Source organism: Poromitra crassiceps, assembly GCF_964638095.1.
Source record: "Poromitra crassiceps genome assembly, contig: HAP1_SCAFFOLD_129, whole genome shotgun sequence".
In the NCBI taxonomy this organism is placed as follows: domain Eukaryota; kingdom Metazoa; phylum Chordata; class Actinopteri; order Beryciformes; family Melamphaidae; genus Poromitra; species Poromitra crassiceps.
In genome coordinates, this window is record NW_028152232.1 from 153,629 (window position 1) to 225,717 (window position 72,089).

Below are 72,089 nucleotides of genomic sequence, written 5' to 3' on the forward strand. Positions count from 1 at the left end.
CCAAAGCTATAGTGAAGTTAGCGGTTTTTACGGCATGCTGCCCAGGAACCTATCAGTTCTATTGCTCTGACACACAACACAGCTATTTTCTGTTTTATTTTACTCTGGCACAGCTCTGATGAGGTCAAATGAGATTATACGACCATGAGCAGATCAGATCTGGCCTTTACAGATGTTTTTTTGTATCTGATTCAGCTGTGGTGGATGGTGGGATCACAGAAACACCAACTCCTTCACTGCCAGGACTGGACTGTTGGCACTCATAAATGTATATAATATAATGATTTTTTTTTATAATGATGTATATATTTGCCAGTCGTGTCTTTTCTGTCTTGTGTGTTTCTACGTTTATATTGTAAATAAATGAATTAATAACTTGGTGGATACTCCTGTGGATTTCTTAACCCTGCATGGTTCTAGCTGTGAACTGTAACAATGTATTTCACTTTGACTGTTTCTCGTGTGCTGGAATTGTATGATTTCTATGAATCAGACAAAACATCAACGCAGCAATCCTCCACTGACCATGTGATACCCAGCCAAAAATATCAACCAATCACATCTTTTGCAGGAGCAATGGATTTACAGAGAGACAGTTTTCCTATATATTTCCATATCTTCAATAAAAGCTCTAAATAGAATGGCAGATACATTCACATGAACATATTCAAGAAATGGTTCCCACATCTTGTTGAAGTTAGCTCTCTTGGGTGTAGGCTACTAAACCGGTCAAGAGCTATTATCCTATTCCAGCCAGAGATTGTGGGAGCCTAATCAGAAATCCACTTAAATAAGAGATTTTTTCTTGCACAGTATGTCAGGACATTAAAACATTTTCTATGATGTACATTAATAATGTGCACACTAGAAAGACAGAGGAGAAATGGCACTGGGTCCAATTCAATACCTAATATAGTCTGTAAGTGCCAAATGTGTTCTGGTCATATTTCTGGTGGATTTGTGTGCTGTCATATTTTTTTTTGTCCATGGGGTGTCGCTGTGCCATGTTACCTGGGCTCAGGCATTTTATATGTGCTGCCCATTGACAGTACAGTGCTGCCTTATATTTACAGTCTATGGTCGCTACCAGCAGCGGGAACATTTGTTTGGTGCGCTGTTTCTGCCTTTACTTTCTGTGGAAAATAACTTTTCTGTATTCACATCGGTGATAATGGAATAAATGAATGGGTTCCGAACATCAAGGACAAGCCTTCTTCGTTGTTCTTATGCAGCACTCAATGCAATGTTATCGTATGCATTACATCAGCTGTAGCGAGCGCGTCAGCCAGGTCATCTAAGAACTTTTGTTTTGTTTGTTTAGTTTACCGTTTAACGTACGCGAGAGGACCAGGATAGCTGTCGGGACAGCGCCGATAGTTAACGTTATGCTGCCGATAGTTGCTTGGACTTTTATCGACGAGTTATTAAACTTGAAGCTACATTGGAGGACGTCAGTCCGCCCGGGGGAGGACCAGGAGAGCTGTCCGCTGGGAGCTGCCTGGACGAGCCAACGGGGGAGGACGCCTGCAGCCATTCCATGGGGGGCGAGGACGCAGGAGCTACGGGGCTAGTGCCAAGCTAGCATGGAGCATCGTACCGATCGTACCAACCAGCATCATCATCCAACGGCGCCCAACGCATTGATATGGAGGTATGTGTAGCGCTACACTAATGGCCATTTAGTGTGTGCACACAGGGGGATATAAAATCCAATGCATTGGTTGCCTTTGCGGTTGGCATTTTGAGACTTTCAATTGACTTTGTTATAGTTTCATCTGACTGCTGTACATGATGACTTGTAGGAATATGCACGAGACTATGTTTTAACTCCAATGAGCTACGCTCGGTGTTTATTACAGAACCCGCAACAGTCTAACACATGCACACAACTGCGCTCTCTATATCCGGTGGTGCCACACCATCAAACTTCCCCGTCCACCATATCAGTGCGCGGCACTATATACTACATCCCCCTTTCTCAGCATTTAAGTTGCACTTGAATGTATAACAGTTTCTGCATAGAACTGAACTTTGTGTCTTATAGTAAATAATACCTTCACACATTTACTTCAACACTAGAATAGATGAACTTTCCGCTCACACTAGAACCGATGGTATATAACTGTTCTGTTACTGTCTTGTGCAAGTAAACATGACAAAGACTAATCAATGTCTGTGAGCTTAATATAGCGTCTTCCATGTAAGAATAGACAACAAATATTCAACACATACCCCAAACTTTTCAAACCACATTTCTCTCCTTCACAAATGTTTCCTTTTTTTACATAAACATTTCAAACAGTCATTATTGTCTCTCAGCTCTTTTTTTTTTTTTTTTTTTTTTTTTTTTTTTTTAAGAGCTTGCTAGAGCACAACCCCTTACTGTTGGCTCATCACAAAGTCCTTGTATTTCTCAGGTGGTCGAACAACTCGGCCACTTCTGGTTTGAGCTGGTTTGGGTGAGGATGAGTGCTCGATGTCAGCACTCACTGCTGTGCCAGTGTCTGGTGCACTGACCTGCTCGTCATCCACAAAGTCTGTCTCAGAGTTCATCTGTGACTGACTGCAGTGTGGCGTTCTCCTCAGATGGCGTCTGTTGCGTCTGTAGCGCTGACCAGTAGATGTCACGATGTCATAGGACCGTGGTTCATTCCTCTGTGTGGTGACCACAGCTGGACGCCAACCTTGTGCTGTCTCCATGTGAACAGTACTACCTGGGTGCAGGTCTGGAAGCTGCCTCGCTCCTCTGTTGTAGTACTGCTGCTGTCTCTTTTGAAGATCCTGCAGGGCTGAGTGTACACCTTTGGGGACTGCAGGTTGTAGTAGTGTGCTGGAGCTCGGTAGAGTGCTCCTGAGGACCCTGCCCATGAGCATTTGTGCTGGGGAATACTCCATGCCTGTTATAGGTGTGTTCCTCAGTGTGAGAAGCGCGAGGTGAGGATCTGCGTTTGTCTGATACGCTTTTTTCAGCACGTACTTCACAGTTTTTACTGTCCTCTCTGCTAGTCCGTTTGATTGTGCATAACCTGGACTGGAGTGAGTGAGTTTTATGCCCCAAGATGTTGCAAAGTCTCTCATTTCCTGACTCAATGGAACATGGTCACACACTATCTCTTTTGGTATTCAGATTCTTCAGAATACTGATTTCATCTTGCTGATGACGGTGTGTGATGTCTTGTCCCGTATGTTTAATACTTCTGGGTATTTTGAGAGGTAGTCAACCATCAGCAGAAATGACTGACCTTTTATCTCAACGATGTCGGCTCCCACTTTAAGCCAGGGGAGCTCAGGGATGTTATGTGAGATCAGTGGCTCTTTCTGGTTCCTGGGCTGGAACTGCTGGCATGTCCCACAACTCTCCACCATTTGCTCTATCTCTCTTGTCATTCCCGGCCAGTACCAGTGCTTTTTGGCCAGTGCTTTAGTCCTCTGCATCCCTTGATGAGCTATGTGCAGCTTTTGTAGCATTTCAGTTCTCATTGTGCTTGGGAGGATTATTCTGTCTCCTGCAAACATCACTCCCTCTCTCACTGATACTGTGTGTCTTATTGGCCAGTATTGTATCAGTCTTGTGTCTACCTGCTTCCTGCGTCGGGGCCAGCCTTGTCGATGTATGTCATGCAACAGCTGCAGTGTCTCGTCCCTCATTGTTTCGCTCTTGAGCTGCTCCAGAGTCTCTGTGCTCATGGCATCTGTTGGCTCCAAAGCATAGACAACTTTCTCATCTGTGATGTCATCCACTGCTGTGTGTTGTTCATGTATGACAGTATGTGAGAGTGTGTCTGCGATCAGCAGCTCTTTACCTGGCGTGTAGGTGACATTTAAATCATAGCGCTGTAGCTGAAGTAACTGGCAGGAGCTGCACCTAACGGCTTCCTCATAATGTTTTCCAATGGCTTGTGGTCAGATTGAACATTAACCCTCACACCGTACACATACTGATGAAACCGCTTGACAGAGAAAACTATAGCCAATAGTTCTTTCTCAATTTGTGCATAGTTCTTTTCGGCGTCCTTCAGCGCCCTGGATGCGTAGGCTATCGGGTGGCCCTCCTGTAAAAGACACGCCCCCAGGCCATCTTTTGACGCATCAGCTTGTATGCTGAGCTGTTTCTTTGGATCAAAGTACTTGAGCACAGGAGCGTTTGTCAGAGCTTCCTTCAGTTTCAAGACTGCATCATCATGTTCATGATGCCATTGCCACTCATTATCCTTCCGTAGCAGCTCTCTCAGAGGTGCTGTTAAGGTGGCCTCACCAGGGATATATGGTGCCAGATACCTTATCATGCAAAGCATCCGCAGTAGTCCCGCTTTGTCAGTAGGTGATGGCATCTCAGTGATGGCTTTGATCTTTGCATCGTCTACTTTGAATCCTTCAATGGTGACAATGTGGCCCATGTATTTCACACTGCTCACCTTGTATTATATTTTCTCTTTGTTGAATTTCACATTGGCTTGTTTTGCCCTGGCCATCACTTTCTGTATTATCTCATCGTGCTCTTTCTCATTAGCTGCAGCGATGATCATGTCGTCAGCTATGATGTGAACACCTTGTATATCTCCAAATGTTTCACAGTTGCGCTGCTGGAAAACTTCACTCGCTGACTTCACTCGTGCCCCACCATCAAACTTCCCCAGTCCACCATATCAGTGCGGGGCACTATATACTACACTCTCTCTGACAGAAATATGAGAATATTTTATTGGCATATAGTTTTGTCCAGAATTCATGTCTGTGCAGTTGACGTTGGCGAGATAACGGATAAACTGGTCAGGACAGTCATTCTGCTACATTCTAACTGTGTTCACTTCTTGTAAATTAAATAATGCTGAAGTTTAACAAATCCGCATTAGGGCCTAACCCCTGGTGAGAACCACTGGACCTAGACGTTGCAAAAACCATGACTGCATATAACGGTATATTTCCCCTATGCATTCAGCAGGTCACGTTATATTATTTTGTGTAATTGCTTCCAGTTCCAGGTCAATTCACACAGTAATAAACAATACACTTTGCGCTTATGTCAGCACATTATAACATTATAACATCTGACATTATAAGCATTAAAACATTAAAAGTGGTAGGCTACATGTCCCCTCCAATATTAAAAGGTGCTCAAAATGTCCTCTTTAATTTGTACATGAATGGCCTCTCTGTACAGCTCAGTAGCTGTAGAGCTGGATGTGTGCTGGCCGGGTAACACCTGGATAAATCATTGTATGTACGCTGACGATCTGACCATCCTGTCTCAAGCAGTGCTGGTTTTCAACAGCTGCTGAATATTTGTTCTGCGTATGGAGTAGATTTTGATGTGAAATATAATGGTAAAAAGAGTGTCATTATGGTTTGCAGAACACGAGATGATAAGGATCTCTCCTTCCCTTCTTTGTATCTGTCAGGACAGGTTCTTGAAGTGTGCTGTAGAACCAAGTACTTGGGTCACATTCTTACTGATCAAATGAGTGATGATGATGACATGTATAGGCAGCGGCGTGTCTTGTATGCACAAGCTAATATGCTGAGGGAAAAGATTAGCCTGTTTAGAGCCTATTGTACTCCTCTCTATACTGCCCCCTGTGGGTCAAGTTTAAGCAGGCTAGCACGCTTATGTGTGTGGGGGTGGGGGGCATCGGTGCTCTCCATCACTGGTTGAGGGTTGCCGGTAGGTTAGAATAGCTTAGGTTAGGCCATAGATTACTACTGTAATTTGCTACTGTTGTGTCAGATAGAATTAGCTAGACATATTTTCTGTGAAGCCCTCTGAGACATGCTTGTGAATTAGGGCTATACAAATAAACTTGACTTGACTTGACTTGACTAGCATTCAAAAGCTTCAGGTTGCTTACAATGACTGCATGAGGATTCTGCTCAGAAAGCCAAGGTGTTGCAGTGCTAGTGAAATGTTTTGTGGTGCAGGAGTCTACACCTTTCATGCCCTGCTGAGAAATCTGACGTACAAGTTTATCTGTCGTCTTAATGTGTCTCAGAACCTGATTATCATGCTGCTGTCTCAACCTGGTCTCAGTGCTATTAAGTACCAGTCTAGCATTTGGGCACATTGGTACAACTTTTTAATGTAATGTATTGGGGTATGTATATGTGTATGTTATGATTTTATGTATTGTCTGTTTTTATACTGGACCTTGTGTCTGTTCATAAAGTGATGATGATGATGATGATGTCTCCCTCAAAAAAATCAACCGATGGACCGATTTTTAAATGGCGTTGTTTTGAAAAGCCGGCTTCGTGGCACAGAATGAAATTGAATGAAGAGTATCTTCTCATTATAAAGTGCAACATAAGTTACTGCTTGTATCATAATTTGCATGATTCCTCCCTCAAATATTGATGTTATCCACTCCACTATTTGTACTTAGGCTTCAAAAGCCCTTCTGGTGCTGTTAGACCTATCTACCTTATTTTTGGCGGCCATTTTTGCCTGATCTGCCTGATGGGTGCTTCTTCCGGTGTGATCCTCCCAGCCTTGTTGCTGACAGCTTGACACCCGTCTGGGCGAACGGAGCAAATCACTAATCAGGTCCGGCTTGGCAAAAATCTCGTCGATAAATATCCCTTTAAGAGCGCAGTGCATTCATGGGTAATCGCCTGCTGTTGCTAATATTAGCCGCTAGTTAGTTATGTTAGCGTTAGTTATATACGCTAAAACACACATAGGTTACGCCTCGAATCTCACATAGGTTACGCTAAAACCACCACCGCAAAGCGTGTGGGTTTCAGGCCGAAACAGTCTCGAGCCACTATCGTCATCTTTAGAGCACAATATTCCTGGAATGCAAGTTTAACTAAACAGTTACATGTCCTCTGCATTCTACATAAAATTAAGATATTACGGGTTGTTTTATTTGGTATGTTACATACTTATTGGCCAAGTTATGTTCAATTCAGCCAGGGTACAAGGGACTGAGTGTAGGTGCCGGTGGCCATCTTTTCAAATCAAGTAGCCATTTAGGAAATGGCAAGCTGCAACAATAAGTCACGTTAAACCGGACCTTGTACGCACAATTATTTTTTACAGTGGGGCATTCAAAAATAAGGTGGATAGGCCCATTTCAAACAATCGTTTTGAGGTGGTAAAGCAGGGAGTAAAGCAGGTGTAATCAATGACATTAATGAGGGCCCTGGCACTAAATGGAATGGAACAATCATGAATGGTATTGGTTAGACCTGCTTTACTTCCTGCTTTGTCACTTCAAAATGGTTGCTTTGGAACGGGTCCATAGAAACCTCCCGGCAGGGCACGCTTTGCTAGCGGAGAAGAAGAAAAGGCGTGTGTGTGTGTGCTTCACCTCCCCTGCTACAACTTCATTACAGCATGAGTTTACAAAGATTGAAAAATATCAGTTATCTGCTTGTTATTACCTTTCACCTGGACTTGAAGTTGTTAGCTTCTACATGACTAATATGGTATCTGTCTTAACTGGCGAGTAAAAGCAAAACTACAAAACAAAAGACAGTAATTACTGGATTGCTGCCATGTTTACCTGGTCCACACATTCAACCTGTGAGTCATTGTGTTTCACTCAAACAGCATCATCAGGTGTTGCTTGACACAGTTACCACAGAGCAGCAGTCCGTGCTTGTTGTCAAGAAACTTCTGGCCATTGCAGTGTCCAGCATCACCTACCTCAGGGGCCTTTTCCCAGAGAAAGCCTATGCCAGCAAATATGTTCAAGGTACCTCACATTCACATACTGTATGAAAATGTATTTGTCTCCATACCACAGCACCTGGTACATCCCACATTTCACCAGCCGCTTCCACTATTTTACCAGCCAACTAGATTTTTAAAGCTGGATACGACCTACAGTACAAACGAGGCAGTTTCTTGCCGGTGGCTGGTAGCCAAACTGATCACCCACAGCCAAAGATTGACCAACATTTGGCTGCTGTTAATTTCCTATTGTGATGAAGTGATACTAGCTGTCTTGATGTTTCATCTCATTTGCCATTTCAAATGATGATTTGCTAACGAGAGGCTTATATTTAGGGATGGGTATCGTTAAGGAATTAACGATACTACTACTCTTATCGATACTGCTTATCGATCCGGTACTTTAACGGTACTCTTATCGGTACTTTTTGTTATTTTTAAGAGAAAAAAACAGAAAAAAATGGTGCTGGTTGTTGTCGGTTCTTTTTGTTATTTTTAAGGGGAGAAAGAAAAAATAGTTGCAAAATCTTAATGGGTGCGTTTTTATTATTAATTTAAATATCCAGCATTATATAAGAATTATCTCCTACCACTGCCAATACCAACATTCAGCTAGGGAAAGCATCAATAAAGCACGACAGTATCTGTCTGCTGCACTTGCCCCCAAATCAAATCAAATAAATATCCCCCCCTGCTCTGGAAATAACATTTCTTTAGGACAACTGAGAGATGATGCTCTGTTGATTTATTTCAGACTGGGTTTTTGATTATTAACACACCCAAACAGCTGGATAATGTTTACTACAGTAGCTACTCTCGACTTAATCATCCATGTTCACATCCTACCTGATGACGAGGTGGGTCCGTTTATCATGGGTAACTACAACCGGGTCATTATTGACAGATGATGAAGTCGTGTGAGCTAGCTTGTCGAAAACTGTGCATTTCTCTGTTTGTACCTATTTGATGCACTTTAGTGTTTAGACAAATTGCTCGTGTTTCCACCGCTGCTAGTGAATGATTTATCGCACTTATGACAACGTGAATTGTCAGCATCAACTCGAGTGAAGTACAACCAGACTTTTGATCTCTCCTGTTGATATCAAAGAGAAATATGCTCTCAATTGTATAGCATGGTACTTTACGATGTTACCTGAATGCAACACAGGTGATGACAGCCAATGACATGCACGGAAAACTAATGTGTGTATGTGTGTGTGTGTGTCTCTGACCCTGTGTCATTGTCAAAGAATAGACAGCTCCGTGTGAGAAAGAAGCACAGAGAGAGAGAAAGAGAAACTGCTCGTTTACATTTATTTCCTCCGTCTTGCTGCTACTCTGGGAGTGCACGCGAGAACTGCTGCATTAACCCACTGTAACATCTCCGTTCTTTCTTAACGTGTTGCGGTCTCTGTTCTCCTCGGCTCAGCTGCCTTCCCTTCAGTGTGTGCATGTGTGTGTGCTGCCAGCCCCGCCCCTCCTCAGTCAGTGTGTCGGCTCCTCGCTGGCAGCTGCCTGTCTCTCGTCTGATCAGAAAGCAACGCGGAAAAGAGGATCTGGATCTCATTTCTCGTTCGGAAATCGCAAAAATCACATCACAGGCATGTCTTACGGAGTTGGTGCGAAAAAACAACGTTTATGTAGCAAATAAATAGGAAATCTATTTTCTTAATTTCTCCAGTACCGATAAGAGAACCGTTAACGTGAAAGCTTTGATCCTGCGGTATCTCGAAATCCGGCCCCGGGGTCCGTTTGGTACCGGGTCTCGGTACCCATCCCTACTTATATTTGTTTTCCTCTCCCACAGATCAGAAAGTGATGATTCTTAAGGAGGGCCGCAGTTGTCCTGGTGCCAATCAGATTGTTCAGTGGTAAATAACTCCAGTACAGTTTGACACTTAAGGGGCATAGCCACTGTTTAAAGTGACTGGGGAATGGCCTTTTGATGGTCTTGTTTCTGTAATGGGACATAGCTCTAGTTCAAACAGGGACTCAAAAGTGGGCGGATTGGACCGGAAACAAACATGGAAAGTGACTCGGAAGAACTCAATGTTAGTTCTGAAATATGGATTTTTGACATTAGATAAATCCTAGGTACTGGGATCCATTCCACACCAAGAGCATATTGATATAAATGTACAAGACATATTTGTAATGTATTATGATACATATAAGTAGCTAAAAAGGTGAAGAAGTCATTTTTCATAGTTCCGTTCTAAGAAGATGTTAGAGAACATGTTAACTGGCTGTGTTTATTTCATCCTTCCAGGATGCACGGATGCTTTGATGCCATTGAAAAGAAGTATGTAAGTCATCTCCTGCTTTGAGATGTGTCATGTCAGCTTGGTGGTGCGTCATGATCAAGTTAGAGACCACTCCTAAAAGTCAGAAATACACTCAACTGCCAAAGCTCATCCTCATTGACACTTTTGCTCATGTAACTGATCCAACTTGTTTTTCCACCAGCTGCGGACAGTCATTTTGTCTGTGAGTATCTTGGTACCTATTGACAAACGCATTGTTTGGTGTTTATGGATGATGTGTGACAGTCATATTCACTTTGTGAGGAGCTGACCAAGTAAGTCACAGTGGAAATGGATTTCAAAAGATTTTGACCTGATTGATATCTACAATACTTTTGACAATCTTGCTGATTATTGTGGGGCAGCCTTTGCTCTTTAAAGGGGGACTAACCCCCTAGATATGTATTAGAACAGTGATTTGAAAATACCTATGGAAAAAACCAAGAAATGACATATGCTCTTGTCTATACTGGACTCTTTGGCTGTGTTGAAGTCCAGATTTTTTTTCGGAAATCGACGCCATTACAGTTTGCCTATTGCCTCAAAAATAATTTATTTGAGAGGGGCCATATCTGTATAAATATCAACAATTAGCCAACGCTGGTGGCCTGTATGGAAAGAGCTTTGCTCAAAATGGTTGAAAGTTATATCAATTTGGTAATTCAGTGGCGAACTAGAAATTTAATTATTTTTCTGCATGTAACCCTATGGCAGTGTGTTAAACTACGTTACGAGAGCAAAGTGGCATGGGCTCGTTACAGCAGCACACCGCACAATACGACAAACCCCCCGTTCTGGGGTAACACAATGCGAGATTTCTCTACGTCATTCCCTCGTCCAAGTTGCCATATAGTCCCTTTTTCATTTTAGTTTGGGGGCTTTTCGTTGTTCTTGTTAAAAGTTGTGCAAAAGTTTTTTCCTCTCAGCGCAGTGCAGGCTGCCTGCGCCTCCTCCCTCCTGCATGCATGGGGCGCTTGTAACCTCACGGAGCAACAAACAAACAGACAGAAATAGCTGGTGTGCGATTTAGAGAATACAGTCTGAGATTGGGTACAGGATTGAGGGAATCCCGCATCTGTTTGCGAAGGTGCGACTGGACAGGACGCTTTTCACAGACGGGCACAGTAGTCGGAGCGAGGCGAGTGTCTCTCAGGGCTACTCAGGGCAGAGCTGCAGATCTCTCCTTCTCCTCCTCCGCGCATTCAGTCTGTCCAAAATCATTACCGATATAATCTCAGTAGGAGGGATGCAGGGAAATGATAGTAGCCGATGTGTTTAGAGAAGCTTTGTCACGTTGTCACGTCGTAGTATAGCATTATATTTTACATGTGCGCTAAACTGCGACCATATTTGTTTGCGGAAATATCAGACTGCTCTCTCTACTCTCAGAGCACAGAGAGCTCTGCTCTGCTGCACGCGCCCGCGGAGCTTGGAGCTAGTGCATGAGGTTTACAGTACGACTCTCTCCCGCATGCCTGGGCTGGAGAGAGCTGCTTCCAACTCGGACTGATAATATATACATCATCATTCGAGCTTATTCAGGTAAGATATAAATAAAGTAGTGACACATTCAGCGGGAAACTAACTATAATTAAGACATGTGCCAACTTTGACAACGTTTGGTTCAGTATTTTAAGAGCAAACTTCAATAAGAATAGGCTTGGAGTTCTGAGGAGCCGAAAGGGTACAGAGGGGGTAGGGGAGTAATTATCTTGAAATCCCATAGTCTTTGGGGGCACTGTGACGTCAGTGTGCCCCTAATCTCCCATTCATTTGAGAAAAAAAAAAAAAGCAGTCTTTGACCCTAAGAGGGCGCTTATGCCAGGTATGCTGCTGAAAAATGATACAAATGGTAAAATGGCAACAGTTTGGTGTCAAATGTGGAAATTCTGACCAGAATTCTTCACACATCACCCCCAAAGTCATATATATTGGTTAAAAGCTGAAAAAAAGTGTTTTGGAGGTTAGTTCTCCTTTAAGGAAATCCCAAAATATCCAGTGCTGATGTTGGATTCATTTGATCCCTTTCTAGATGTACACTGATCCAGAAAACCCCCAGGTAATTTGCAAGTCTAGTCCTTGCAGTTGTTGATGTTTTAACACCCGGTCAGCTGGGCTCCATGTTGCTATGTTTACAGATGTCTCTCTCTCTCTCTCTCTCTCTCTCTCTCTAACACCCGATCAGCTGGGCTCCATGTTGCTATGTGTTTACAGATCTCTCTCTCTCTCTCTCTCTCTCTCTCTCTCTCTCTCTCTCTCTCTCTCTCTCTCTCTCTCGATCAGCTGGGCTCCATGTTGCTATGTGTTTACAGATCTCTCTCTCTCTCTCTCTCTCTCTCGATCAGCTGGGCTCCATGTTGCTATGTGTTTACAGATCTCTCTCTCTCTCTCTCTCTCTCTCTCTAACACCCGATCAGCTGGGCTCCATGTTGCTATGTTTACAGATGTCTCTCCCTCTCTCTCTCTCTCTCTCTCTCTCTCTCTCTCTCTCTCTCTCTCTCTCTCTCTCTCTCTCTCTCTCTCTCTCTCTCTCCACCACCAGAAAGTGACTGAGTTTTACCAGTTTAAGATTGAATACACTGCAGAGGGACCTCAGATGGCCTTTGAAAGGTAGGATTTGTTATGCTGGGAGTCAGTTAGTTAACTGACTCATTGAAACATGTGGGATGACGATTATGCAAACATTTTTTAATGTCTACTTCAAATCAGTGCAGAAAACAGACTTTTGAGGTGCTGAGGACAGGAACACCTCTATAAGCTGCTGTGTGTGTGTGTGTGTGTGTGTGTGTGTGTGTGTGTGTGTGTTGATTTGTAACAGTGCACACACTGCTTATGGGGATTATGGTACGTGTTGTTTATGTGTGTCACACAGAGTTGTAAGAACCTTCCATAAGGGAAATACAGTGTGTACTCATGCAGCAGCTGGCAGTATGGTAGAAGTCAGCACGGTGGAGCAGTGGTAGCGCTATCGCCTCACAGCTAGAAGGTCCTGGGTTTCGATTCCCGCCTGGGACGCTGTGGATGTGACCCCCCCCATGTCCTCAGTGCCTAGGTGGGCTATCTCGTCAAAAGGGCCTCTCTGTGTGGAGTTTGAATGTTCTCCCCGTGCTCCCCTGGGGGTTCCTCCATACAACATCGGTATGGGCCCCCACCAAAAAAAAAAAATGCAGAAGATGGTCACCTGACCGGCGACGACAGAGAACTGAAGATGATCCTCGGGCGCTTTACACTGAAAGCTGCCCACTGCTCCTGGCTGCCCCCCGGAGGAAGGGCATGCCTCCATGGAGGAAGGACATGCCTCCATGGAGGAAGGACATGCCTCCATGGAGGAAGGACATGCCTCCATGGAGGAAGGACATGCCTCCATGGAGGAAGGACATGCCTCCATGGAGGAAGGACATGCCTCCATGGAGGAAGGACATGCCTCCATGGAGGAAGGGCATGCCTCCATGGAGGAAGGACATGCCTCCATGGAGGAAGGACATGCCTCCATGGAGGAAGGACATGCCTCCATGGAGGAAGGGCATGCCTCCATGGAGGAAGGACATGCCTCCATGGAGGAAGGACATGCCTCCATGGAGGAAGGACATGCCTCCATGGAGGAAGGGCATGCCTCCATGGAGGAAGGACATGCCTCCATGGAGGAAGGACATGCCTCCATGGAGGAAGGACATGCCTCCATGGAGGAAGGACATGCCTCCATGGGATAAATGCAGAGACTTAAATTTCATGGTGCCACTCAGCATGTGTGTGTGTTCATGCAGTGTGGTGATTTAAAGATGGGCGTGTCATTCAGAACCTCCTTAGTTGGCACATTCACTTCCTAGGGAGTTTAGCGAGTTAATTGATAACTGTGATTGGCTGAATCTACGCATGAATTATTACATATTTGTTCATCTTAGTTCCAACTAGGGATGGGCATTTCTAGCAAAAACACTATTCGAAATTCGCTGGCCAAAGTCGACTTTTAATCGAAATTCGGAAAAAAGTTAAAAAAAAAGTAAAAAAAAAAAAAAAAAAAAAAAAAAATTGTGAGTGAAATGCTGCATTGTCTCCCCTTTTCTAACTCTAAGGCTTTATTAATTAACTCATTGAGTGCCATGGACGAACATGTTCGTCATTTCAAATAGTGACGTAGAGTGCCAAGGACGAACATGTTCGTCAATTGCGTTTTTCGTCAAACTACTTTCACCATTTGACATTATAATTATTGCATTAGCGTAACCGTGTCCTGCAACGGACACCTGGACGCCTGTTTCGTCACGTCCGGGTCAGAGGTCTCTCGACGTGGTTTCTGGTACTTTAGCAGGCATTTCAGATGCTGGATCGCCGCTTTGTGAAAGTGGAACTAATTTATACATCTATATGTGTCAATATGTGGAATTTCATATGAATATGTGCATGGTAACATGTCAAATTACTTTAGGAAAGTGACTTTGATGACAGAAAGCCATAAGACGTGCTTGGGCGACGAGAGTTACTGATCGTTAAAGTTGCTAGCTTGCTAGCTAGCTAACGCTAGTTTTGTCTAAAACACAACAAGGCCAGCATGTGGCAATAATGCAGCAAAATGGGACTCAGCGACCACTACAAGCCACTCTTTGTTGACTATTACTGGCTTGCTAACCACTGGCTTGCTAGTCTCGCTAGCCAGCCTCTCTTCCTTTCCGTCAGAGAGAGAGGCTGGCTAGCTAACCAGCAGAGCCGCAGAGTGAGCTGTCCGTAACAGGACAAGAGCAGCTTTCAGTTAAGACGCCAGCGGTAGCGTCCGTTCCCCGACTCTGGTAAATCAAAGACACAACTAAAAGAAATGATTTCAACGGTATGTTGCTAGAAAGAAGTTCGACTTAACGTTTTCGCCGTTAAACTACACGGAAACATGACATGATCATTGTAGCAGTGTTTGAAGCACAATTTTAACAGGAGTTTTGTAAAAATATTGTCCGTTGCAGGACACGCTTCCGTTATGTCATTTAGCAGACGTTTTGATCCAAAACCACTTACAACAATAGTACATTTTTGTCAATAGTAGTGAAATCAACTGTGTACCACAGTCTTCAGGTCTTTTGACTAAAATGCCATTTAGTTTGAGTCATATTTTAGTCATCTGAAATAAATGTTTTAGTTTTAGTCGTTTTAATTGACTAAAGGACTGAGTCTGTAAACGCCTTAATGCTACACTGGCTGCTCTATGGCTGAGCCTGACCTCTGACCTCTCTAAATGAACAGGGACTGAAAGAGCAGGCACATTGAGCAGCAGTAGTGGGCTGGTGATTGCTGTTGACTTGTCATCCGGCCATTTTCAATCTCAGCAACAACAACAACAAGGTGTCGGCCATGGCCTGCGAGAACACCAAGAAGGCCAGCATCCTGCTGGTGAGGAAGCTCTACACTCTGATGCAGAACCTGGGTCCTCTGTCAGAAGAGGTCTACCTCAACATGAAGCTGGCCTACTACGACCATGGTAACACACACACACACACACACACACACACACACACACACACACACACACACACACACACACACACACACACACACACACACAGCTTTAGCACAGTTAGAATCTCCAGCAGTGTAGCATAAATTAATTGCATAACTCAAGAGTAATTTCTTTAGTGCGCCCGGGTAATGCAGCGGTAGTTTGCCTGCCCACCTACACGAGGGTTGCTGGTTCAAACCCCGGTGTTACCTCCAGCTTGGTCGGGCGTCCATACAGGCACATTTGACTTTTGTCATTTTAAGCATTCTCTTATTTTATCATTGATTATCTGTACCCCAGTATTGTACCCCAGGAAATTGGCAGTTAATGGGGATCCTAAAATAGATGAACAAAACCAAGGAAATGTTAGCATTGTAGCCAAAAATCATTCATCAATTATCCAAATTGTAATCAATACATTTTCTGACAATTAACTAATTGGTTAATGGACTAATGGTCTCAGCACTGTCTGTCCCTCTGTCTGTGTCCCTCGTCTGCCTGTCCTCCAGTCACTCCTCAGGACTACCAGCCTCCGGGCTTCAAGGAGGGTGACAGCTACAGCATGGAGTTTGAGAAGGAGCCGGTGAAGCTGGCCCTGGGCGAGGTGTCCACCGCCTTCCACAGGGTGAAGGTGGACATGACCACAGAGAAGCACAGAATGGAGCAGGTGAATGACAGGAGAAGACAGAGGGAGAGAAAATAGAAAGAGAAAACAGAAGGTTGAACTTAAGGCCTAAACATGGTCGTCCGTCAGAGCCTCGCCCCGCCCTCCCCGTATGACGGCGGGTGGAGCGCCGTCCTACGGGGAGGGGCCGCCGTCGGCTGACGGGGGCTGCTCGAAAATGTGACTTCACGGCGACGATACGTGCGTGACGTCAGCTGCAGGAGAGTTGTGACTGGCCGTTGCCTTGGCTCATCATCGTAAAGTCGCCTTTCAAAGCATGACGTTAGATTATAACGGACTAGTTGTGTGGCTTAGCCTTCCCAAATGTTGAGGGTCGTTTTTTAGAATTTAATACATAGAATTGGGAACGTTACATTCAATTTCATTCAGACTGCCTGGCACACAATCTCCGCCATTTTCACACGGAGCTTCCACAGGAGGAGGGAGGGTGGGAGGAGGGAGGGTGTAGTGGCGTCCGAGCATGTAGGGCTCGCTGGCGCCGCCAGACGGCGAGACGGCTCCAATTCGAGGCGGACGGATGACCATGTTTAGGCCTTTACCTTCAAGTGAGCTGTGAGGATCAGAAGAGGTATTATTAGCCGATTATATATATACTAGGCATCTCGTGCGCGAAGCGCGCTCGATGCCTAGGCTCGGCCGCTGCGTGGCCTCGCCCGTGGCTCGGCTGCTGCGTGACCTCACCTGCACTATTGGCGCGTGCTGTGTGTTGCTCACTAAATGTTAATGCATCAGTAATGTCACAATGCCTCCTTGTGTGTGTGCCCCATTATGATATCACTGATGACATCATCAGTGTGTGTGTGCCCCCCTATGACATCACTGATCAGTCTTGTCACAATGCCTCCTTGTGTGTGCACATGTGTATGCGCCTTTATGACATCACTTTTGACATAATCACTGGTGACATTACATCATTAGCTAATTAGCCTAATTAAAAAATACGGCTCCGTCAGGTCACCCGCACAGGTGCCCTTTACACACCCTGAAGGTTTCAGCCCGATCGCACGTAAAAGATTCAAGATTCAAGATTCAAGATTTATTAAGTGTCCCAAAAGGGCAAATTGGATTGCAGAAAGCGTAGTACGAAGTACATACATAAAAACAAATAAGACAAAAAAACATTGTAAAAACAGTCTAGAGCAGCAGGTTAAAGTGCAACACAATAGTTAAAGTGCAAATGACAACAGTAGCAACGATCTAAAGTGCACAGTAGAGATATAAAGTGCATAGTAGCAAAGTGCAGTTCACTCTCAGCAGCACATTTATATCACAAGAAAGAGCTACAATGTATCATTGTATTAAAGCACAAAAGAAAAAACCTCGGTCCAGACCAAAGGGCAGACAAAGTATATTTAAGCAATATAGCATGAGAGCTAGTGTGTTGTGGCAAATTTATAAAACGGCTCTCTCAAATCAAGCAATCTGATTGGTTCACAGCCATTGTATAATTCCAGTAACCGAGTTCAATAACCCATGGCCATGGGTTATTGGTTACCATGGCAACTCTCTTACTAAAAGGCAGCGCTGCGCTCGAGCCAAACAGCTTTCTCCTGATCTGCTGTATGGAGGGTCACTAGTCCTTCAAGTCTTTGTACAATGAGTCATTATGGACGCATGATGGCGCAACTCTCTTACTAAAAGTACCTCAAAAACAAAATGGCGGAGACAGCTTTCAGATCCTTGTACTGTAAATCGATCTTCGCTTATAACTTTACTAATACTTCGCAGAAAATGATGTTTTGTACAAGAATAGACGCGGGCTAATGTCTTAACCCCTCTCTCGCGCGCCCTCACTCTTAACCCCGCATTTCTAAATAAGACGTAACGTTACTTGGTGTCGGCATACGGCTCTGGTGTCGGGCTTTGCAAAAAGCTCTCAGCAAGCGCCAGGATTGGCCAATGTCGACTTCAGTCTCCAGAACGATCCAATCAAATCACCCGCACGTCTATCTTCTTGCTAGAGGTCCCGCCTTACAGTAGTGCGGCCTCGTGGGATAACAACTGATCAGCGGGATATTTGCCACAACACACGCTGCTCGAGTGCTATATTGCTTTTATAAAACGGTTTCCAAGTATGATAATATAAATATAATAATAATACTATAAGTCCGACTGGCATGGTATTCTGATAGTCAGTTGAAACACTACTGTAAGGCGGGACCTCTAGCAAGAAGATAGACGTGCGGGTGATTTGATTGGATCGTTCTGGAGACTGAAGTTGACATTGGCCAATCCTGGCGCTTGCTGAGAAGCTGAGAGCTTTTTGCAAAGCCCGACACCAACTAACGTTACGGTGTTAAATGCGGGGTTAAATGCGGGGTTAACAGCCTTTTTTTTGCAAAGAAGACATTAGCCCGCATCTATTCTTGTACAAAACATAATTTTCTGCGAAGTATTAGTAAAGCTATAAGCGAAGATCGATTCACAAGGATCTGACAGCTGTCTCCGCCATTTGTTTTTTTTTAGGTAACCAAAGGCTTTTAGTAAGAGAGTTGCCATGGCAACCAATAACCCATGGCCATGGGTTATTGGAGTGGGTTATTGGATTTATACAATGGCTGTGAACCAATCAGATTGCTTGATTTGAGAGAGCCGTTTTATAAAATACAGATATACTGTACTGTACCCCTAAGAATAAATAAAGATAAAAGAATAAAAGGATAAAATAAATAAAATAATAAGTAACAAAATAACAGCAACGGCAGATGAGGGGACATTACATTTGTACCCCAGCAGCGTTCAACGCTCTGATAGAGACAGGCACAAAGGAATTTCTGTATCTGTTCTTTTTAACTATGGGGGCACGAAGGCGGAGCCCGGAAGGAAGCAGCTCATATTGGAACCTCAGAGGGTGGGCATCATCTGATCGGATGGACTCAGCTTTTTTCAGCACCTGATTATTACAGATCTGGTCCAGGCTTCTGAACTAGGTTCCGGCTATTTTTGAAGCCACCTTCACTATTCTCCCCAGGGAGTTCTTGTCTTTAGTACAAAGATTACCATACCAGCAGATTATGGAAAATGAAATGACAGACTCCACAAAAGCACTATAGAACATTTTCATCAGAGTTTTATCAACCTGAAATTTGGCCAGCTTCCTAAGGCAGAAAAGGCGCTGCTGACCTTTCTTACACAGCATGTCGGTATTCAGATCAAACTTCAGCTTGCTGTCAATTACCGTACCCAGATATTTGTAGTCTGTCACTATATCGACAGGCTGACTGTTGACAATACTGCTCTGGGGAACAGGGGGGGAACGTCTAAAATCAATACAAACCTCTTTCGTTTTGGAAACGTTGAGTTGTAAGGAAGCGTTTTCGCACCAAGAAACGAAGTCGTCAATGACTTGGCCGTGTCCCACATCATCATCGTCAAGCAAACTGACGATGACAGAGTCGTCAGCGTACTTGACGATGAATCTGTTGGCGAAACGGCTGCGACAGTCGTTACTGTATAGAATATATAAGAAAGCAGATAAAACACAGCCTTGGGGCGAGCCGGTAGAGGACAATAGGATACTGGACAGTATTCCATTGACCCTCACCTGCTGAGATCTATTCGTTAGAAAATCTAGAATCCAACCAACGAGGCACTTATCCAGACCCAAAGAGCTGGTTCATTTCTCCACCAGAATGTGCGGCTGGATGGTGTTAAATGCTGATGAGAAATCAGCAAAGAGCAGTCTAACGTGATTCTTACTGCCCTCTAGATGCTTGAATATGAGGTTCAGTAAGGTGGCTGTAGCTGTGGCCGAACACAGAACTTGAAACAAACAAACAAAGCCCACATACTCAATTGTATATAGAATATATAATCTATCTATAATCTATTATATATAAGGGATTTTATATGATTTTACTGTGTATTGTTTATCATTTTAGTGTTTCATTGTTTTATATGCACAATCTTATTCTTGATTTTAATTGTTTTAACTTGTTTCAATTGTGATTACACTGTAATCAGGGCTTCCTTGGAGTGTGCTCGCAATGGTCCTCCCTGGTAAATAAATGTTAAATATATATACGGTATACTAGTGATCTATATATACTAGGCTCTTTTATATACATAAAATGTTGATCTATGGGCCACTCTACCCCACAGAGCCCAGTACAGCCGCACTGCACTGCCTGTACTGTCTATATATTTACACCCCTCATTCTGTCTATTATAGCATCTAATGTTCAACTTTATCATCAGTATGGGAGCTCTGTTTGTTTCTCTGTCCCACTGTGATAGTCCCACCGTGATGTCATAAATCCCACTGTGACATTATCACTGATGTCATAAATCCCACTCAGTATATAAATGGGAGCTGGGGCTCTGTTTGTTTGTTTCTCTGTCCCACTGTGAATGTCCCACTGTGATGTCATAAATCCCACTGTGACATCATCTGTAATGTCATAAATCCCACTGTGACATCATCAGTGATGTCATAAATACACTGTGACATCATCACTGATGTCATAAATCCCACTGTGACATCAGTGATGTCATAAATCACACTGATGACATCATCAGTGATGCTGGTCTCATTGGCCTAGCAAGCCTAGGAATCGAGCGAGCATAGCGCACGAGATCCCTAGTTATAATAAAATCACCATGTGCTTATGATGCCTGAGCAACGTGTAAAGTGAAGTCATGCCATTCGAAACATTTAGAAAACCACGGACAGAACTGGAACAGGAAAAGCTTGGTATGGTATGTAGCAATAGCAGGGAAGTGTTCTACCTTTGGATGTTCACTGAAGGCAGCAGCAGGGAGGCTAGCCGGTTAGAGTAGGGCTGGGTATTGGCAAGGATCTCACGATACGATACGTATCACGATATGATTGTATCACGATATATTGCGATGCGATACATATTGCGATATTCTACAGAATTTACTCAAAATTAAATAATAGAGCTAAAGATACAACACACTGTGTACCACCCAGGTAGTGTAATAATATGTACATCACTTGAGAACCATTGCTTTAGAGAGACACTAAAGGCCACAACAGACTCGTCCGTCCGCCTCGAATTGGAGCCGTCTCGCCGTCTGCCGGCGCCAGCGAGCCCTACATGCTACATGCTACATGCAGCGAGCCCTACATGCTACATGCAGCGAGCCCCTACATGCTACATGCTACATGCAGCGAGCCCTACATGCTACATGCTACATGCAGCAAGCCCCTACATGCTACATGCAGCGAGCCCTACATGCTACATGCAGTGAGCCCCTACATGCTACATGCTACATGCAGCAAGCCCTACATGCTACATGCAGCGAGCCCCTACATGCTACATGCTACATGCAGCGAGCCCTACATGCTACATGCAGAGAGCCCTACATGCTACATGCTACATGCAGAGAGCCCTACATGCTACATGCAGAGAGCCCTACATGCTACATGCTACATGCAGCAAGCCCCTACATGCTACATGCAACGAGCCCTACATGCTACATGCTACATGCAGTGAGCCCCTACATGCTACATGCAGCGAGCCCTACATGCTACATGCAGCGAGCCCCTACATGCTACATGCAGCGAGCCCTACATGCTACATGCTACATGCAGCGAGCCCTACATGCTACATGCTACATGCAGCGAGCCCTACATGCTACATGCAGCGAGCCCTACATGCTACATGCAGAGAGCCCTACATGCTACATGCTACATGCAGCGAGCCCCTACATGCTACATGCTACATGCAGCGAGCCCTACATGCTACATGCAGAGAGCCCTACATGCTACATGCAGAGAGCCCTACATGCTACATGCTACATGCAGCGAGCCCCTACATGCTACATGCAGCGAGCCCTACATGCTACATGCAGCGAGCCCCTACATGCTACATGCTACATGCAGCGAGCCCTACATGCTTAGGACGTCAGTCAGCACGTTGGTTGAGTCGTTTGAATCACACAACACAGGCCTTGTTTACATGCTGGGCAAGTGAGTGGTGCAGCACAAACCCAATCTGCACTGCGGTTAATCAATACAATATAAGATAGCCCTGATAACAATAGTGATATATTTTAGTATAGTGATTAACTAGTACAATAGTATTGTTAGCTAAAAATATGATTGTATGTAGGAAGGAAGAAAGAAACACAGAAGCTACGTATGCGGCCCAAGGCAACGGCCAATCACAACTCTCGTGCAGCTGACGTCACACACGTATCGTCGCCGCTGAGTTACATTTTTGAGGAGCCCCCGTCAGCCGACGTCGTCCCCTCCCCGCATGACAGCTTCCACCCGCCGTCATATGGGGAGGGCGGGGCGAGGCTCTGACGGACGAGTCTGTAAACGCCTTAATGCTCCACTGGCTGCTCTATGGCTGAGCCTGACCTCTGACCTCTCTAAATGAACATAACAGCCAGGAATCAATAGAAAGAGAAAACAATGAAACGGTATTTGGGTTCATTAACACTAGAAAGGCCAAACTGCTCTCAGTTAACTGCTGTTTGAATTGTAGAACAGAAATAACTTTGAAAATGTCCTTCCATGACTCATCCTACAGCCACTTTCAGTACAAAGAAACGTAATAATTGTATTGACCCTCTTTATAACTGACTTTCTTGGCCTTTGCTTGGAGCCCCAAAAATTCAATGGCCTTTCTGGAGTTAAGACCAGTAAAAGACGGTGAATAACACGCTTCATGACAGTCAAGGCTTCTGGGAGGTGGTTTTATATTTTGATTGACAGCTGTGTTGGTGAACGTCTGCAGGTGGAGGAGGAGCCTGAGTGTTCCAGGGACAAGTGGGACGTGGAGGAGGAGGAGGAGGCCACTGTGATGCAGGTCAGCACACAACTTAGATATGGATCTACGTCTTTTAATATATCTACAGTCAAATACATTTAAAGGGATAGTTGGGTTTGTTTGAAGTGGGGTCCTATCAGCTAGTTCCATACACTAACTGAAATAGGTAAAGTGTTCTGGACGCTGAGCACACTGTGTATGGCGACCCAGCACTCTGAAGCAGCAGCCTCCAGAGCTCTCTCTCTCTAGTTAAGGGAACCAGGAACTAAAATGTAATTTAGCCACATAAAACAACGCCCATATATACAAATCAATATCAGTGTACATGTACGCTCTATTTTGACCATTTTCAGCGCTTTACTTTACCGTCAAACAGCCCTCTCATTCGGCACTTCATTTCCTCCCACCCATAGGACTACCGTGTTCCTCCGCTAAACGCCTGCACAGAGCCGCGGCGCTGGATTACTCTATATTATAGAATATTGTAGTCTATATTATAACGTTACATATCAGATGAAGGTGGTGAGATTATCATCCTTGCCAGTTACAAAACAGGAAGGCTTAGAAGAGAGACAAAACACTGACTTACTTTAGAGACAACAAGTCACCTGGCCTCTCTGGTCTGGGACGTTTTCCACAATTTATCCTGGGAATGGTGAAAAAGGTCTGCAGGACACTGGCATTCAGTAAGGCAGCATATTATGGCAGTTCCCCGTCTCTCTCTTTCTGCCTGTTCACTCTCTCTCTGCAAAAGTTCCTCTTCTGTATATTACTGTCTCTGGTTCATAATTGTATCCTCTTGTCACCAAGGTGAATGGCATATCGTCCTCACTATCAAAATCACTCATATTTTCGTTTGTGTATTCTATTTGTTGTGTCTTCAATAACAAACCGGGAGAAATAACCCAAAATAACAGCTGATCTGCGGAGTAATCCAGCGCTGCGGCTCTGTGCAGGCGTTTAGCAGAGGAATACGGTAGTCCTATGGTTTACTGGCTGACCCCTGTGTTGGAACATAAGGTGAATATGTATTCCAGATGGAGAGCTCCCATTTCCTCCTCTGGCAAAACGCTCCGTTGTGACACGTTTTACATAAACACTGCCCATCTGCTTATATTAACCACATTAGATGCAAAGTGGGTTGATAATCGGTAAAACCATCCTTTAAAGATAAGCTATACAATATGTTGGAGACTAGCAAATGAAGACTTCTCATCAGAGGCGCTTTATTATGATCCAAACATATTCATGCATATCATATAGAACGCAGAGCCATCTTGACAATGTTCCCCAAAGTATTTTTTTTTTTTTTTTTTTTACCTTTATTTATACAGGGAGAGTCCCTTGAGAGCAAGCTCTCATTTGGAAGGGACAAAGAATATATACAGCATTTACAAAATTACAGGTTAACAAGACAGACAATAAGAACAACAAGAGCATAATTAAATAATTTCAAAGAAAACATGAACACACCCTACGAGGAATGCTTTCTAAAAGTGCTTTAAAAGAATCAAGTGATCCATTTTTAAGTTTTCCTGGAGCACATTCCATTTGTTGGGGGCGAACCAAGAAAAAGCGGTCTTTCCTTGTTCGGTCCGCACCCGTGGGACAGACAGTCTGATATAGGACCGCAATCGTGTTTGATAACCTCCACTGTTACGAGAGGAGTGAGGATAGGTAAGATGGAAGTTTCCCAATTAATGCTTTATAAATGAAGTACCAGGAACATTTCTACAAGTTGAAAATGCATCTCTGTCGTCTCTGCAGTGGACATCTTTCCATTGACTATGATGTTGTCATTGTTAGCTCAAATAAATGTGTTCACGACACTGCATCAATCTGGGCACCCAGAAACTGGTGGGAATAGCGTGACCCTCCCACGTGCTACGTCCGTGCTATGCCCCCCCCATGACATGGTTTTCATCTTTAGTCATGTGACCAGTCATGTGACCAGGTCAGACATATTAGGTCGTTGACTCATGTTGTTGTGGTCATTGTTGACATGTTGTTGTGGTCATTGTTGACATGTTGTTGTGGTCATTGTTGACATGTTGTTGTGGTCATTGTTGACATGTTGTTGTGGTCATTGTTGACATGTTGTTGTGGTCATTGTTGACATATTGTTGTGGTCATTGTTGACATGTTGTTGTGGTCATTGTTGACATATTGTTGTGGTCATTGTTGACATGTTGTTGTGGTCATTGTTGACATATTGTTGTGGTCATTGTTGACATGTTGTTGTGGTCATTGTTGACATATTGTTGTGGTCATTGTTGACATGTTGTTGTGGTCATTGTTGACATATTGTTGTGGTCATTGTTGACATGTTGTTGTGGTCATTGTTGACATGTTGTTGTGGTCATTGTTGACATATTGTTGTGGTCATTGTTGACATGTTGTTGTGGTCATTGTTGACATGTTGTTGTGGTCATTGTTGACATATTGTTGTGGTCATTGTTGACATGTTGTTGTGGTCATTGTTGACATGTTGTTGTGGTCATTGTTGACATATTGTTGTGGTCATTGTTGACATGTTGTTGTGGTCATTGTTGACATGTTGTTGTGGTCATTGTTGACATATTGTTGTGGTCATTGTTGACATGTTGTTGTGGTCATTGTTGACATATTGTTGTGGTCATTGTTGACATATTGTTGTGGTCATTGTTGACATATTGTTGTGGTCATTGTTGACATGTTGTTGTGGTCATTGTTGACATGTTGTTGTGGTCATTGTTGACATATTGTTGTGGTCATTGTTGACATATTGTTGTGGTCATTGTTGACATGTTGTTGTGGTCATTGTTGACATGTTGTTGTGGTCATTGTTGACATGTTGTTGTGGTCATTGTTGACATGTTGTTGTGGTCATTGTTGACATATTGTTGTGGTCATTGTTGACATATTGTTGTGGTCATTGTTGACATATTGTTGTGGTCATTGTTGACATATTGTTGTGGTCATTGTTGACATGTTGTTGTGGTCATTGTTGACATGTTGTTGTGGTCATTGTTGACATATTGTTGTGGTCATTGTTGACATATTGTTGTGGTCATTGTTGACATATTGTTGTGGTCATTGTTGACATATTGTTGTGGTCATTGTTGACATATTGTTGTGGTCATTGTTGACATATTGTTGTGGTCATTGTTGACATATTGTTGTGGTCATTGTTGACATATTGTTGTGGTCATTGTTGACATATTGTTGTGGTCATTGTTGACATATTGTTGTGGTCATTGTTGACATATTGTTGTGGTCATTGTTGACATGTTGTTGTGGTCATTGTTGACATGTTGTTGTGGTCATTGTTGACATGTTGTTGTGGTCATTGTTGACATATTGTTGTGGTCATTGTTGACATGTTGTTGTGGTCATTGTTGACATGTTGTTGTGGTCATTGTTGACATGTTGTTGTGGTCATTGTTGACATGTTGTTGTGGTCATTGTTGACATGTTGTTGTGGTCATTGTTGACATGTTGTTGTGGTCATTGTTGACATGTTGTTGTGGTCATTGTTGACATGTTGTTGTGGTCATTGTTGACATATTGTTGTGGTCATTGTTGACATGTTGTTGTGGTCATTGTTGACATGGTTTTCATCTTTTAGAGTCATGTGATTGAAGACGTGGAGAAGCCTCGCAATGAGAACTCGGACGACTCTGGTACGTCTTCCTCTGAGTTCACTTTCAGAAATGCTTCAGTCCCACTTTTTTCAGTCTGTAAAGTGTTCATCACCCTTGCAGCTTTTGTAAAATTTTGAAGGAAGAAAAAAAGTGTCTTCAGATCCTGAGAAAGTATTAAAATGTCTTAAAGATCCTGAGAAAGTATTAAAATGCACCAAAACCTTCCAACTATGTAATTTAGGCTCTTATGTGCCTAATTGTAAGCATCAACATTGTAGACATTAGTTTCAACCCAAATCCTAAATATTGCCATTTCTCTGTTTTTACTGTTTGCTGAGACTGGAGTTGAAGTGGGCGGTACACTTAGGGCTCATGATGTTACAACCATATCCCATCATAAATGCTAATTAATCTTATAGGAGCTCTCAGCTGTCTGTCAAACCTGAGATTTAAAAGATGCCGCCTCCCTCTCCAGCATGAGACGTTACTCACACATGCTCTGTGTCATTTGGCATTTGCCAGCCCAGGGACTGTGACTGACTATTGAGCTCCAGGAATCCCCCCGGCATTCCAGTGCAACTAAGCCCGTTGCCGAGTGCTCACATTCAGGATGCAGTTGAGGAAGCGGGTCGGGGAGCGACCTTGAGCTCCAGGGAGAGACAAATCGCGGAAAAAAACAAACATTTTCATGATAGAAAACATTTATCTATCGTTTCACTTTCATATTATGCTCTATCGTTTATAGCATTGTGTTGCAAATCACACGCTCTTCCGTCAGTGTTTTTTTACTCACCTCCACACCGCACCAGACTCTGTCAACACGCCCCTTGTGAAGTTACCTCCAGTTATCCACTATAAGTCAGCCTACAGAGGCATTTGCGCTGTGTTAAGTCCGCGTTTGATCCAAATTTGCGTGCGTCCTCATAATGTTAAACATGGCAAAATATCTCCTCATCCTCTCGTCATCGCAAGGAAATCCATTGAGGAGCCGACAGACAGCTGTTCTAATCTTGTAATTGACTAACCAACTAATGAACTAACCTGAACTGACAACAGCATGTCAGCAGCCGTGCGTTGGCATAGACGGGTGACCACTTGACAAAGCTTTGGTTAATAGCTTCGGTTAGCTTTACCAGCTTAAGTTTATATATCTATAAAATAGTTTCCTTGGGTCGCATTGGTCCAAGTTATTTTTCTTGGATAACAGGTGTTAGAGAATGGAATTTCCGGGAAATTACATTCTCTAACAACAGGGACATCCCAGAATGTATTTTTGTTGAGTGAACTTGAATGCATTGAACTGGTAACATGGAAATCCCGAAGTGGAATATTTTTGTTCATTTATAAACTGAACTGAGGGAACTGGAGTGAACTATAAATGAGAACAGTCTTCTAGCCGTTTCTACTCTCAACACAGTCTTGTGCACCAGTTATATCACACAAAGAAATCATGTTGGTGGTTTCCTTTAGCCTACACAAGAAAATGTGCTGCACTTTCAATTTGATGCATGAATTGTAGGCCTATTATGTCAAATGGAAACTGTTTTATAATTGACTATAGCTGCTTTAAAAAAGAAATTGTAGTTGGTGATCGGTCAGGAAGATATTTCTCATGGGTGATCGGTGGCAAAAAAAAAAACGTGATCGGAGCACCCCTGTCTTAAATACTGTTAAATATAGCAGTTTAAGTCTTCAGTTAAAGACGTCTTCAAAATGCTGTTTCTTTGGTGCGCTGTTTTATGCTGATCTTCTCAATTCTGAGCTTTTACATTTTTCTGATTTGACAATGACAGTGTAGCAAGCCATAACAAGCCCTCAATAAAAATATATCATTTATATATATACATTGGTAATATCACTGAAATAAATGTCACTATGGTTGAATGTGTTTTGTGCTGTTTTTATTGGATGGACTGTTCAGATGAGATCCAGATGATCTGCCAGGAGAACATAGAGTGTGAAGAAGTCATGGTGAACTCACAGGTTAGTGTGGCATTAACAGCAACACACAATGACCATGTGTGTTGTTGGTGGGAGCAGAGAAGAGCGCCCCACCCCCTCTTAGTGATACACTGTGACATTTACCTTATTCACCCAAATCTATTTCAGGTGTCAGATATAGCTCTCTCTTACTCTGAAAAAACACATCTCAAAATGTCTTTATTGGATAGAATTACATCTTGAACAAAGCTGTGTTATCAAATAAACACAAATGACAGTGGAGATTGTTGACCAACAGCAGCCAACACAGTGGGTAAAGGCAGAGTCTGTCTAGCCTGGGTAAACCCATCCCCCACGTGACCTGCTCTCAGACCTGTTCTCAGTCACTAGGTAGTGACTGGGAACTGAGAGAGCAGGTCACGTGGGGGCTGGGTTTACCTAGGCTAGAGTCTGTCAGCGCTGTGTAAACACAAAGAGAAGGACCACTTCAAGTGCTCTTCTAGTCGGTGGAGTTACGGCCATCTGTCTGTCCCCTTTCAGATGGACACTCTGGTGAAGAACACGTCTGACATGGAGGTGACCCTCATGAGGACCAGGAGTGGAAGAGTCACCAGGTCCACCACGGTCAGTTCACCATCCAAACCTCAACAACTGCCAATTATCTGCTTAAACTGTTGCTTACAGCTAGGGGGCTTGAACGCCCTTCACACTGAAAACACTGGCTAATGGCTATGTTTCCATGCACCAGGCTATTGGCCACACTGGCTCTTACGCTCTTATTCAGGTTCTTCTGTTTACATCAGGGATGGGCAACTTTGATGATAGAGAGGGCCACAAAAAAATCCTTGCTACCAGAGGGCCAGATTGTGACCGTGCACTTCCACCAGTAGCCTACTGTAACACCATCACTCACAATTACTGTATAGCTACTAATTTGATGAAAAAGACTGGTAATCAACATTTATTATACCAACAACATTTATATTTTTCATATTCAAATTTATTCATTCTTCCATTCAGATGACACCAGAAACTATGCTTCAGCTTTAAAACAGCCCGCTATAGCAATTTGATGAGGTAAATCACCCAAATATGTGATATTAATCAGATTAGTAATGTTGCATGTGCAATGCGCATGCTGGTGGTGTATATAGTTAGTTACAATAGCGTTAGCTCAAATGCTAACATTAAACAGTATGTGGGTGGACAATGCTCACGCCATTAGCGCCATGTTCTGGGATGTACAGTAAAATAAAAACACAGATTTTGGTTTTCTAACCAAACCAAACCAAAAATGTCTGCCTTGTTTTTTGTTTTGTTAGTTTTTTATTGACCCACACTGAGTGAGTGAAGCCAGTTGCCCACCCCTGGTTTACATGAACCTTTCATACCCTGTGATTCATTTCCTCCGTCCCTCTTCGACTGAGCAATAGATGACTTTAGAATAGACATAATAAGTAGCTTAGCTGTTCCCGGAAAACCCAAACACCAGAAGCATAATCCGACACAGGACAGACATGATTCATACAGTTGTGTGTTGAGGAATACAGAAATGACAAAATGAGACGTTACTCTTTATTGAGGTAGAGGCAGAGCAGGTATGCAGAAATGCATGCCCAATGTTGCCCATGTCAGGCTGTAGTCACTCAGCCACCCGCAAGAAAAATCCCTATAAATAATCCCCAACCTAATGCTGGCCAAAACTTAGTTGAGTTGGCTGAGTCAGTCATGTTCTCAGCATAGTCAGATGAGGCAGTCATGTTGTACACATGGTCATACACGGGGGGAAGGGGGGGGGGGGGGGTGTCTGCACCAGCTTCCACTTCATTGGTTTCCAATCATACTGTAGAGTAAAAAAACAATGAGAACTGAACACTCATGATTACCACATCAAAGGCTAAAAAGGCAAAGCCACACAAAATTAGGCTAGCTATGGATTTTCAGAGAACCCATTTACCCAGTGATTCCCAACCTGTGGTTAAAAAAAAAATAGGTGGAGAAGCCCACTGGGTTTAGGTGGAGAAGCCCACTGGGTTGAAGGTGGAGACGCCCACTGGGTTGAAAATTAGGAAAGCAGTGTAGCAGTTTCATGTGACGGCCTCTTACTCACGTCTGTCACATGTCTGCTGCCTGGCTGCGTTTGTTCTCAGGTCTGTCACATGTCTGCTGCCTGGCTGCGTTTGTTCTCAGGTCTGTCACATGTCTGCTGCCTGGCTGCGTTTGTTCTCAGGTCTGTCACATGTCTGCTGCCTGGCTGCGTTTGTTCTCAGGTCTGTCACATGTCTGCTGCCTGGCTGCGTTTGTTCTCAGGTCTGTCACATGTCTGCTGCCTGCCTGCGTTTGTTCTCAGGTCTGTCACATGTCTGCTGCCTGGCTGCGTTTGTTCTCAGGTCTGTCACATGTCTGCTGCCTGGCTGCGTTTGTTCTCAGGTCTGTCACATGTCTGCTGCCTGGCTGCGTTTGTTCTCAGGTCTGTCACATGTCTGCTGCCTGCCTGCGTTTGTTCTCAGGTCTGTCACATGTCTGCTGCCTGCCTGCGTTTGTTCTCAGGTCTGTCACATGTCTGCTGCCTGGCTGCGTTTGTTCTCAGGTCTGTCACATGTCTGCTGCCTGCCTGCGTTTGTTCTCAGGTCTGTCACATGTCTGCTGCCTGCCTGCGTTTGTTCTCAGGTCTGTCACATGTCTGCTGCCTGCCTGCGTTTGTTCTCAGGTCTGTCACATGTCTGCTGCCTGGCTGCGTTTGTTCTCAGGTCTGTCACATGTCTGCTGCCTGGCTGCGTTTGTTCTCAGGTCTGTCACATGTCTGCTGCCTGGCTGCGTTTGTTCTCAGGTCTGTCACATGTCTGCTGCCTGGCTGCGTTTGTTCTCAGGTCTGTCACATGTCTGCTGCCTGGCTGCGTTTGTTCTCAGGTCTGTCACATGTCTGCTGCCTGGCTGCGTTTGTTCTCAGGTCTGTCACATGTCTGCTGCCTGGCTGCGTTTGTTCTCAGGTCTGTCACATGTCTGCTGCCTGGCTGCGTTTGTTCTCAGGTCTGTCACATGTCTGCTGCCTGGCTGCGTTTGTTCTCAGGTCTGTCACATGTCTGCTGCCTGGCTGCGTTTGTTCTCAGGTCTGTCACATGTCTGCTGCCTGGCTGCGTTTGTTCTCAGGTCTGTCACATGTCTGCTGCCTGGCTGCGTTTGTTCTCAGGTCTGTCACATGTCTGCTGCCTGGCTGCGTTTGTTCTCAGGTCTGTCACATGTCTGCTGCCTGGCTGCGTTTGTTCTCAGGTCTGTCACATGTCTGCTGCCTGGCTGCGTTTGTTCTCAGGTCTGTCACATGTCTGCTGCCTGGCTGCGTTTGTTCTCAGGTCTGTCACATGTCTGCTGCCTGGCTGCGTTTGTTCTCAGGTCTGTCACATGTCTGCTGCCTGGCTGCGTTTGTTCTCAGGTCTGTCACATGTCTGCTGCCTGGCTGCGTTTGTTCTCATGTCTGCTGCCTGGCTGCGTTTGTTCTCAGGTCTGTCACATGTCTGCTGCCTGGCTGCGTTTGTTCTCAGGTCTGTCACATGTCTGCTGCCTGGCTGCGTTTGTTCTCACGTCTGTCACATGTCTGCTGCCTGGCTGCGTTTGTTCTCAGGTCTGTCACATGTCTGCTGCCTGGCTGCGTTTGTTCTCAGGTCTGTCACATGTCTGCTGCCTGGCTGCGTTTGTTCTCAGGTCTGTCACATGTCTGCTGCCTGCCTGCGTTTGTTCTCACGTCTGTCACATGTCTGCTGCCTGGCTGCGTTTGTTCTCAGGTCTGTCACATGTCTGCTGCCTGGCTGCGTTTGTTCTCAGGTCTGTCACATGTCTGCTGCCTGGCTGCGTTTGTTCTCAGGTCTGTCACATGTCTGCTGCCTGGCTGCGTTTGTTCTCAGGTCTGTCACATGTCTGCTGCCTGCCTGCGTTTGTTCTCACGTCTGTCACATGTCTGCTGCCTGGCTGCGTTTGTTCTCAGGTCTGTCACATGTCTGCTGCCTGGCTGCGTTTGTTCTCAGGTCTGTCACATGTCTGCTGCCTGGCTGCGTTTGTTCTCAGGTCTGTCACATGTCTGCTGCCTGGCTGCGTTTGTTCTCAGGTCTGTCACATGTCTGCTGCCTGGCTGCGTTTGTTCTCAGGTCTGTCACATGTCTGCTGCCTGGCTGCGTTTGTTCTCAGGTCTGTCACATGTCTGCTGCCTGGCTGCGTTTGTTCTCAGGTCTGTCACATGTCTGCTGCCTGGCTGCGTTTGTTCTCAGGTCTGTCACATGTCTGCTGCCTGGCTGCGTTTGTTCTCAGGTCTGTCACATGTCTGCTGCCTGCCTGCGTTTGTTCTCAGGTCTGTCACATGTCTGCTGCCTGGCTGCGTTTGTTCTCAGGTCTGTCACATGTCTGCTGCCTGCCTGCGTTTGTTCTCAGGTCTGTCACATGTCTGCTGCCTGGCTGCGTTTGTTCTCAGGTCTGTCACATGTCTGCTGCCTGCCTGCGTTTGTTCTCAGGTCTGTCACATGTCTGCTGCCTGGCTGCGTTTGTTCTCAGGTCTGTCACATGTCTGCTGCCTGGCTGCGTTTGTTCTCACGTCTGTCACATGTCTGCTGCCTGGCTGCGTTTGTTCTCAGGTCTGTCACATGTCTGCTGCCTGGCTGCGTTTGTTCTCACGTCTGTCACATGTCTGCTGCCTGGCTGCGTTTGTTCTCACGTCTGTCACATGTCTGCTGCCTGGCTGCGTTTGTTCTCAGGTCTGTCACATGTCTGCTGCCTGGCTGCGTTTGTTCTCACGTCTGTCACATGTCTGCTGCCTGGCTGCGTTTGTTCTCAGGTCTGTCACATGTCTGCTGCCTGGCTGCGTTTGTTCTCACGTCTGTCACATGTCTGCTGCCTGGCTGCGTTTGTTCTCAGGTCTGTCACATGTCTGCTGCCTGGCTGCGTTTGTTCTCAGGTCTGTCACATGTCTGCTGCCTGCCTGCGTTTGTTCTCAGGTCTGTCACATGTCTGCTGCCTGGCTGCGTTTGTTCTCACGTCTGTCACATGTCTGCTGCCTGGCTGCGTTTGTTCTCAGGTCTGTCACATGTCTGCTGCCTGGCTGCGTTTGTTCTCAGGTCTGTCACATGTCTGCTGCCTGGCTGCATTTGTTCTCACGTCTGTCACATGTCTGCTGCCTGGCTGCGTTTGTTCTCAGGTCTGTCACATGTCTGCTGCCTGGCTGCGTTTGTTCTCACGTCTGTCACATGTCTGCTGCCTGGCTGCGTTTGTTCTCAGGTCTGCTGCCTGGCTGCGTTTGTTCTCAGGTCTGCTGCCTGGCTGCGTTTGTTCTCACGTCTGTCACATGTCTGCTGCCTGCCTGCGTTTGTTCTCAGGTCTGTCACATGTCTGCTGCCTGGCTGCGTTTGTTCTCACGTCTGTCACGTCTGCTGCCTGGCTGCGTTTGTTCTCAGGTCTGCTGCCTGGCTGCGTTTGTTCTCAGGTCTGCTGCCTGGCTGCGTTTGTTCTCAGGTCTGTCACATGTCTGCTGCCTGGCTGCGTTTGTTCTCAGGTCTGTCACATGTCTGCTGCCTGGCTGCGTTTGTTCTCACGTCTGTCACATGTCTGCTGCCTGGCTGCGTTTGTTCTCAGGTCTGTCACATGTCTGCTGCCTGCCTGCGTTTGTTCTCATGTCTGTCACATGTCTGCTGCCTGGCTGCGTTTGTTCTCAGGTCTGTCACATGTCTGCTGCCTGGCTGCGTTTGTTCTCAGGTCTGTCACATGTCTGCTGCCTGGCTGCGTTTGTTCTCAGGTCTGTCACATGTCTGCTGCCTGGCTGCGTTTGTTCTCAGGTCTGTCACATGTCTGCTGCCTGGCTGCGTTTGTTCTCACGTCTGTCACATGTCTGCTGCCTGGCTGCGTTTGTTCTCACGTCTGTCACATGTCTGCTGCCTGGCTGCGTTTGTTCTCACGTCTGTCACATGTCTGCTGCCTGGCTGCGTTTGTTCTCAGGTCTGTCACATGTCTGCTGCCTGGCTGCGTTTGTTCTCAGGTCTGTCACATGTCTTCTGCCTGGCTGCGTTTGTTCTCAGGTCTGTCACATGTCTGCTGCCTGGCTGCGTTTGTTCTCAGGTCTGTCACATGTCTGCTGCCTGGCTGCGTTTGTTCTCAGGTCTGTCACATGTCTGCTGCCTGGCTGCGTTTGTTCTCAGGTCTGTCACATGTCTGCTGCCTGGCTGCGTTTGTTCTCAGGTCTGTCACATGTCTGCTGCCTGCCTGCGTTTGTTCTCAGGTCTGTCACATGTCTGCTGCCTGGCTGCGTTTGTTCTCAGGTCTGTCACATGTCTGCTGCCTGGCTGCGTTTGTTCTCAGGTCTGTCACATGTCTGCTGCCTGGCTGCGTTTGTTCTCACGTCTGTCACATGTCTGCTGCCTGGCTGCGTTTGTTCTCAGGTCTGTCACATGTCTGCTGCCTGGCTGCGTTTGTTCTCAGGTCTGTCACATGTCTGCTGCCTGGCTGCGTTTGTTCTCAGGTCTGTCACATGTCTGCTGCCTGGCTGCGTTTGTTCTCAGGTCTGTCACATGTCTGCTGCCTGGCTGCGTTTGTTCTCAGGTCTGTCACATGTCTGCTGCCTGGCTGCGTTTGTTCTCAGGTCTGTCACATGTCTGCTGCCTGGCTGCGTTTGTTCTCAGGTCTGTCACATGTCTGCTGCCTGGCTGCATTTGTTCTCAGGTCTGTCACATGTCTGCTGCCTGGCTGCGTTTGTTCTCAGGTCTGTCACATGTCTGCTGCCTGGCTGCGTTTGTTCTCAGGTCTGTCACATGTCTGCTGCCTGGCTGCGTTTGTTCTCAGGTCTGTCACATGTCTGCTGCCTGGCTGCGTTTGTTCTCAGGTCTGTCACATGTCTGCTGCCTGGCTGCGTTTGTTCTCAGGTCTGTCACATGTCTGCTGCCTGGCTGCGTTTGTTCTCAGGTCTGTCACATGTCTGCTGCCTGGCTGCGTTTGTTCTCAGGTCTGTCACATGTCTGCTGCCTGGCTGCGTTTGTTCTCAGGTCTGTCACATGTCTGCTGCCTGGCTGCGTTTGTTCTCACGTCTGTCACATGTCTGCTGCCTGGCTGCGTTTGTTCTCAGGTCTGTCACATGTCTGCTGCCTGGCTGCGTTTGTTCTCAGGTCTGTCACATGTCTGCTGCCTGGCTGCGTTTGTTCTCATGTCTGCTGCCTGGCTGCGTTTGTTCTCAGGTCTGTCACATGTCTGCTGCCTGGCTGCGTTTGTTCTCATGTCTGCTGCCTGGCTGCGTTTGTTCTCAGGTCTGTCACATGTCTGCTGCCTGGCTGCGTTTGTTCTCAGGTCTGTCACATGTCTGCTGCCTGGCTGCGTTTGTTCTCACTGCGCGTGACGGTGTGAGTAGAACCCCGTGTTAAACAGTGTTAGCCCGAAGGACCCCGCCCAGCCAGAAAACTAGAGACAGTCTCACAAAGCCCTCATGTTAGCCGGCTGCACACCAAAAGAGATTTAAATTTTACACAATTACTATTTTGGGAAGCGCCACGTGGCGGTAGACCCCGGAGCGTCACCCATCAACCGTAAAATCTAGTCGCCAACATGGTGCTTGGCGTTGGCGGCCGGGTGTTAATTTTAGGCCCTGTGTACAGGTAGCTTCACAGTCTCTCTGCCCGTGGATTTTTTTTAAATACATTTGGAAACCTGTATGGTGGAAAATCTGATTTACCTCCCAGGTTCTTCAAACCATCCTCATGTGGGTCCCCAACTGGTGAACAAGGTCCTGTAGAATAGATGGTGCACTTGCAGTTAATACAGGTTACTGCCGTTATTGATAACAAAATACAGGGCAAAGCCAGTCCAATTAAGCCTCAATATTTCTCTTGCCTTGTCCAATGCAATAATGAACAACCTGAAGCTGCAAGGCTGATAGAGCCCAGAATATTGTGAAATTATACATGGCCTTACTCTCACCTTAATCAAGTTAATTTCCTATTTCATACAAACTGATGTAAACAGCATTATAGAGAAATACAAACCTTTAGCAAGCCAAACAGTCAGCACACAGAGAACCAAAGCCCAAAAAGTTTCCATTGCTCTGCTGATCACCAATAGACAAAACAACTGAACTACCAGAGCCACAGCAGAGGCTTATAAAAGCACTTCCTACTGCTGCCACAGCTGTTGCTGATCAGCTCTCATCAGTAATTGGCTCTCTCTCTCCTGATAGGAATCAGTGCAGGTTCAGCTGTTCAATTAGTCTGATAGGACAAATCTGCTTGAAGTTTTATGGAAGATTCTTACCCCCCCCATCCACCCCATAAAAGATCTTGAAATAAAACACTGCAGGATATTGTCAAAGAGTCAATAAAATGGGGGTTGGATTTAAAAGTAAATGTAACTACATGTACATTTTGGGGGAAACTGCACCCTGATGGTGATTTTTTTAATATTTAAGTGTGTCCTTTAAAATGTTGCTGTTTGTAAGAGTGCAAGATAGTTAATAGTGCAGTTTTAATAGTGCAGTTGCTAGTGCAGTTCACTCTCAGGAGTCATTTTGTCAGTTTTCACACTCATTTTAAAATGAAAATCTTCATTTTGGTACTAATTTCCCTACAGATTGATTCACACCGAAATAAATAAATAAACATCAGAAATAATCTGTTGCTTTCCTTTCCTCATCCCAACACAAACGTGCCATCTAGTGGTAGAGGGATATGAGCTAGTTTTCCACTGAGCGTGATAGCAAAGCTGTCACATCTGGATAACAGGAGTTCATGTGATGGATTTGGCTTTGTTGAGATGAACTCTGAAATAAGAACAAACAAGTCCATTCCCTTCTAATCAAATTAGCAGTAAATTCACCTAAAGTCCATTCCCAAAATGTAAAAACAGAAACAAACTACTTTAGGGTTTGCTACAACCATGGGCGCAGGTTATGGTGGAATTTTCAGAGCAGCTAAAATTGTCCCCACCACTTTTTGGGTGGGCCCGAAAATCCACGATTGATGTTATTACTGTCTTTGGGAGGCTGTGGCTAATTTTTAAAGCCAACCTACCATGTCGCGAAGGGGGCTAAATAACGCTCCAAAGTTAGGCTAAATTTTGGCAAGGGGAAAAAATTGGCATGGCCATTTTCAAAGATAAGATAAGATACTTTATCAGTGCCACACAACAATGTTGGTGGTAATTGTTAGGTACAGCATGGTAGCTCAGCTTCAGTGCAAGAAGTAGACAAACAGACACAACACCATAAACATTACAGCACGCACAGAGAAACATACAGCAGCAGAGAAAAGTCAAAGTCCAGATTGGGGGGGGGGGGGGGGGTGCTAGCAGGGGGAGTTTAGAGTTCTGGGCCCGTATTTATCAAGCTTCCTAGAATTACTCCTAAGAACACTGCTAAGAGTACACTTATGAGCAAAAAAATTCCCAGCTAAAAGCTGCACTTAAAAGTCAGTTATTATGCATCTCACTCCCTCTTTCAGCGAGGTGTAGGACTGAATCGTAAGTGTCAATCTCAGAGCTGATTTACGACAGGTGTGTGTGACAGGTGTGTGTGTGTGTGACAGGTGTGTGTGTGTGTGTGTGTGTGTGTGTATGTGTGTGTGACAGGTGTGTGTGTGTGTGTGTGTGTGTGTGTGTGTGTGTGTGTGTGTGTGCCGTAAAGGGAAATGTTGATGACGCAATTCCAAGTACACAGGAATGGCCAATCGCTGAATGGAATCCCTTATGCACGAATATCCTAAATAGAGATGATTCAACAGTGAAATGCACAATGGGAGTGTAGCATATATTCACCAATAATTTCAGAAGAAATTATCAACTAAATAATAAAAGATAGCCTACATTGAAAATGACTCAAGAATAGGCTAAATGTTTCCTAATCCACCCAATTCACCTAATCCCACAACTGACTCGAAACTGGTGTGCTGTCAATTGACTACCCTATATAGCCAGGTTCTATAGGCTGTATGATTAGCAAACATGTTCTGCTGTTATGGCATTGCTGCGAAGGGTCAGTGGTGTGATGATGTCCCTAATCAAATCGGTCACATAGATGATGCCCGCTCTGTCTAATCGATATCGTTTGATCAACTGCTCGTTGTCAAATAATTCAAGTACATCCTTCCGCTCTCTGAAGATTCGCGCACGTCTCTGTCTCCTGAATGCCATGATGTCAACATCATGCTTGATAAATACGGGCCAAGGGCCCGTATTTATCAAGCGTCTCAGAGTGCCATTTTAGTCGTAAGTGCTGAGAATTTGTGAAATTTAGTCTCTACTCTCACACTTAAGAATAAAAGCTTTTTATCAACCTTCTTAAGACTAGGAAACACTCCTACTCCCCCAGCTATTTAGGAGTCCTCAGGAGGTGTCCTAAGTGGTTAGGAGTTGCCAGCAGGGCAATGTTGATAGGACACTGTACCATTTCTTCTCACAGTCTGTTGGTGAGCGAACACAATGTACTTGTGATGCATTCAGCTCCAATGCAATATGCTCCCATGCCTTCTTCTTGTCTCGACTGGTGAGAGTTGGGCTGAACTTTCCTTTGATTATTTGTTTCCTCTGCTCTACTAACTCCACTAAGCACAGCGTGTCATCCTCCCTCCAATTCGGCTTTCTTTTGGCTTCCATGTTTGCTCATCATACAGCCTATAGAACCTGGCTATATAGGGTAGTCAATTGACAGCACACCAGTTTCGAGTCAGTTGTGGGATTAGGTAAATTGGGTGGATTAGGAAACATTTAGCCTATTCTTGAGTCATTTTCAATGTAGGCTATCTTGTATTATTTTGTTGATAATTTCTTCTGAAATCTGCTACACTCCCATTGTGCATTTCACTGTTGAATCATCTCTATTTAGGATATTCGTGCATAAGGGATTCCATTCAGCGATTGGCCGTTCCTGTGTACTTGGAATTTGCACATACTTGCGTCATCAACATTTCCCTTTACGGCACACACACCTGTCACCACACACACACACACACACACACACACACACCTGTCGTAAATCAGCTCTGAGATTGACACTTAAGATTCAGTCCTACACCTCGCTGAAAGAGGGAGTGAGATGCATAATAACTGACTTTTAAGTGCAGCTTTTGGCTGGGAATTTTTTTGCTCATAAGTGTACTCTTAGCAGTGTTCTTAGGAGTAATTCTAGGAAGCTTGATAAATACGGGCCCTGATCATTTTGTCTTGTGTTGTAAATCCAGCGTACACCTTTCCCTTGCAACAGTGCGCTCCGCCCCTCTGCCAAAGCCCAAACACGCTGTGTGTAGTTTCAGCTAGAGTCAGTGTGTATTTAATTTCTTTATTCAGTGGGCATAGGCTATGTTTGGAGTCTATGTTAACATTATTAAAGCAGAAAGACATAGGAACTGTATGGCTAATATGCATACTTTAATATTTGTTTATCGCAAGTCGTATCGTCATCGATCAGTGCAGCTAGCTAAAGGAGGCTACAGGCAGTGTACAGGCACAGACAGCTGGCCCAGTCAGTTGCTCTAGGCTCAGTCAGCGTTTGCTTTGAGTGACAGATCAGGCGGCCAATCAGAGGGGCGCCTCACCGGAGCGCCTCATCGGCCAATCAGACCAGGACCTTTGTAGAAAAAACTGCCTATACTGAGCTGCAGAGGGTAAATAAAAGAAAAAAAATCGAGATGTCTCCAAATCCCAAACAGAATGCATGACCTTAAGACCCCTGACAAACATTTAAAACACCAGAAAACTACACAATATGGGACCTTTAAGGCAAGAAACTGCTGACTATTCCAACTCTAGACTCAAAGCCAAAGGTGATTGTGGCTTTGCTCTTAAAGCTCTGAGGGCAATATGCTGGGCTGGCATACGCTATTCATTCATGACATAACTGAGAAAAATAACCTTCCTACTATACCAACTTTAGTGAGGGTCACAACAAGTGAATCGTGGAACACATTCTTGTGGAAATTGCTGTAGGTTTTGATTGATTGATTTGTTTTAGTCATTGTGTCGTGCACTGTTGACAGTGCCCCGCCCACATGGGCTTACAAGACACACGAAATACAAAATCAACAATACAACATAAGCCAGCGCTACAATAGCTAGTGGGGGGGTACGGTGGTGCAGTGGTAAGCGCTGTCGCCTCACAGCTCGAAGGTCCTGGGTTCGATTCCCACCTGGGACGCTGTGGGCGCTGGAGTTGTGACCCCCCCATATCTTCAGTGCCTACTGCCCAGGTGGGCTATCTCGTCGAAAGGGCCTTTCTGTGTGGAGTTTGCATGTTCTCCCCGTACCCCCCAGGGGGTTCCTCCGTACATAACCCCCCACTAAAAACATGCAGAAGATCGTCATCCGACCAGTGACGACAACATCTAGAGTTGGTCCAATGATGGTCCAATGAAGGTCCCCGGGCGCTGGAAAGAAATAGCGACCACTGCTCCTGGCCTGCCCCCTGGAGGAAAGGACAAGCCTGGATGGGTCAAATGCAGAGGACATATTTCACCGGCCACCGTCAGCATGAGTCTGTGTTGTGGCCGCATGCATGTGTTGTAGTGTGTTCGTGTGACAATAAAGACGGGCTGCCGTCTGAAATCGTCGTTTAAGCTAATGACGGAGCGGACGTCAGCTCGAGCTCGGCTTTCCAGAAAAACCGGACTCACTATTAACACATTCACTGCCAGCCTTTTTTTTTTACTGTAGGTAGCTTTTGCCAGAGGGTTTTTTTGAGGATTCTGGCTCATTTTACAAGAGCCAAGGATAATTTTCTGCTTGGAGTTTGTCAACACAAAGTTCACAAAAGTACTAATAGAATGTGTGCTTTCTCTGTCTAAAAGAGTTAGTTTGTAGAGTTAGTAGTTATGTAGATATTAGCCGTTGAGTACAGCATGGTTTCAGCGTCTGAGACAAAAAGCTGAGATAATCGCAGTTTTGTGAAATTCAATATCAAACAGTCACTTTAACCATTTATTTTTGGCATCAGTGAGACATCAGACATAAACAATATAGTTCTGAACAGTAATTTCCTCCATAGCAGCACCCGCACCCCCTCAAATTACAACTCCTCCCTCCGTGGGCGTGTCTGGTGGATTTCAGCAGCGTTTGTCAGTCACAAGCCAGTCTCTCCTGCCTGTCTGAGCAGTGAGCAGCAGCCTCCCTCTCTGGCGGCCCCTCGTCGGCGAGCGTGGATGTGGCTTAATCCGTTCTTGGATTTTCGGTTGAGAGCTTTGACGAAGCCTTGTGTGACTCTAGGCTTTATGCTGCGCGCTTCAAAGTGTGCTTTCCACCCAGTCCACCTTTGGAACCCCCCACCGCCGTGCGCCCGTGTGAAAGGTTTTCGCCTACAGTATGAGAATGAGGCTCGTTCGCTTCTGGGTCCTCGGTTGAGCTCAGCTGGAATGCGTGCGTTTCTGGCCAAACAACACTCAATAGTCTGAGCACCGTCGCCACTCAGTGGGTCGGCGGAATGGATTGCACACGCCCGGCGGCTCTAACAGTATAATAGAAGATGCAAAAGGGCCAGATCAACGATCCACCGTCAAAAAAAAAAAAACGATTTTTTTGACGTATCAATACGTCGCTGGCAGTCAACGGTTGGATTCTGCTTGACGTATCAATACGTCGTTGGCAGTTAACGTGTTAACAAACAGATGCACCATGCCCATATCCTCCAATACAACTCACTCCGCCCCCCCGATTCCCTTCCCCCACACTTCTACTCCACTGACCACTGTAACTCCCTGATGTCATTTTTCAATTCAAAAATAGCCAATATCCACCAGCAACTGACCCCTCTCATGTCCGGTTGTCCATCTCCCCTAGCCCCCCCCCCCCCCCTCTCTGCACCTCTCTCCTGCTTCCATCTCCCCTCTTCTGCTGATTTATCAAAACTCATCCGGAAATACAAGCTATCCACCTGCCAACTTGACCCCCTGCCCTCCTCCCTGGTTATAGCCTCCCTCCCCTCTCTCCTGCCCCTGATAACTGCAATCATCCATTCCTCCCTCACCTCTGGTTCTGTCCCATCATCTCTCAAATCCGCTGCTGTAACACCGATTCTGAAGAAACCTGGTTCAAGCCTGTCTTTTCTCTCCGTCTTTTCTCTCCGTCTTATAGAACAGTCGGGTGGCTAAGCAGTTGACCGTCGGTGTTCGTCAGCTGGGGGACAAGAGGCCGAGCAGTTTCTGACAGATCCACTGACAGCTTTGCCATTATCAAGAGTCTCAACGCAGCGGGAAACCACCATGGTAATTACACAATATATTGTTAAATATCTACTGCAGGGGTTCCCAACCTGTTTTGGGAACAAAACTGTGACCCCACTTTGATGTGACAAAAATATAGGGACCCGAGACATTCAAATTCCGGTACAACATCGGTTATGGTAACATCATCAGTGATCATGTCACATGTAACAGTATGCAGACTTTTTCCTCATAATTTTGACTTTAATCTTATCATTTTTATTTTTTTCCGTCAAAATTCTGATTATTCTCTTTTTCTTTTTCTTTTTCAGAATTCTGACATTAAACTCAGAATCCTGATTTAAAGTGATCTCAGTATTGCAGCATTTATGAAATTGTTGTCTGTGGTGACACACGGTAGGCGGAGCTAACACAATAGACTGACTCTGCGGGTTACTGTAGGTTCACAGGGTGGGTGGAGCTAACACAATAGACTCACTCTGCGGGTTACTGTAGGTTCACAGGGTGGGCGGAGCTAACACAATAGACTCACTCTGCAGGTTACTGTAGGTTCACAGGGTGGGCGGAGCTAACACAATAGACTCACTCTGCAGGTTACTGTAGGTTCACAGGGTGGGCGGAGCTAACACAATAGACTCACTCTGTAGGTTCACAGGGTGGGCGGAGCTAACACAATAGACTCACTCTGTAGGTTACTGTAGGTTCACAGGGTGGGCGGAGCTAACACAATAGACTCACTCTGTAGGTTACTGTAGGTTCACAGGGTGGGCGGAGCTAACACAATAGACTCACTCTGTAGGTTACGGTAGGTTCACAGGGTGGGCGGAGCTAACACAATAGACTCACTCTGTAGGTTACTGTAGGTTCACAGGGTGGGCGGAGCTAACACAATAGACTCACTCTGTAGGTTACTGTAGGTTCACAGGGTGGGCAGAGCTAACACAATAGACTCACTCTGTAGGTTACTGTAGGTTCACAGGGTGGGCGGAGCTAACACAATAGACTCACTCTGTAGGTTACTGTAGGTTCACAGGGTGGGCGGAGCTAACACAATAGACTCACTCTGCGGGTTACTGTAGGTTCACAGGGTGGGCGGAGCTAACACAATAGACTCACTCTGCGGGTTACTGTAGGTTCACAGGGTGGGCGGAGCTAACACAATAGACTCACTCTGCTGGTTACTGTAGGTTCACAGGGTGGGCGGAGCTAACACAATAGACTCACTCTGTAGGTTACTGTAGGTTCACAGGGTGGGCGGAGCTAACACAATAGACTCACTCTGTAGGTTACGGTAGGTTCACAGGGTGGGCGGAGCTAACACAATAGACTCACTCTGTAGGTTACTGTAGGTTCACAGGGTGGGCAGAGCTAACACAAGATTCAAGATTATTTTTTTTTTATTGTCACTCCATGGTACAAATACCACGTGTGAAATTCTTGTGCAGTGGACTCCGTTTACGACATAGTACAAATAGGCAACAAGCAATAAGTAATAGGCAATAAGAAATAGGCATCAATAGCAATAAGACAGCAATAAGGCAAGAAATAGGCATCAATAAGCAATAAGACAAGTCGGTGGCTTATACGACAGTGGCATATTCATTGCACATAGGTGCACATGTCATGTGCTTACGTTAGACGTGTTCAGACATTCCAAATTCGACGTTTTATACATACATGTGCAAATAGCATGTACCTTATTAAACATACACTTAAATTTACAATTAAACGTTAGGCACCTTATTAAACATACACTTAAATTTACAATTAAACGTTAGGCATCCGTAATAGTAGCAGCTGCAGTACGGTACGGTACGACTACTGCACTATTTTGTGCATATTAAGGAGTCTCGTGGCCTGCGGGAAGAAACTGTTCCTCAAGCGATTTGTGCGTGTTTTTGGAACCCTGTATCTCCTCCCTGAGGGTAGCAGGGAGAACAGGCTGTTGTGGGGATGGTTTGTGTCTTTGATGATCTTCAGGGACCTCCTGAGGCACCGCTGTTTGTACAGTTCGTGCAGTTCTGGCAGTTCACATCCTGTTACGTGCTGGGCCGCGCGCCTCACCCTCCGTAGCGCTGTGCGGGCCATGGTGGTACAGTTCCCGTACCAGGCGGTGAAGCCGCCTGTCAGCAGGCTTTCAATGGTGCCTCTGTAGAAGTCCCCGAGGATTTCTTTCCTCAGCCCGAATTTCTTCAGGCGCCTGAGTCCGTGTAGTCGCTGTTGGGCCTTTTTGACAACAGTGGCGGTGTGGCCGGCCCAGGTCAGGTCCTGGTGGATGTTGACTCCCAGGTACTTGAAGCTGTCCACCCTTTCCACCACTGTGCCGTTGATGGTGATTGGGGGGTGTGTGCCCCCCCCTCTCCTGTAGTCTACAATGATCTCCTTGGTCTTGGAGACGTTCAGAGAGAGGTGGTTGTCCTGGCACCATTGTTCCAGTACCCCCACCTCCTCTCTGTAGGCCGTCTCGTCGCCCCCCGAGATCAGCCCCACGACCGCTGTGTCGTCTGCAAACTTCACAATTGTGTTTGAAGTTTGAGTCGCCACGCAGTCGTGGGTGTAGAGGTCGTACCAGAAGGGGCTGGAGACGCACCCCTGGGGCGCTCCTATGCTAATGGTCAGTGGGGAGGAGGTGAGGTTGCCCACCCTCACCACCTGGCGGCGGTCTGTCAGGAAATCCAGGATCCAGTCGCACATTGCCGTGTTTAGTCTCACTAAATAGACTCATAGACTAATAGACTCACTCTGTAGGTTACTGTAGGTTCACAGGGTGGGCGGAGCTAACACAATAGACTCACTCTGTAGGTTACTGTAGGTTCACAGGGTGGGCGGAGCTAACACAATAGACTCACTCTGCGGGTTACTGTAGGTTCACAGGGTGGGCGGAGCTAACACAATAGACTCACTCTGCGGGTTACTGTAGGTTCACAGGGTGGGCGGAGCTAACACAATAGACTCACTCTGCTGGTTACTGTAGGTTCACAGGGTGGGCGGAGCTAACACAATAGACTCACTCTGTAGGTTACTGTAGGTTCACAGGGTGGGCGGAGCTAACACAATAGACTCACTCTGTAGGTTACTGTAGGTTCACAGGGTGGGCGGAGCTAACACAATAGACTCACTCTGTAGGTTCACAGGGTGGGCGGAGCTAACACAATAGACTCACTCTGTAGGTTACGGTAGGTTCACAGGGTGGGCGGAGCTAACACAATAGACTCACTCTGTAGGTTACTGTAGGTTCACAGGGTGGGCGGAGCTAACACAATATACTCACTCTGTAGGTTCACAGGGTGGGCAGAGCTAACACAATAGACTCACTCTGTAGGTTACTGTAGGTTCACAGGGTGGGCGGAGCTAACACAATAGACTCACTCTGTAGGTTACGGTAGGTTCACAGGGTGGGCGGAGCTAACACAATATACTCACTCTGTAGGTTACTGTAGGTTCACAGGGTGGGCGGAGCTAACACAATAGACTCACTCTGTAGGTTACTGTAGGTTCCAGACAACTCTTGTGTGAAGTAGGATAACAAGCTGCATTTTTCAGGTCTCTGCTAGCATTACGGGCTATGGCTACTATGGCTGAACACATTATATACCGGTAATGCAACAGTTTGGATCTCACCTGCAATTACCACTAATCACCATAGGTGTCACCCAAGAGAACAACACTGACATCTTGGAGATTATCACTTTAAAGTGACAGCCAACCTCTAATATTATAAGATAAACTGTTCTTTCCTCATCATTATGTTTCAATGACGTTACAGTTGACATGTTTATGGTTATGGTATAGTTGTGACAGAGAGCTATGTGAGGCAGCCATATGAAGGCACCTTATTGTAAACTAATCTACCTCTTGTTGTTGTTGTTGCAGGAATTCACAGCATTACAGTGAGGAGAGTGTCAGTGAAGGCAGGAGGCTCCTAGCCTGGGTAAACCCATCCCCCACGTGACCTGCTCTCAGACCTGTTCTCAGTCACTATGGTCTGGAATCCCACCATTGTTAATCGATTTCCTGCGGTTGTTGGGCCCCCCCCATAGACCACTCCATTGCGCAACCATCATCCAACCAGTTTAGTGCACAGAGCACATGCGCAGTGCAGCAGATGGCGTCATCACTCTGCGACCTTTGTTGTTAGCGCTCGAGCTAACTCCACCTAGCTAACTCACTAGGCTACTGCTAGCAACCACAGGTTGCAGGTTGTGTAAGATAAACCTTCGTTCTAAAGGCAAGTTGGGCAGCTGCAAACCACTCGAGAAGGGGGTATTTCTACGCCTGGAGAGGGTTGGTGTGAAACTACACCAACAGGATTGCAAATCATGTCGGATTTGCCAGAGTCTGACTGAGGTATGTACTTATAACCTAATGTACTAGTGCTGCACGATTAATCTCCACTTCCCCCGTGCACTCCCGCAAATAAGTAATGTTATGCGCAGCCAGTTTATCAGATAATTTCGCCGTAAAATGTGTCCAGGTGATGAGAAGCCCCAGCTTGTACAAGCTGTCCTTTGTATGGTCGCTGCCCGTCCGCTCAGACCCGATTTCGATATAGCGTTTGGTGATCTTTTGATCAACAGACCTCATAACGGGGATATACTGTTACGTGTGTCTACCAACATCACTAAAAGATCATAAATGTAACGCTGTTTTAATCGATGGCTACGTTGCTAGCTACTAGCTAGCCGCAGACCAGCTATGAACCCGTTTGGATGATTGCTGCCCGTCCACTAAAACGCGATTTCGATATAGCTTGAGGTGATATTTTGATCAACAGACCTCATAACGGGGATCTATACTGTTACATGTGTCTACTGTACTGACGTCCTCTCTGTTTATTCTTTCAGGTATTAATTCTAAACCCTTCTCAGTCAGCTGCTGCCAACCTGATGAGGAAACAGGCGTGCTTGTTGGACACTGAATGCAAGAGCCTAGCCAGTCTGCAGACTTCATCCTCCGGTGCTGTTCGCCTCAGGACTTGAAGGCCTAACGTTGTACCATGGACTGTATACATTCTGTGCTAATAATGCTAGCATGCTAACATCCTTTTCACACACACACACTGAATATACCGAAATGCTAGATTTGATCATGGACTTAACGCTAATGTTAATCCAAAACGGCCGCAGTCATAACGGTAAGGTGTGTTTGACCTAATTGAAATATTAACGTTAATGCCCTCACATTTCAGCGTGGTTACAGATAAACCTATTTAACGCTAGCTAGCTACATTACTGGCTTGATATTATATTCCAGATGCAACCTAGCTAGATAAGCTCCACACGGCTGTATGAGTAGCTACAATCAAATGTATCAAGCCTTGATATCATATTCCAACGTGAATTCAGCTGAGGGGTTCGCTCCAGAACGAGACTGTTGCGTTCAATATTTGTACACGTTACTGTGCAGTAACTGTGCAACTGTGTACTGTGCAATTCTGTATATTATACATAATCCAGATGTAACCTAGCTATAGCTAGACGTTAAGAGGTTAGCGTGAATGCGACTGAGACCTGACATTACTGAAGTGAATACAAGTGACCTATATTTTTCAATCCTGTCTTTGAATAAAAGTTGTGTTATACTTGAAAACCATGTCTTTGCTCCCTTATGTGTTCACAATTACAACAAATCTGTATGGTTTATCTGTTGGCATTAAACCGTGGTATTTCCTTGGGTGATATTCCATATTTGTCATTAAACCTAGCTGTTCACATAAATTTGCAATGATGATCGACCACGTGAGATATCACAAGTAGCCTACTTTTATTAAAAAATAAAATGCAAAGAGAGGTTTCCTTCTCTAACTATTGGTGCGTTCACAAAATATTTACACGAGATTTTTTTTATAAATAATAATCAATAACGTGGATAATGATGACATCAGCAGCTGCTGGACGAGAGACAGAAGAAACTACGAACGAAGATTGGAGCAGAGGACATGACTACAGAGAAACTTAACCGACCAGCACTCTGCTTCAATCAATGAATGCTTATAAATAAACCATACACATGAGAATTACCGTTAACGTTACAGCATTTAATAACATAAATATGGTGATATCTGGTGGTCTGAAATTACTCTCTATCTACAGTAGGGTAACTGGCTCCTATTGTGTCTTATTATTGTAACGTTTGAATCAGCGTTTCATAACTATAATAGCCTAATGTTACTGTAGCCTGGATGACGTCAGCTAATGCTACCCAGCCTTCCAGCGTTTATCTTCCATAATGCATTAAATCATAATCACAATGCGAAGACATTAGCTGATCACCACAGAGCTGCACAGACAAGTTTATCAGATAATTTCGCCGTAAAATGTGTCCAGGTGATCAGCTCTGAAGCCCCGGCTTGTATGGTCCGCTAAAATCCGATTTCGATATAGGTGTTATTTTGATCAATATTGTATAGCTGGCTAGACAGAGGAGTTTATCTGGAATCAGTGTGACAAGATCCCTGCTGCTAGCTTGTCTGCCTTTCTGTGTCAGAGTATCTAGCTACATTATCTGCATTACATGCTACACCATGCAAATATATTTTGATATAATTCAAACAATTAGCCCACTGTACTACTGGACTGTGTATTGCTGTGAATAAGTTAGATTTGATTGTGTAAAGTGTTACATGTTATATTTTTAACTGAGCTTTGCAGAATTACCTCAACACAATTGTGTTGTGTATCAGCTTTAAATATCCAATATATACAGCATTAAACAAACGACCAGCAGCATTCAAATGTGCAAAAACGTTATATTTATTGAAATGTGGTGATCTCATGTCACATTACATAATGTTATGCCCAAATGGTCTACTGCCCAGAAGCGTCACTTTACATGTTTGGTAGGGAATTATTTTAATTATGTTAAACCAGCGTTTATCTTCCATAATGCATTAAATCATAATCACAATGCTATGAAGACATTAGCTGATCACCACAGAGCAGCACAGACAAGTTTATCAGATAATTTCGCCATAAAATGTGTCCAGGTGATCAGCTCTGAAGCCCTGGCTTGTATGGTCCGCTAAAATCCGATTTCGATAACGCTAGGTGTTATTTTGATCAACAGACCTCAACCTCAACAGCTGTTTTCACTTGAATTTCCTCACGTAGTTGCATAGCCATATAGCTAGCCAGCTAGTAGCTAGCTCGGGAGCTATGCTTTAGAGAGGCCAAATGCTAACGGCTAGGTAGTGCTAAGCCGCTGCAGCTGTTACACGTCATTGACAAAGACGCACTCTCTGATTGGCCGATCACGGCAGGACTGATGTTGGCAGTCACGCCGTCACTCATTGGCTGCGGGGTGGCTGCGGGTCTGCGCGAGTCTTTCAATCGCCGCAGAAATCGATTTGAATGGCCCGTTCGCTAGACGATAGTGACTGGGAACTGAGAGAGCAGGTCACGTGGTGGCTGGGTTTACCTAGGCTAGGAGGCTCCATCTCCATTCCTTGTCTCTATAATGCACAGTAGGCTACATAAACAATGTGAAGTACTTGTGTCAAGGGTTTTTCTTCAACGGCTGCAGTCCTGTGGTCAAAACTAACCTACCAAGTCCTTCAGGAAGATTTTCTATATCTGATAACACCGACCAAAGAATCTTCACTGTGACCATTAATGACCTGGTGCCACAGAACACTGGTTATTTCTGGTGTGCTGTGGAGAGGATTATATTGCCACATGTTAGAAACAAATTCAACCTGGATGTCTCGGCAGGTAAGATCACCTCGTTTGCCTTGCATGTACAGTGGGTGTATTTGTAGGAGCGTAATGGACTTTCCCTTTTGCACCGGTCTGTAGAAATGTAAGATGTTTTTCAGTTTTGCTTTTATTTATACTTTATACTCATGTTCTTCCTCTATGCCTTTGTTTGTAAGATAAGCCCATTCTCTATGTCAGTGGTTCCCAAACTGGGGTACGCGTACCCCTAGGGGTACGTGGAGGTACTACAGGGGGTACGCCAAAATAAATCTGACCCCCCCCCCCCCCTCTGGCAAAGTTAAACCCAGACATATGACCCGCCACACACTATACATTCTGATTAGACCCGCCCTACTCTGCCTCTGATTGGCTCTCAATCCTCGGTGAACTGTCTGTTCCCTGTATCTGTGTTGACTTTTTCACCAAAATAAATAAATCAATCAATCAAATCTACCAACGAATGTAACGAGTATTAGCCAATGAGAGGCGGAGGAATCCAGGGCCTCAAGTGGAGCGATGTTTAGCAGAGCAAACAGTAGCGTTAGCGGTGCTAGCCTCGCAGCTAGTAGTGTCAACACGGGCGCTTGCGCTGGTCAAAGTGATGGTGAATCCGAGCCCGAAGCCCAAGATGTCCCAGGAAAGTCCAGAGGAGACAGGGAAGTTAACGCTAAAAAGACGAGATGACGAGAACTACATTACTATGGGCTTCACTTGTATTAAACCAATACAAACAGGGCTGTACAAGTGGAGTTTAACCACAAGCCACTGCCAGACTTTTGGATTGCACTGTGCACAGAGTGTCCTGCCCTGGCACATCGTGCTGTTAAGACCATAATGCCCTTTGCAACAATATGTGTGAGAGTGGCTTTTCAGCCCTCACTGGCATGAAAACTAAGTTCAGGCACAAACTGTGCGTGGAAAATGATTTGAGACTGAAACTGTCTTCCATTCAACCCAAAATTGCAGAGTTATGTGCATCAAGTCAAGCACACCCCTCACATTAGTCTGTGGTGAAAAGTCTATTCATTTTAATTTTCTGTATTTTTTCCAGAGAAGTCATTTGTACTTAGCTGATGTGCATGTCACGTGTTATCAGGGATGCAAAGTAGTCACATTTAGGTGACAGTCACCTTTTTTAAATCCCAAAATAGGGCTCTTAAGATTTGAGTTGTTTGTTCCTGCCCTAGTGTGTGTGTGTGTGTGTGTGTGTGTGTGTGTGTGTGTGTGTGTGTGTGTGTGTGTCAGTGTGTGTCTGTCACCTTTAAAAAAAAAAAAGGCGAATTTGTTTGCATCCCTGTGTTATGAGAGGGCTTTTTACAAGGCTGAATGAAGAGAAAACCTTTTTCCATATTATTTTATAACTTTTCCGTAGAAGTCATTCATGCTGTGCTTGAGGTATTATGCATATCAGTTGTTATGAGAGGACCCTTTTTTTCCAGATTTTATTTGAGACTTTTCCAGAGAAGTTTGTGCTTTAGGTATTATGCATGTCTGTTATGAGGATTTTTTTTCATATTTTATGTATAACTTTTCCAGAGAAGTCATTCATATTGTGCTTGAGGAAATGTACATGTCATTTGTTAAGATGACTTTTTATGAGGCTGAATAAACAGCAAAATTGTTAAAAACACTGTCATGTCTTCATATTTAACATCATATGAGAGTTGCCCGTCTGTGGAGGTCTAGGGGGTACACGACAGGAGGTTGAATGCTCCAGGGGGTACATGACTTTAAAAAGTTTGGGAACCACTGCTCTATGTGGACGAACAGGAGATACTAGGATTTGAAGGAGGGAGCGTGACTGCCAGTTGCCGCCATACTGATTCCTCTGGAGAAATGGCGTGGTGTGGACTGGACGGTGTCTGTGTGGGGCAGTCTGGATATTTAAATGGAACTAATGTGACAATCAATGCGAGTGCCTCTGTCTTCAATGTGACTATGAGTGAACTGAAGATAGAGAGCAGTGGTTGGTATTTGTGTCGTAAAGGAGCCGTAGATATGCCGGTGCAAATCACTGTTGAACAAAACTCATCAACGACTACAATGAGCCCTACCACAACAAGTAAGAATCAAACCATTTCATATTGCCACATACGATTGCCTATATGATGCATCATTTAAAAAAATCAAGCCATTAAGCAAACACACACAAATGTAACATAAGTCAAATTCCAAAATAGTTCCAAATTCCAATAATCATGACGTATAGAATCCATCCTTGTCATTTACTTTGGAAATGCCAGACATGCCAGAAAACCTCTAATAAATGCACTCTAGAGCTTAGAGACATTCAGAAAGCTGACAAGTTTTTAAGCATAACTCTGCATAATGTTAGTATCATTCATCCCAATCTTTGTTATTTACAGATTGAGTTGAGAATGCCGGACGAGAGAAGCTGAATACAGCCGGTGCGCCCAACAACCACTCGACTTTTCAAAACCACTAGTTTGTTTTCTAAATACTCCCCGTCTCCCTCTGATCTCTTCTTTGCGGACTAAAATTATATTTTCCAATTAAAGCTGTGAAGAAAAACTACGGTTGAGCTCTTGACCCTGGAGTCAATTAAGCAGATGAATTTATGATTGTGCGGTTTTCTTTTCACAAAAATGCTAGCCACTTGATAATCTCACTAGTGAAATATTGAATAACAATGCTTAAGCCCAGTGGTAAGGCAGACATGGGCAAAATACAGCCGCAGGGCAAGAACCGGCCTGTGGACCATCTCATTGCAGCCCACAACGTCAAAGGGGAAAAAAAGTGAATGATTAAAATAAGTCTGTAGTACTATTTATCTATTACATTTTGAAGTCAGTCTGCCTTGGGTCCATATTTATAACATAATACAATGCTTCATCAGTGACCTATGCAGAGGTGCACATCGGCAAAATGTAGGTTAGTGATACTGCTTTTAAGTGAATTGTTTTATGTAAGTAAATATTTTCATTCTAACACAGTAGGGGGGGGGGGGGTGTGGCCCACTCTTGGTGTAAGGGTAAAGATGCACCTCGAGACCTGATGCACTCCTGCTGGTCTAGGATCAGATTCTACTAGAACTCCTGCATCTCCCAAACTTCCGCTTTCCACTGTCTATTGATTGAAAAGGAATACTTAAGTGCTTGACTGTCTCTTCAAAATTTGCTCAGTGGTTTCCTCATCTTACTAAAGAAAACGTGAAGAAACTCAAATCATCTTAATTTCTTTATTTCCTCATTTCATTACAAAAAGATCTCCTTTGGAAGAATTGCCGATAACTTATTTAAACTTTTTTTCTTGGGGAAATCAACTCTTCTTAACAGAGAGGAGAACACCTCTCATCCTCCATATGTGATGCACTGAACAGGCAAACACACGGGCATGGTTAGTAATGATGAATGTGTCAGTGCTACTGTTGATGGTTTAGCCTCAGTGCAAACACGCACGGCTAAACGTCATTACAGGATGAGAGCGGGTGTTGAGCAACAGGAAAGAGGAATGTACAAAAAACACAAATCAACTCAAATTCCATCAAGAAAAAGCACAAATAATGATCCTAGCTCACTGATAAAACATTAGCATGTCGGACAGTCAGAAAACAAACATCACAGGAAAATGAAGTGCAACAATCGTTCGCTTTACAGCCCTCAGTAGGAGTATCTGTCAGTGAGCGTTTTCTTTTGAGTGGCAAAAAAGGACAAACTGCATTTTTAAATTGTCAATTGGATTCATGACATACCATGCCATGTTCAACAGTCTGATGTGATCCCCAATGACTCCTTGGAAACAAAAAAGAAAAAAATGTAAGACCTTCCTCCGTGTCTTCTTTAATTTTCTTGTCCTCATTTGCTTGCAATTCTGTAAGAGAGAGAGAGAATATACTTTGAGTTACTTCAACAGGAGAGAATAAGACATTTTATTTTCTATCACCATCGCACATACTTAACATCTGATGACAAGGGCTGACTCATGCATTACTGTGTACAGCCTTCCACAACAAAGACGTCACTTGCCAAGAACACAGAGATTCTCATGGTGAATGTTAGCCTGGTAACCAGCCCAAATGAATCCTTCATTAGGGTCTGGATGCTTTGCTATCCGCCACGTATTTTTCAGCCCAAACTGATTGGTATCTGTGTCAATCATCGAACTACTTCGACAATTCTGCGCCAAAGAACTTAAATGGATAAGACCTGAAGCGAATACTTTGTTCCAACGATTATTCCACTGCAGCCCAATGACAGCAGTGTTGTGTGTCTGTTCTCACTTTGTTAAACTCTTTTCTGGTCCAGAGCTGGAAGACCGGAAACAGCCGCCATGACAGTCTGCCCGCATTGATAACATTTTTACTTTAGAGCCACAATATTGTTATAAATATCAACAAATAGCCAACATATATCAAAGCTGGTGGGCTTTATGGTAAGAGCGTCACTCGAACTGGTTGACAGTTATATTAAACTGGTCATTCAGTGGCGTTTTACTGCCACATAACTAACATGCTAACAGCTAGCTAGCCTAGCTAGCAGCACTCGGCAATGCGTTATCGCATTATTATCCGTAATGTTAGATTAATTATTTACATGTAATAAGGTCCCACTGCCTACGTCGACCAGCCAATCAGGTGTCCCAGACAGTATGTGTCCTGAATAAACGCAGTGGATGGGCGTAGGTCCAGGCCCAGATGAAGAGTGTGACAACTGCGATTCATATGGGTCTGGAGGATACCAGGCTAGGTGAATGTCTAAGCACTGGACAATGCACATCTTGGCTCATGAACACAAAACATAATTAAACAGTATGGTACAACCAAAACCATGGGCACTAAGCCTACAATGGAGGGATTAATAATGTGCTGGCACGGCCGTGATGGTAATGGTCATGGTGGGATGAGTGAGAGGCAAACCAGGGGAGGTCAAAGGTCAAATACACGTGAACACTCGGCACTAGAATGAGTGAGCGCCACACAGCCATGCACGCTGCCGGCCATATGGAGATGCACTGGGATGCAGTCCATGAGGATGCCCTTACTTCAGCCTTGAAGCCCGACCATTTGTTACAAATGAGGCCTTTATCGTAGGCTCCTATACTTTGCCAACCTACTACTTTGCTCTGCGGCAATCCTGAAAGAGGAGTAAAGAGACATTTACAGCAGGGTGTTGAGAGAGGGGTTAAAAAGAGGCACCAACTACAAGAAGAATGGAAACTAGCTGGGACATGAAAATGACATTTCTGACCATCATTAATTGCAATCTACTAAAAAATATGGTTAAATGGGCTATGGCAAAAATGACAGGAGTCATTGGTTAATCTGGGGTAAAGGTGAGCAATTACAGGCTGACATCTTCAGCCAGCGATACAGGGCGCACAATTGTCACTCTAGCCTTTTGAGGGCTCTGCATATTGTTGATGGCTTGAAGAAATTGCCCACTCAGATCATAACCTGGGTAACATTGCCTGGGAAGCACTTCTCTGCTGGTCCCAGTAGGCCTGCGCCCTCTACAGATGAAGGCTACACTCCACTAGCAGAGAGCCTGGCGTTGCCGTCGGCCTCTGGGGAACCTACTGAGGAGCTAGCGGTGCAGAATAGGCCCTTTAAGAACTACAGCGAGGCCTCAGGGGGACCAGGGGCCTTCTCCATCTGGAAGTGGCCACCAGCCTTTCTTCCTGGTATCAAGGGCTCTCTAGAAACCATGTGTTGGCCTGTGTGGCCATGCGCCATCAGGAGGCGTACCTCTTGACTGCTTTCTGGGCCAGCATACGGTTCCCGGCGAGGAAAGTTAGACTGCCGATGGTGGCCAGGTACTTCAGAGTCTGGAACATGTTGAGGTGAGTCCAGTAAACATACATCAGGCCCAGCATGGCTGAAACAAAACACCAAAGCGGGATTGAGCATGAACATGTAAACAAGAACAGCTGCTGAGCAGAGATTGAGCCATAGAATAACAATCAGATCAGATAAAAAATATGAATGTGGTGAATAGTGAGACAATCATTTAGAATTGTGCCACGAGGTACACGTTTGTCAATTTAAAAGATAACTTTGCAAGTCATGTCATGTCAGGAAAGTCACCATTTGTCATAAAACTTTTGCACTACAAGTTATAAATCAGAAAGACTACACAAAACAGTCATAAGTAACGTCATAACTTTCTCTCATGCCAGGCCATGCTGTTGTTACGTAAATAGTATGTGAGACGAGAGATGTAGTTGATTGAGCGGTTTCATCTGAAGCTCAGATCCAGGGTTCCACGTCACAGTGAGTGGAACAGGAGAATAACCATCACTCACAGACAGATCCAGGGTTCCACGTCACAGTGAGTGGAACAGGAGAATAACCATCACTCACAGACAGATCCTACTGTGCTATGCTCGTCTCTATTACATCACCTTGTGAGATACTCACTTGGTCACTATAGTTAGTTTAGTGATCTCAACAATGTATTCACGAGTTTCCTGATGAGACCGTGGGCGCTTCCATGACACCCTCCCTCCCTGTTTCCAGCTGCTGTTGCCTGTTTCCGCCCAGGACCGTTCATAGCGAAAGAGACTGAAAATAATCATAATAATTGTTGTGACTTTGTACCTACCTATGTCTTGTAATGGAGCCCCCCTGCATAATAATTTCACACGTGCATAATTGTACAAAACGGAGTGACAATATCTTGAATCTTGAAAGAGAGAGACCGCGAAAGCACCGTTCAATGACCAAATAATAAGAGTTCCGGTTTGGACGTTTAGCCTTCAAAACAAAAGCGGACGCTATGCAACCACATACCGTACTATGTTTAGCAATTTCGGCTAAAATAAGCCCGTACAGTACGAGTGAATTGACATTCACCTCGTTTTTGTAAAATATCGCCGCTATGCAACCACACAACGTTACTATTTTTAGCCATTTCGGATAAATAAGCCAAACGTTCCCACTCTTTGACAGTGGCGTGCACATCCTTGCTAGTGAAAAAAATGTAAACAGGAAGTCGACAACCGGCAACGGCTGAGAATCATGGGAAACGTAGTTTCCTCCTGGTCTATTGTCCGGGAAGCGATATTTGTTTCCAATGATGGCGAAGGCGTGATCCGCCCCTCTCTGCCTCTGATTGGCTGACTGCATTCGGCCAAGCGGATGTGATTGGATGAACGTTTGACGCTGGGCCAATCAGAGGCAGAGAGGGGCGGGTCATGCCTTCGCTATCATGGGGAAAAAATATCGTGTTCTTCTTCTTCTTCTTGTTTGGTTTTACGGCGGTTGGCATCCAAGATGTTGCATTACCGCCTCCTTCTGGACTAATCCATCCAATGTTTCCCTACTCCATTACAGTCTTGTTAATTATTAGTCCAGTTTCTCTCAAAAACGGACCAGTATAGTTTCTTTCCCTCCACTGCTCCCACACATCCCATTATATCCTTCACACTGCAGGGCTGGCGCGTGCGCCATCGAAAAATGTGGGACATTTGAAGCCAGATTTAGAGAAATAACTCATTTTAAATGAACAGTTGTGATGTCATTATTCAGTCTTAACCACCAATATCTGAGCATTTGCTCTTCTTTTTGCAATTCCAGCATGGGCCACACAGGGGGTTAGAATTTGTAGAAGCAATAAAATCATTGTCAAGTCTTCTTGGAGTGTGATCTGATATTAATAAGTGTCAGTAGTGTCACATTAATATGAACTAGGCTATTCTGAGGCAGAGTAACATGTACTGTACAGTACATAGGCTTGACTCCAGCCTATAAACTACCTCCAACCGCTAGAGGTAGTTTATATAGAAGAGTATATATAACTGATAACAGCAGGGGGTCGCCCTCAGGCCTGATCCACTATGCGGTGAAGATGTCCACACAGAGAGCAGGTGTGTGTCTGCTGGATACGGCTGAACTTGACTGTTATGTGGAGGCTTAAGCTACAGTACCTGAAATGTGTGAGTGTCTGAAGTGTGTGCTGAGCTAATAAAAACATGAATCTTACATGCAGCGTTTAAAATGTACAGTAAAGGTTATCCTTGAATGAATTATGTCGGTTGTTCCTCTTCCTGTGCTTGAATGTGTGTTTAAAACATAATGGTAAATCAATATTAAAACTTGATATTCAGTCTGTTTATTTGACCATCATCAAATGAAATACACCCTTACATCCTACACAATACACAATACATCCTTGTGGACAATTCTGAATATTCATAGGTGGATTATGACATGAGGGGCCCGGGCCCCTGGGTCTGGATGTATGAAGGGCCCCCCTCACAGCACACATATGCAAAAGACCAGACATACACTCACCTGCATCTCAACAGGATTTACAGCACAGACACCTGAACACTCAAAGCCAACAGCACAATAACAAGAAATAAACTCACTTGTATCTAACACAGGATTTACAGCACAGGTAGACTCAATTAAAGCCAAAAGCACAATAACCCTCTAATTGTCCATACACTTATGGAACATTTAATAAAAAATAAACGGTTGGGGCCCTAAGGGATCAGTTGGTCCCAGGCCTGGGCAAGAGACGTGGTGGCCCTGTGAAGAGGCTCTGGGTTATGGGCCCCCTGAACTCTTGGGCCCCTGGCCTGGGCCCGGTAGGCCCGATCGATAATACATCCCTGTGAATATTAACAATTCCTATTCACAAAGATTTTCTTTCTTTCTTTCTTTCTAATGACTTCTCTTTGTTATCCTTTGACTAGTGTTTAGTTGGGAATTAACAGGGTAAGTGTGCAGGTTGGCATGCAAGTTATTACTAGTGAAAACACACACATGCATGTATGCACACGCACACACACCCTCCACAGATGGTTGTTGTCACTCAGGAGGTGAGGAGGAAGGAGAATGATTGGTGCAGCCTTTTCTCCTGACAGGGGGGTTATCAGGAGTCACCTGGCAACCGTCACCTCCGTGCGGGGAGAACAGTCTTTCACCCCCAGTGGGATTGGGTGGGTGAGGTGTCTGAATGACAGCCAAGCTCTCTGTCCAGTCTATGTCTGCAATCAACCAATCAGCTGGAGGCTGAGACAGAGCCGGTCAACCACAGCAGAGCACTAATTGTTCTGTCTCTATTCACTAAAAACTCTCTTCTCTCTAATTGAGACTTGCCAACGCTACATGCATACAAGCTGTATGTAGAAAGAGAAACACAATGAAGATATCCAGCTGAAGAACTATATGACATGGTTTCCTGTAGTAGTGAGGTGGCATTGCATATAGGATATAATAAAGGTGATGTACAGATGCACTGACTTGATCTTTTCTTAACTGGAGTTTGAACCAGAAAAACCTTGTTTATTTTATTAATACATTGATTTAATTAATACAATAAGCACAACCCTACAGATGGCTTCATAACAATATTAGATCAAATGAAAGTTCAGGTGTCACATATTCCATCATACAAGCACAATGTGCTTGATAGGTAGAATGAAAAAATATATTAAAAATAATATAAACTGTTTAAATACGATGGATGAGCTGTCAAATTAGTTGTACAGGGCAGAGTAAATAGAAAGTAAATCTGATCTAGAAAGTAAAATATAGGCTATATAGAAATTAGTATGGATATTCATGTGTATTGTACATTGTACAGAATGTGGCTGATGTATACAGTATTCCTAATGAGTAATAAATAGGCTATAAAATGCTATAATGTTGTTTTGGCAAAGAGCTCCACCTCCAGTAACTGAATGATGATGCATAAAACAAGACTTACTTGCGTTTATTTGAAACACTTATATTTGCATTTTATTTTGAAGGCAGACATTCTAACGGAAGTGAGTTTCCTCATTGCAGCTGGCTTCATCAATGGAGCCCCCAATTTCAAACTGTACAACCAAATCACAATAAAGTTTAATTGTGAAACTTCATTTTCAATTAAATGTTAGATGACGACATTATTCAAATATGCTGCCACAGATCATTCATGTAGGCTATAGGCAATGCTTGCTGTGACTTATGTTACTTTAGTTAATTACCAGGCTAGAAGTAATACACTGAAGAGATGGGGTTTAAATTCATTGTGCCTTTAATATGAACTCGCCTTTGTTGATGTCACTGTTCTTGTTTCATTCAGGTTAGTACACTTGTTTTGTGACCACATTTTTATAGTTTTTTTTTACATAAACATTTACAAATGATACATACAAATGCTAAAGAGAGACAAAACAAGAAAAAAAGACAGGACCAAGACAAGACACCCTACCCCCCCCCCCTTGCCATATCAACAAAAACATTTCTCATCTACAGCCATAGCATATCATTATTCACACATATATTATGTGTTGTTAGGGCACCTGAGTGTCTGAAACTGCTCCCACATTGGTCACAGTGGTAGGGCTTATCTCCAGTGTGAATGCGTTTGTGTATCTTTAGGTGACCTAACTGACTGAAACTGCTTCCACATTGGTCACAGTGGTAGGGCTTATCTCCAGTGTGAATGCGTTTGTGTTTTGTTAGGCTACTTGAGTGACTGAAACTGCTCCCACATTGGTCACAGTGGTAGGGCTTATCTCCAGTGTGAATGTGTTTGTGTGTTTTTAGGTGACCTAACTGACTGAAACTGTTTCCACATTGGTCACAGTGGTAGGGCTTATCTCCAGTGTGAATGCGTTGATGTGTTTTTAGGCTACCTAACACACTGAAACTGCTCCCACATTGGTCACAGTGGTAGGGCTTATCTCCAGTGTGAATGTGTTTGTGTCTTTTTAGGTTACCTAACTGACTGAAACTGCTCCCACATTGGTCACAGTGGTAGGGCTTCTCTCCAGTGTGAATGCATTTGGGTCTCTTGTTGGTGTCTCTCTGTTTCTATAAAGACACAAAGAAAGACTTAGGGGATGGGGGCACTGTGTGTGTGTGTGTGTGTGTGTGTGTGTGTGTGTGTGTGTGTGTGTGTGTGTGTGTGTGTGTGTGTGTGTGTGTGTATGTGTGTGTGTGTGTGTGTGTGTGTGTGTGTGGTGTAGGGCTGTTGAAACGAATTTTGATATTCGAATATTATTCGAATTTAATAATTATGAACGAAATTCGATTATTATTATTCTTTAAAAACGAATATTTTTTTATTTAAAAAAAAAAAAAATTTTTTTTTTTTTTTTTAGAACACTAGAACAGTGACAAGTTCTGACAACATACTTGAAGAAAAGAGTGTTAACTGAAGTTGACTGTTGAAGCTGCTATACTGATGTAAACCTACCTGTAGCTCTTAAAATGTATGTTCATTCATTGTTAACTGAAGTTGACTGTTGAAGCTGCTATACTGAATGTAAACCTATAGCTCTTAAGTGCAATACGTGACTGATTTTTTTGTTGTTCATGGCTCATTGTTGTTTTGGCAAAGTTTACTTATTTGTTTATTGATAAGGAGCTCAAACAAAGGCTGTGTCTTTTTTTATTATCAATTATTTTATTTTAGCATTTCAGACAGCACCAATACATCACTGATGAATATTAACTAAGCTCTGGTTATCTGAACTATTTTCTAATGCAATGAATGTATGTACATTGTACAAGGAACATGTTTTCTTAAATAAACATCATTGCTGGACTATTTGTGATAAGCCTAATATTATTTTGAATATTCATCCACCATTCACTTTTCCATCTACATTTGGTAAAATGCTTAGAAAAGGTTTTACTTGGTCAAACCAAAAGATTCAGCTATATTTAGAATCAGAACACAACATAAGAGAAGACAACAATTCACTCAGACAAAAAAAAAAAAAAAAAAAATTTTTTTTTAATTCAATTAAAAATTAATTAAAATATTCGAATATAATTCGAATATTAAAATGTATAAAGCACTGAAATTCGAATTTGATTATAGAGGGAGATTGACAGCCCTAGTGGGTGTGTGTGTGTGTGTGTGTGTGTGTGTGTGTGTGTGTGTGTGTGTGTGTGTGTGTGTGTGTGTGTGTGTGTGTGTGTGTGTGTGTGTGCTGCAACATCAGTGATACAACAGTGATATTTTTCTCACCTCTTCTGAAGAATTCATTTTGACAATGCTCTTCCCCTCCTACGCCAGATGTCTGTCCTCCCACCAAGCAGCTCTGTAGATACAGCAGGGGTTAAATTAAATCAGTCATATACAATTTAATTACAAATTGGGGTCTCAAACTCTTTAGGAAATTGTTCAAAATTGAAAGGTATGTTGCTTAAAATGTATTGAGATAATCATAGGTTTGCAGGTCTACAAATATTACAATCTAAAGGTTGAAGATTTGTGAGTTTTTAAATAGCAGAGGATGATTTCAATGAATAAATTAAGACAGATTCCTATATCAGATCTCTTGGCCATGTGATCTCATCTCATGGCTTTTGCCTCAAAGACATCGATGACTGGATGTCTGCCCACCACCTCAAGCTCAACCTTGGTAAGACAGAGCTACTCTTCCTCCCAGGGAAAGACTGCCCTCTCACAGACCTCTCCATCTCCATTGACAACACCACTGTACTGTGCTTCCGTCCCAAACAGCTAAGAACCTTGGGGGGATCCTTGACAACCAGCTGTCTTGCTCGGCCTACATTGCTGCGAGAGCACGCTCCTGTCGGGCCTTGTACAACATCCGCAAAATCCGTCCGTTTCTCACCAGGGAAGCGACACAACTCCTGGTCCAGTCACTGATCATCGGCCTACCTGCCTCTGACATCCGACCGCTTCAGCTCGTCTGGTTTTCAACCAACCTAAATTCTCTCATGTCACTCCCCTCTTCCGGGACCTTCACTGGCTTCCCCCATCTCGGCACACATTAAATTCAAAACACTGGTTCTGGCCTACAGGGCAGTACACCAGACAGCCTGTACCTACAATCTATTTGAGCCAACCATCAGCTAACCAAAGTGTGCTCTACCAGAGTGACAGTAAGACACAACGTGATATGCTGAGGACTTTTCCACACTGTGTGACGACTTCAATGAGAGTTTGGACAGCTTTGACACGGAGCAAGGAGCACACAACTTACCCACAGTTGGCTGTAGTCTTTCTGTGGGATTGGCAATGACGCTGAGCAAACAAATGCCACTCACTCCCCTCTCTGCTAGTCTGGGCACCTTCCACCCCGCTTTTTGTCATGGGGGCGTAAACCCCGGACCCAGAATTAACACCGGATGGCAATGCGCCTAACAACGTCTTTGTTGCCGTTAGCTTGACGCGGTGATGTTACCTAAACTAGAGTCTGATCAAAACAAAGCTAGCGTTACATAAAACAAAACGTTTATGCAATATGGCATCTCCGCCACCACCGCCTGACACACCGGTCAAAACGGTGAAAGAGGATTCTGATACTTGGGTCAAATTGTCAAGTTAACGTGAAAGTTGACGAGCTAGAAACGCTGCCATCCGGTCTAGGGCGGGCTCTAGGCGGGAACCAGTAGGGTGACAAAATCAATTGTGGGCGGGAGCCAGGCTCTTTCTCGCCGAGAAGAGCCTGGTGACGCGAGGATACCTCTCTGCAGGCCATGTGGTGCAGACTGAGGAAGTGATGTAAAACCCCGCCACGCCACAGGGCGGCGCCAGAGCCACAGCGCAACGTCACACAACAGCGAGCCAGAGCCAGCCAGATCAAAACAACTCTTGCATTGTACACCTGACACCAGACACCAGTCACCATTGCATCTTGTACTGACACTGACACTGCCACTAGAGGACACTAGTCGGGGGATGGGCTCTCTGCGGCTCTGCAGTGTACCTCCAATTGAATCAGCAACAATAAGCATTTCCGGTGGCCGTTTTTCAGAGTAAAATAACCTTTTTCCACAAGCCTAGAGCACACAGAACCGGAAGTTTTATTGTTGCTAGCTCACGGGACAGGAAGTCTTATTGTTGCCCAAAGGAAAGCAGCTCTGCAGTGTATGGAGAGATACAGACTTCTCACTCACTTTAGTTCTGAACCCATTTTCACGAAATAGTCAGTTATAAACATGTTAAAACCCTGGTTGATTTATTTTTACCTTAATGCTGTATGCATTTATTTGCATTCATCATTATTATTCTGGCTGTTTGTAAAGGTTAGAAACTTCGTCAGCAACAGTGTACTTTCCCCCTCATATATTATTAGATTATATTACAGTATTATATTATATTAAATATAAAATACATGCAGGTCTAAGTGCTATGCTTGTCATTGTCATTTGATTGAATTAATTCATTAATAAAATAAACAACACTACACCCATAGACACATAACATCACTTCTGCAGAATGGACAGTTGCCATAACACAATATTGTACATTATTTCATTTTCATTCAACTTATGCATTCATTCAATAGTGACCTGCTCTATCAAAATCAGTCACATTGACCCCAAAACACATCTTGAGTTTTATAGCCTACACTGGGGGTACGGTGGTGCAGTGGTAAGCACTGTCGCCTCACAGCTCGAAGGTCCTGGGTTCGATTCTCACCTGGGACGCTGTGGGCGCTGGAGTTGTGACCCTCCCATATCTTCAGTGACTACTGCCCAGGTGGGCTATCTCGTCGAAAGGGCCTTTCTGTGTGGAGTTTGCATGTTCTCCCCGTACCCCCCAGGGGGTTCCTCCGTACATAACCCCCCACTAAAAACATGCATAAGATCGTCATCCGACCAGTGACGACAACATCTGAAGTTGGTCCAATGAAGGTCCCCGGGCGCTGGAAAGAAATAGCGACCACTGCTCCTGGCCTGCCCCCTGGAGGAAAGGACAAGCCTGGATGGGTCAAATGCAGAGGACATATTTCACCGGCCACCTGATCAGCATGAGTGTGTGTAGTTGCTGCATGCATGTGTTGTAGTGTGTTCGTGTGACAATAAAGACGGCCTGCTGTCTGAAATCGTGTTTTTTCGTGTTTTTATACACTGTGGAGTGGTAGCGCTTGCCTCACAGCAAGAAGGTCTTGAGTTCGATTCCCGCCTGGGACACTATGGGCGCTGAGTGTGTCCCGCCATGTCTTCAGTGCCTACTGCCCAGGTGGGCTATCTCATGAAAAGGCCAAGGGCCTTTCTGTGAGGAGTTTGCATGCTCTAGAGAAGCCCATCTAGAAGCCCCTTGGGCTGCCAAAGAATACTCTATATTCAAATATAAAAAATAAAATAACATTTGAATATGAAACATTTATATTCGATTGTATTATTTTTAACAATTGAATTTCATCATTTTCATTAAAATTAATAGTAATAATAATCCAGACATAAACAATAACAAAACAAAGAAAAACAGCTCAGATCAATAGGCATTATACAGCCCATAATACAGGTAAGTCATATGTTGTGAGAGTTTAGGTTTAGACTCCTTGAAAAGCACTAGAATTTTCTCGGTGACCCCCCGGGGTGGAGTACTATGAGTCTGAAGTGGAATGGTTCAATAATAACAGGTAGTTTTCTATCAAAATTCCTCCAAATGTACATGTGATGCGGTCAAATATGAATAGTTAGAAGGCTTTTATTGTGAAATGCTACATCAGACTGATATGAAATTGTCTGGATGACACCCTGGGGTTGAGTACTATCAGTCTGAAGTATAATTATTTTGTAATAACAGGCAGTTTCCTTTAACTATCCATTTGAATGTTCAGAAAACAGTGAAAACAAAAGAAAAGTAGGCTTTTACTATGAAATTGTACATCAACTCTCATAGCGTGCAATTGTAATTATAATATGTAAAAATTAGAACATTTAATTAATATAGATTTGTTCTGGGAGTGCGCTTTTATTTTGAAATCAGTTCTCGCACGGTTTTACAGTAATGCCTAGTATATACTAGGGCTGTTGAAACGAATTTTGATATTCGAATATTATTCGAATTTAATAATTATGAACGAAATTCGATTATTAAATTTTTTTTTTTTACGATTTTTTTTTTTTTTTTTTTTTTTTTTTTTTAGAACACTAGAACAGTGACAAGTTCTGACAACATACTTGAAGAAAAGTGTGTTAACTGAAGTTGACTGTTGAAGCTGCTATACTGATGTAAACCTACCTGTAGCTCTTAAAATGTATGTTCATTCATTGTTAACTGAAGTTGACTGTTGAAGCTGCTATACTGAATGTAAACCTGTAGCTCTTAAGTGCAATACGTGACTGATTTTTTTTTGTTCGTGGCTCATTGTTGTTTTGGCAAAGTTTACTTATTTGTTTATTGATAAGGAGCTCAAACAAAGGCTGTGTCTTTTTTTATTATCAATTATTTTATTTTAGCATTTCAGACAGCACCAATACATCACTGATGAATATTAACTAAGCTCTGGTTATCTGACCTATTTTCTAATGCAATGAATGTATGTACATTGTACAAGGAACATGTTTTCTTAAAATGATATTGCATTAAGTGTCCTATATTGTTTTCTTTAAAATATTAAATTGCTGGGTGTCATAAACCAAAAGAACAATACATGTGCATCCATTGCATGGGCCAATGCTGACATTTCCAGAAATTGGCATCACCCAAGATGGCCAACCAATTTTGGTATTTTTGTCTTCCTGCATGTCTTGTCTAGTTTATTTTGGTATGATATCCGTGCTGATCTTGTAGCTTAATGATAGTTATCACTCTGTAAACAAACCTACTCCCATATAGTCCAGTAATAATGTGGGTCAACCTCTCACTCATTGCAACAAAACCAAACTCAATGGATTTTGTCTCCTCAATATGTTCTAAATGAGAGAGGGGGGGGGGGGGGTCTTGAAAATCACATAAATATTACATAGGCTACAGTACTACTTTTTTCCAAACCATTATTTTAATTAGCTATTTGGAAAAGGCAGTAGCAATGTAGCAGGTTAATAGCTCACCCACACAGCACCTGAATCTGAAGAGCTGTTCAGCATTTTTTCAAGATACAGGTACTTATTGCCACACAACCAGGTTGGTGGTAGGCTATTTGGTTTCGGTACAGTAGCCTAGTCTATATTCTGTAGCTCTGAATGAAACATAGAAGATGTAGCCTAGGCTATACCCCCTTTCCAACAATACATAGAAATACAACACACAGACAAGACACCAGAGCCAGTGATTTACTGCTGTAGCCTACTTATCTTAATATAAGTAATGGGGAAGTTTCACTCTAGGCCTATTAGTTCATTTTTCTATTGTCTGGTGCCCATAATAGGTGAAACTCTCAAATAAATATGAAGCTACTCCTGTGGAAAGGTTAGGCTATCATTAATTCACTTAGGCTATAGTGACCCTATAAACAATTTTTGCATAGGTAAAGTTTTGCCCACTCAGTTGAGCCTGATATTTGGTCTGGCTCATTTGGTAGGCTAATTTCTTTCTACCGCCTGTGGAAGCTGATTGTGGATATTTCAGTATTAATAAAAATATTTGTTTACGTCTTAGTCTCTGGTCTCTCCTGTTTCTAAGTATAGCTGCATCGTTTGATTTGACAAAGTAAAACTATTTTTATAGGCTACGCATTTTAGGAAATGTCTATGGGAAAATAAATGGTGGATGAAAATCTCTTGGTACGCATGATGAAGCAGAAAGTAACGTTGACTTTGGCGACGGCGCGTCGGCCAATCGTGTCACGGTGTTTGCGCGTGTCCGTGACCAATCAGCTCACGCACACGTATGCGCACGATTCAAAAAACAATATTTCAGAGGCCAGTTCAGTTTTGAGTTCAGAGTTCAGACGGTGCAGACCAGTTCGGACGTAGCTCAGAGTCAAGCCACAACTGAAGACGGTAAAGTCAGAAGACGACGGTTACATTTAATGCTACATTTGAGATTTGTGGAGCAAGAACCTGCAGGACCAGGTAAGACAAAGAACAAATGATTGATTTAAATTGTGGATATATCGCAAACGGTGTCATTTTGAATTGTATGTTTCGGTTTAGGTTGCTTGTTTGGTTATAGTGTAGGCTCAGAAATGCACGGCTTCACTCCCACTCGGGCTATCGGGCTGGCCGTTTAGCTCGAGTGGTGAAGGTGTTACACCAGAGGTAAAGTGCTGAGCCATAGGTCCCAGGTTCGTATACGGCCTGACGCTACATTAGCTAGCAGTTAGCTAGTCGATGCTTCTCTGTTCGTCTCCCTAGCTGCTTAGCATCGCTGCCTTTTCTTTCTCGGTGTTTCAGATGGACTTTTATGAAAACGGCAAATACATGCAATGTAACGTTAGCACTTTCTGTCTGGAGGCGAGGCTGCGGGCGTTTACAACAGATAGTCAACTAAACTAATGAGAGCTAGCTAGCTAACGTTGGTTATAGACTATTAATAACTTTATGCTTAGCTGTTGTAAACGCCCTCAGCCTCGCTGCACGAAGTACTAACGTTACATTGCATGTATTTGAACGACGTAGTTTAACTACACTTTGCAGCAGCTTGCTGGTAGTTCAACTACATTCATATTAGTTGAACTTTTTCCCCCGTCCTGATCGCTTTGAAGACAGTGGGCCGTGGAGTCGGCCAGGATCCCACTAATGTTACTGTACTTGACAAGACAGTCTATGTTACCTCTGATTGGCTTGCCCTGATGACATGATACAGTTGGGTTAATTCTGAAATGAATCAATGCAGACTTTGGGTAAATTTAACGTTAATCTTGCCCCATTAGGCATTCTCTACTGGGACATTATTGTAAACAAACATTGTGATTGTGATTCATTTTAAAATGTTCTATGAAATATCCACAGCGTTTGTGTAGCTTTTGGCTAAAACAGTGCCAAAAGTGTCTGTGGTTTGATTGGGTGGTCTGTGTTTGAGCAGAAATGATGGTCTGATGGAATGATGGAAAAGGGAAATTGAGTCGAGTGGATTATCTGTTGATTGTCTGCAGATCCAATCCACTTTTTTTTAGCAGATGTTTAATGTTTTGTTTTTTGTTTTATTTTACAACACTATCATTCGAAATGTGTGTGTTTGTGTGTGTGTGTGTGTGTGTGTGTGTGTGTGTGTGTGTGTGTGTGTGTGTGTGTGTGTGTGTGTGTGTGTTTGTTTAAAATGTGACAGCTAATACACCAGATGTTGTTGTTGTCGATGAGGACAGTAGAGAGACCACCATTTTGGAAGTGGGGTGTGCTTTTGATTCCAGTCTGGAAGAAGCTTTTATCACCATTGAAATACCAACTGCTCAAGGATGCCATTTTACAGCTTGGGTATAATTGTAAATGGCTTGTTTTCATATTTGGAAGCCTTGGTAATGTCCATAGGCTGGTCGTAAGTGGCCTGCAGTGCAGAGGGCAGGACTGCCCAGACCGAGAGCCAAGGCTCTGGCCAAATTCTGCTCTATTTCTGCAATAATTGGCAGTCGCCACATTTGGAGGAGGTGCTGTTTGCTTTATCCATAGATTCAGACTAGATACATCTGTCACTATAAGATTTCCCATTGATTGTGCATCTATTATTGTTTGTGTTCAAGGATTTCTTGTCTAAATGTGAACACAAATAAAGGTATTCAAATGTGTGTGTGTGTGTGTGTGTGTGTGTGTGTGTGTGTGTGTGTGTGTGTGTGTGTGTGTGTGTGTCTGTGTGTGTGTGTGTGTGTGTGTGTGTGTGTGTGTGTGTGTGTGTGTGTGTGTGTGTGTGTTTGTGAGATGAAAGGATGGTATTGGTATGTAATATACCTGAGCTCATATGTATTTTCTATCTCCCCTGTGCAGCTGCCATGGAGTGGAGCTCTGATTGTTATTCTGAGAGCGAGATGAGTGTCGAGCAGGAGTCAAGCGGCGGAGTCCACCTTCATAAGTTTGTCGCCAAAACTGTAAGAATGCCACCTATAAAGCATAATTTAATCATAGTAGAAAAGCAGGTTTTATTTTCTGATTCAAGGATAAGTCTGGTTATATTCAACCTGGGGTGCCATCATGTCGATCAGATAGACACTTGACAGGAAGCTTAGAAGCAGTTTCACCTCTGTGTCTTCTGTATTTGGTGTAACGCTAGTTCTACTGTAGTGCTTTCATGGTGATGCAAAGCAAATGTTTACCATCCACTATACAGTGCGTTAAAGCATTTACATGCACTGGAGTGAACTGAAGAAGTACACATTTTATTAGACAGGTGAAGCTGCTACTAGGCCACGTCTCTTGCAGTATTATGTTGATCAAAGAGCTTATTTTCAAAACTCAGTGTGTTCCCCAGGTTTCACTGAACACTGTATGTTTCCCGCTGTCTGCCCACTATCTTGACTAAGTCTTGTCTTGTTTCTCCCTAAGGTCAATAAGGCAGAGTACTGCGAGCCCTGTGGGGAGAGGATCAGGTGTGGGAAGACCACTCTGGTGTGCCGTGGCTGCAAAGTGGTCACTCACCCAGAGTGCAGTGAGTGCTGCCCGCTGCCCTGCGCTGCCAACATGGATGGTACCCCCGTCGAGATTGGGTCACAATACAGTCAGGTGAGTCTCTAACATCAAAATAGCATTAATTTCATAGACCAAACGCATACATGTCCATACACACATACAACACATAGTGTAAAACAGCCATGTATATGCTCTGGACTACTTTGATGTCTGTGTACTGAGTGTATGTAACTATGCAGTGACTGTCTTTCCACTCTGTGTCTGCTCCACAGTGCTTTAATGATGACCTCCATGTCAGGTCAAAGGTCACTTGGTCACTAGCAGCCAGAGCCAATGGCGTTCTGGAGGGCAGGGCGTGGCCAAGGCCCCCTTCCCCCACCCCTAGCACTGCATCTGTGGCCTCCTGCATCAGTGCAGGGAAGCAGTGGGCAGCCCCGGACAGCAGCCAGGCTAACAATTCCCCTACAACAACCAGGAAGTTCCCCATCCCTTCAGGGCCTGTGGCCAGACAGGTCAGGAGAGGCTGTGCTGAGGATGAAGTCCGGTCCCCCCCTCCTACCTTCAAGAGAACCAACACGGTCAGTGCACTTCCTTAGCTGTCAGGAGCTGATGATGGTGTTGTGTTTTTCACACTTTGCTCATGTTTTCCCCCAGCTTAAATGTGAAAATGTTTATAATAATATAGTGTTTCCTAACCTATTAACATCCTGCTCTATTTGACTTTAATATATCATAGATTTAACTTGCGCTTGTTTTTTGAGGGAGCAAGCACAGTGTGATTGCAAGCTTTAATGGAATCATTGGACATAAAGGCTAAATGTTGTTGAGACCACTCTCCATGCAGTAAAAATGACACTCATTTCTCCTCCACTCTTGATCCGAGTAGAGGAGTCCACTGCCAGCATACTTGCACCAGCATCGCCGGGCCCCCTCTGCTGGTCGTAAAAAATGGATGCAACACAACCCCTCCACCAGCCTGGACCTGGGGTCAATTTTGCAGCCCGTCTGCCCCAAATCTACAACCAAAGTGTCTGCTGCCCCCAGTTTGAAGGCCCTGTCCAGGTGTAATCAATATGTGCTCACGCATCAGCCGATGGCCTCCAGTGGTGAGATCCACACCCAACTCATCAAGGTAAATCAGCTGAAATGGTGAAGATACTGTATTCTGGACACACATTGAAATGTTTTAAACTGCACCAAGCAGCACATGCTCGGCCCATGGCAGGTCAATGTGGTGCAACAAGCCTGTTGGAAGGGTCTGCGGTGGACACAATGCACCTAATGCCTCCTGTTTGTTTCCCCTATTCTTCTTCTGTACAGGGTGTGGTCGTGAAAACCAGAGGAGGAGGGCGAGCGGTCCAGTTCACAGAAATAGAGAGCCTGATGCAGGAGCCCACCACAGGCCCAAGGTAGCTTTCCACACATATGTGAATGACAGACAGACACTGCTGACATTATTATAATTAATAGTAATATACTAGTACAGTGCCTGTTCCCCCATTCACCACCTCCCACACACACACACACACACAGATACTGCACTCCATCGGGTCCCCCAAAGCGCACTCGCCAGGTTTGAGGTTGATCCAACAAACGGTTCTCAAGATACGCGAAAGACAG

At 44.3% G+C, this 72,089-nt stretch overlaps 1 protein-coding gene and 1 long non-coding RNA gene across 2 annotated transcripts; one reads left to right on the top strand and one right to left on the bottom strand.

Moving 5' to 3' along the window:
• Positions 1-7,413: 7,413 nt before the first annotated feature.
• LOC310800857 (HORMA domain-containing protein 1-like) lies at positions 7,414-42,588 on the top strand (the record flags this gene model as incomplete). Its single annotated transcript, XM_083664754.1, has 14 exons — positions 7,414-7,425; positions 7,550-7,694; positions 9,480-9,543; positions 9,942-9,978; positions 10,139-10,159; positions 12,008-12,034; positions 12,518-12,585; positions 15,288-15,439; positions 15,967-16,124; positions 22,853-22,924; positions 26,493-26,547; positions 28,430-28,491; positions 28,990-29,073; positions 42,517-42,588. 14 exons carry the CDS (start codon positions 7,414-7,416, stop codon positions 42,586-42,588), a joined length of 1,029 nt encoding a protein of 342 aa, XP_083520880.1.
• A 10,942-nt stretch (positions 42,589-53,530) lies between these two features.
• On the bottom strand, positions 53,531-56,770 carry LOC310800871. The gene is made up of 3 exons (XR_014553915.1): positions 56,676-56,770; positions 56,004-56,133; positions 53,531-54,130 (listed from the first exon to the last, which is right to left on the bottom strand). It is a non-coding gene; the product is annotated as an uncharacterized lncRNA (long non-coding RNA).
• Between the last annotated feature and the right edge of the window lie 15,319 nt (positions 56,771-72,089).